Genomic DNA, 72,089 nt, shown 5'->3' on the forward strand with positions numbered 1-72,089 from the left:
GCCCTAGGAGTATCTTGGATCATAATAGGCCATGGAGAGTTTGGTTATGGACCTTGTCTTGTTGATTTCCTTAAGAGAACCTCAAACCCTAGTTTCAGGAGACATTTACTCAAGAGAATGACTTGATGAATCTCCTGAGCTTTTGAATAAACATGACTGAACTATGGAAGGCAAATTTTAGGGTATGACACTAGCACCCCTCACGCCCATCGTGCTCGATGGTATCCACCTATGTTTGTTTCTATCTAAAGGGTGTATCTAATGTCTAAACCTAAATGTGAATGCACGCAAAATAAACACGGGGAAAAGAAGGAATTATTTACAAGTGTACTCGCTTAGGCCCCGCGACCCAATTCCTACGTATTCCTTACCAGGAATCAGAGCGACCGTAGTTCGGCTCCATAGTTTCCATTTGTTTTGTGTTTTTTAGTTGAACAGAGGTTAAGGTCACAATCCACGATGCTCGACCTTTGGAGACTTATACGCCTAATTCTGGATTGGACTTAACTTGTTCTTAGCAATAGAATGAACTTGGGTTTTTGTTTTTTTATGTAACTACATGATGAACAAAACCCAATACAAGGTTTCACACCACTTCGTCACTTTGTTTTAATTTGAGCCTTTATTAGGTGTCTTGGATGTTTTTGGTTGGGTATTTTTTTAGGGGATCTACTTTGCGATTTGAATCATATAAAAATGTATAATGGTAGAGAAACAGATTAGGGAATGAATCCCACTCATTTCTCTCCCCATTATATAGTGATCGAGAAACAGATTAGGGAATAAATCCCACTCATTTCTCTCCCACTAAGTGAGTGAGAAACATATTAGGGAATAAATCCCACTCATTTCTCTCTCACTTTTAGTAAGGTGTGACTCGCATCTTTATTTATTAATGTTTTAATGTTGAAAAGAAAAAAGAATGAGAAAAGGGAACTAACCTATTTTCTAATCTAATTGTTATTCTAAGTCTAATTCTAAAGTTAACATGGTGACTAAATTCTAAAAGGAGCATTAAAATGGTATTAACAAAGTAGGCCAAAAATATGGCCAAAAACAAGTAACAAAAATCAGATGACAATTACACAAAAATGACATGGAAATTGTACAAAAGTAATTCAAGCATTAGTGCCAAATTAAACTAAAAAATACTACTATTTTTATGAGTTTTTTAGTGCTAAGGGGTTTCTAATTCAAGCCTAATTGTACTAAAAATCTATTAATCCTAAAACTAATATTTTTATTGGTGTTTTATGTCATTTTTATTACCTAAACAATATGAAGAACTAAGTAAAAAAACCTAAGATCTATCTAAAAGAAAAGGTGAATTAGGGGGATGAATGTTAAAATTGATGGTGTAAAGGGAGTAAGGGCGCAAGCCCACTGAGTCTAGCCCAACAACTCCTTTTTGTTATCATTTTCAGCAAAAAAAACATGGGCAAAGGGGAGGTGTGTTAACAGCAATTTTGTGCTATGGCCCAATGGATTCAGAATTTATTAAGAGTAAAAAAAAAATTAACATTTAATTAATAAAAATAAAAAGCAATTGAGAATTGGGAATTAGGGTTACTTGTTTGTGGCTTTTGGACTTCATCGTGAACGAACCTCTCTTCCTCTTCTCATTCAAAACGCGGCGGCCATAGAAATTCCTTCGCCTCCCTTACTCCGACGCGATTCGCGACGCACCATCCCCTTGTATCCACTACAAATCGATCACCTCTCAACAATAACCTCTCTGAATCAAGCTCGCTCTCATCTCAGATTACCCCTTGTCTCGATCGGAGTTTCTTCACAGTGGGGAAGAGTTTCAAAGAGGAAGTTCAGTTACATTCATATTTCTGCTGCAATCACCTTCTTCTTCTTGTACGTTTCGTATGTTCTGAATCGCAGACTCGGTATGATGCTATTGTCGTCGTTTGTTGCAGCGTGACGAGGATGCAGAACTTCTTGAAGCTTGTTGAAGATTGATGGAGTTTCGGTTGGAGATTACGTTGAAAGTCGATGAAGAGCTTGAATCATGAAAAGAGTTTGTTGCGTTCAGAGATTGATGAATAAGGATGAAGATCGAAGGTGGTTCGACTGATTCCAAATGAAGATTCTTTTTGTGTTCTTGATGGAGAATCAATGAAGAGTTGTTTATGATGATTTTCTGTTATCTTCTTCCTTGTTGCAGAGAATTGAAGAATCAAGAGAGATGAGGATCGATGGTGTCTTGAAGAGAAAAAGATTAAGAGATTCGCTTCTGAAGATTTTTTATTGATGAATGGTGATTGAAGAAGATGTGAGGAGATAAGTGGAGTGATTTTGTTATTGTTTTCATATTGAAGAATGGAGAGGAAGGTTATGGTGATTGAGTGGAGAATATTGAAGAATGGAGAGGAAGAAGAAGAGATGAAGGTGGAGAGAAGAGTTCTATTGAGGAATGGAGATTCTGAAGAAATGGTGAAGATTGCAGCATCAGGTTCTCTTGAAGATTGATGAAGGGATGATTATATAGAGGTTGAGGGAAGAGGTTCTGTGAAAGTTAGTTACGAATTCTATTTTTTCTGTTACTAGTTGGTTATAGTTGGTTCTTTTCTGTTAGAGGAAATAGGAAGGGTTTTGCAATTCTGTTATGGCTGGAAAGGTTAGTTAAAGGTTGTTAGTTTGAAAACAAAGTTAGTTAGGAGAGTGGAATTTGTTACAGGTTGTTATTGAGTTGGAGAGAGTTAGGATTAGTTATGGAAAGTTTGAAGTTAGGAGGAGAGGTTATCAGAGTTGTTAATCCCGGATAGCGGAGCGGAGCGGCCGACCTCCGGGAATGGGAATAGTGGGAATAGCGGTATCCCGGATAGCGGGATAAATATATATATATATATATATATATATATATATATAAAAGTAATATTTATATATAAAAATATGATACATATAAAAAATATTATTATTTCTATTATTTTTTTATTTTAAAAAAAATCATATTATTATTATATTTTTAACTGATGCATGGTACTAGTACATGGTAATACTAATGGTATACAGCTGTTACTGTTGCATTTCTTGGGCTTATGAAAAGTTACTTTTGACTTTTCAACCCTCTTTTAATACTAGTTTTTAATAGGTGTACTATGCATTTATTACATATTACATTTGTTTCTCTTTGTATTCTTCTCTTTCTATTCACATTTTCGTTTCATCTCCTTCTCTTTCTTTATGTTCTTCATCTTTCTCCACCGACTCTCATCTACTTCTCCGCCGTTATCAGAATAACGAATATGGCCTTTCATCTCCTTCTCTTTCGTAAAGATGAGCCATCAAACCAAAGTTATTATTCAAGAACCGCTCCGCCCGGGAACTTTCCGCGACCCGCGACCCGGTATAGCGGCTGAAGCGGCCGCTTTCTCATCTCCGCCTCCGCACCCTGCATATCGCGCGGCAGGGTGCTGCTCCGCTACGGAGCGCCGCGATAGCGGCCGGAGCGGCCGGGATTAATAACTCTGGAGGTTATAAACTGTTAGTAGGGTTGGTTATTTCTGTTAGGATGGTTATGATTAGTAACTGATTCTATACTGTTTTTTCTGCTAAATTTTCTCTGTTTGGAACATGTCCTGACTGGTTAGGTTATGGTCTTTGAGGGACTATTTTTGTTGATGAACACTGCTGGGCTGAATTGATTATGATGCAGAATTTTGTTTTTCTTTACTTGATGCAGGGTTGTTTGGTAAGTGAATTAATGTGGTCATTTGAATGTGTGGATTTTGTTCTATGCAGGGAGTTTGAATTTATTCCAAATGAAAACATGTGTGACATAGCCAATGTGTAATGGTAGGTGTATGAAGCTGTTATTAGAAATGTTAGGAATGTTTGGTATGGCTTTAAATGGGTGTAGGTTTTGTGCAGGTTAGGTTTAATTCTCTGGTTTGATTTTGTATGGTTCAGGTGTATTTTTTGAATTTGCAGGGAGCTTTGTGCAAGGCTTCACGGTGAAGATTTATGAAGAAGATAGTATAGGAACTAGGTCCATGTGCCTTCGGGGAAATTTATGGAATATTGTGTAATGATTTTCTTTGTAATGGAATTTGTAACTTGAGACTTGGATAAATGTGAATGATTTTTATATTTGCTGCATTTGAATAATGATGGACTTGTAAGGATCTTGAATCATATTGGATGCTTTTGGTGTCTTGAATAAGATTTGAATCCCGTCTCCTTCTACCAAATAAAATTTCATTGATTTTCAGATTTGTAGCTTGAATCCATAACATAAACCAACATGACCAACATTTATCCTAAGACGGGCCTTAGTAAAAAACGTGACTGGAGTCCTTAGATTTGAAACAACACCATATCTCTCATCAAACCCTTGCAAATAGCTAAAGTAATTAACTTAAATATGAATCTGCTTGAATTCATGAAACAAATCCCAATGAATCCACTTCTTTCTCTTGTGTAATAACCAAAAACAACGACTTATAATCCATGTAATCAAACGGCCCAATATCTTAAATGATAGTAAAACCAAGCTACAAAAGGTGATGAGGACACTCAAACAAGCCTCTGATGATGTTAGATACCCTAATCCGCAGTTCAATATTAAAAGAACTAGATGAATCATGCTTGAATGAAATAGAGACCCCATTTTTCAAGATCTTAGATCCCATGCCATGTTTATTGATTAAATGAATGTATGAGTGTTAGATGACCTGATAAATGTATGCAGATGAATGCAATGCTTAAGCTAATTTGAAATAAATATGTGGGCAAATTTTGGAGTGTAACAATATCGTAGGAAGAATTGAAACAAAATTCATCCCGCCACGCGCGCATTCTCTTTCCAAATTTCGCGTGAAGGGTCTAGCATGCCGTCCTCCCAAGTGAAACGGGGAGGTAAAAAAACGACACCACAATAGGGACAAATCATTTTTATAAGGCAACATCGAGGGGGTTTCAATAACTTTAAAGGCAACATTGCTTTAGGTATCCTCGGAATCGAGGGATTTGACTATTTTTAGGCAACAAAATTAAGGCAACAGGCAACAATAAGGCAACAGTATAAGGCAATAAGAGGAATTACCCTAAAGGTGTGTGGGTGCAACAATCACGTGATTAAGTTCGATTATTTATCTTGTAATTAGTTATCCTAATTCTGTTCAAGGCTTGCACTCCCTAAGATTACTAACCACACAGTTTAAAATTGCAGAAATTAAAGGCAGAAAATAAATTCCTACGTTATTACAATAAACACCTGCGGGGATGGGGGGAATTAAAACAGAAAATAAGAAATATAAATAATTAATTTAATCATCTTTATCTTGAGCCTTGGTCTTCCTCGAACCTTCGATTGACTCTGACCATCTGAGAATTAAACAGAAAACAATAGGGGTGAGTGTATGAAAGATCCATTGACTGTTTGAAACAAACCCTATTTGGGGCAAAGGCAAAATAAGAAAATTAAAATGATATTTAAACAGGAGAAGGGTTAGAAACTTAGCTTTTCGATTTATATGGCGCATGATTGAAGATTCCTGATTAATCCTGAAAATTAGCCACGAAGAGGAGAATATCAGTGCATTAAAGATTCATTAACTATTGGTACACACCCTATTTTATCCCCAAAAGGCAAAGAAAATAAATAAATGGGATTGAGAAAACCCTAAAAGGTTAATGAAGTCGAAAGTTTAAACCTAATATTAAGCATATACATAAAAATTAAAATTAAAGGATTATAAAGAAAATCGAGTTTTCGATTAAATAATTATAATTTACTATAGAAACTAATTTAAAATAAAAATATAACTTATAATAATTATAATAGAAAAGGATAATAATAAAATAAAAGCATTTATCTAATTTTTAAAATAAAAAGAAAATTAAAATTTAAAGAAACTTAGCTGGGATTCAGTGCTGTTGGCTTCTGAGGGTGTATGGTGTGCAGCAAAGGGGTGTTCGCGGTGCGGTTTGGTTCAGTTTAGAGCATAAAAGTCATCCTAACCGCGAGATAAAAATGAATGCGGTTCGGTTTGGTTCGGTTAATTTTTAAGAAGTCATCCAAACCAAACCAAACCAAACCAATGCGGTTAGGATCGGTTCGGTGGGCAGCGGTTTACACCATAAAATAAAAATGTACTGAAATAAAAAAGGAAAATAATTCATTCTTCCATACATATATTACATATACTACAATACCATTAAAAAGAAGTTTTTCATACTAATTACACCAAAATAATTCATTCTTCCATATAAGTATTTTACACCAAAATTACTACCATATAAGTGCATCATGTATTTTACAGTACCATACTATGTATTTTACATATACTACATACTAAATTACTAATATAACTTCAGTTATTAATACTACATACTATATACAGTTTTTCATACTAATAAACTACATACTAACTAATAAACTACATACTACATATACAAGTATTAGATAACTTCAGTTCTAAATATTAATACAACATTACAACTTCAGAACTAAATATTATCAGTACCACATATACACCAAATGCTTCTCTTGAATGAATGAGAGAGAAATCAGAGAATGAAGTTGAAATGTTGAATAGGAAGGAAGAATGAAGGAATAGTGAGTCACGTGACGTGAGTATACTATATTGCAATTGGATTGAAAATATAATAAATTAATTATAGAAATTCAAAAGTATAGTTAAACATGCGGTTCGGTTCAGTTTGGTTCGGTTTTGTGAAATGAAAACCGCAAACCGAACCGAACAGTGCGGTTTGGCCCAAAAATCATCCAAAACCATCCAAACCAAACGCGGTTTTTGCGGTTTTAGGTTTGGATTGGTTCGGTTTGCGGTTTTCCTTTTAGATTACTTCGGATACGATCACCCTTAGTGAAGCATATCCTGGGCTCTTGGATCATGGCGCTATGAATATCTGGTGGTGGATGCGTGAGGGATCATGGTGTGTGCTTACGTGTGGGACGCATGGGATCTTGTGGGAGATCTTTGTAAAAATTAAATTGGAGCCCATGGGACTCGAACTCAGGACCGTCTAGTTACAAGTATTGTCTCCATACCATGTGTGCTAATTGTTTGCGTTGATATTAAATTGAATAAACAAAAATATATATTAAAACTAATAATAATTGGGATATTCAAGAAACTAGTCAACCTGGGCCCCACGATATCACATGGCAGCGAATCAGAGTGGAGAGAGGGTGCGTTGGATCGTTGACCCTCCAATGAGATCTCTGCGCGTGGAGGAGAGAAGTCTAGAAAAATAACCAACAAATCAAGACATGCGTTCAGGCCACGCGTGCATCTGGTTACTGTTCACCTTCTCTTCCAAGGTTACCTGCGGAATTAGCCATGGAATCACCTGCGATATTTGCTGCGAATATTTCCTTCGAATTCCTGTAAAATTGAAACCTCAAAAAAACTACGTTAGCCACAGATCAACAACACCCAGATCTACTAATTGGCTTGCTGCGAGTTCAATGGAGATGGTCTCATGGCCTGAAAATGCTCGGAAGTATGAGAACGTAGAAACAACTCCGTTTTTCCCTAACCATGGCATCGTGTGATTTGGTCACTTTAAGCTCTCAACGACGATCCATTCTTGTTCTAAGGGACCTCATGAACTCGTCAATATTGTTAGTTCCAATCAAAACATGCTAAGAATTAAAATTCGATTAACAGAACATAAATGCAAAAGATGAATTCAAGTATGGGGTCGTCCAACGTGATATACCTGTGTATTTAGGTCCAAACTTACTCTACTGCACTCCAGGAGCAAGATTAGATGATTGTTTTGGCTGAAAGTTTCTACAATTCGTGATCTTGAATGCCGTTGCTTCTTGAAGAATTTTCACTCTGGGAACCTTAGCCTATTCTCCTAATTTTTGTCCCCTCTTGCTTGTAATATTGTTTAGAATATATAAGGGATCAGATTAGGGTTTGGATGGACTTGGATACTTGGCATTTGGAGAAATATTATTTTATTGAAAAAATCATATGATTTCTTTCTATTTATGGGAAAATTGATTCAACCTTTTTTTCAACCAATATTGCATGATTTTCCATATTATATTTGCTCTATATTTGATTAAGAAACCAATCCATCTCATATCTTTTATATTTTTCATTATTATTATTATTATTAAATTTTGAATTAAATGAATATAATCCAAAATAAAAATAAATAATATTGATAATAGTGAAAATATGGCGTGGTGGGCTTCTATATGTACCATGGGAATGTTTGAAACCAATAAACTTTTGCCCATTAGTCAAAAATTAGAAATTTGCCAATTAGGGTTTTGTGCATTCTTTGAATTTTGTTCGACTTGTGCGTTTCATATCTCCCTCAATATTAATCCTATGGAGGTGTTCTAATACTTTCTAGAAAGCTCAAAGAGTCCCCTAAAGGATCCTTTTTGTTTCATCTCAATTGAGTTTACCATGTTCAAGTTATGAGCTTTGAGAAAAAAGGACTTTTTGTTGACTTTTTGGAGGACCTATAATGTTTTGATCCATATCTCTTAAATGAAGCATTTTTAGACTTGGCATCTGAGAGAGAAAGTTGTAGAAAATTCAATTTCCTTCAAAATGAGCTTTGGATGGGAAATTTCTGATGTTCCATGTGGGATTTATGGCTGGTTAAAGTTCAGTTGACTTTCTCCTATGAAAACCCTAATTTAGAACCTTTTGAATTTGTTGATTTATGATCTTTTCTTGATGAACCATGACCAACCCTTGATCAAATGGTGAATGATACTTCAAAATGAGGATGTTGACAAAAAATCAGGAGTTTTGACTGTATTTTGACCACAGTTGACTTTTAGGTCAAACTAGTTGACTGTTGACTGTTTGAACTGTTGTTTAAACAATCTTGTGAATCAGAGCTTGTAACTTGAGGTGAGGATTCTTTGAATCATACGAGAGGTTATGAGGTCCACTTGAATTGTCAGAATTTGATTTTTTCTTGAAGAAAAGCAAAAACCCTAGTTGTAGGTTGTTTGTTTAGGAGAGTGTGCATCCACTTAGATCTTGAGCTGTTGATACTTGGATGAGCTTGAGTATAAAAATATGATGGTTAAATTTTGGGGTATGACAACTGCCCCTGTTGAATATTCTTATACCTGAGGATGTAGAATGGCATGCGTGCCTATCAGAATTTGAAGGTAGAAGAGGATTGAACACTAGAATACCCAGGAATTTGCCCTAGCTGAAGTATGGACTTTTGTCAGAGATGGGCTTGAAGATGCCATCTAGGAAGAGTGTTGTCGGAGATGGGCTTAAAGATGCCATCCAGATCTTGAGAGAAAGTCTATTGGAGATGGGCTTAAAGATGCCATCCAGCTTGATATACTTGAGAGTCAGAATACGTCGTACGTTAGACTGTATCTGAAGGATATACTTAGGATGAGTTGTACGTTAGACTAGAGGAAGGGTCGTGCGTTAGACCGGATCCAATTTGCATCGGTAGATGTCTGGAAGGCCGTGTGTTCGGCTAAAGGATGAGTCATGCGTTAGACTGAATCCAATTTGCATCTGTAGATGTTTGGAAGGCCGTGCGTTAGGCTGAAGGATGAGTCGTGCATTAGACTGAATCCAATTTGCATCGGTAGATGTTTGGAAGGCCGTGTGTTCGGCTGAAGGATGAGTCGTGCGTTAGAATGAATCCAATTTGCATCTGTAGATGTTTGGAAGGCCGTGTGTTAGGCTGAAGGATGAGTCGTGCGTTAGACTGAATCCAATTTGCATCCGTAGATGTCTGGAAGGCCGTGCGTTAGGCTGAAGGATGAGTCGTGCGTTAGACTGAATCCAATTTGCATCCGTAGATGTCTGGAAGGCCGTGCGTTAGGATGAAGGATGATTCGTGCGTTAGACTGGATCCAATTTGCATCCGTAGATGTCTGAAAGGCCGTGCGTTAGGCTGAAGGATGAGTCATGCGTTAGACTGGATCCAATTTACATCCGTAGATGTCTGGAAGGCCGTGCGTTAGGCTGAAGGATGAGTCGTGCGTTAGAATGAATCCAATTTGCATCCGTAGATGTCTGGAAGGCCGTGCTTTAGGCTGAAGGATGAGCCGTGCGTTAGACTGAATCCAATTTGCATCTGTAGGTGTTTGGAAGGCCGTGCGTTATGCTTTTCTTTGAATAAGATTCGAATCTTTGTGATGTACCTGTCAGATGTTGTCAGCTTTATGCAATGTCATGGTGCATGTATTATGTGATTAGCTTCTCAAAATAAATGAGAAATTTACATGTTATGTATGAATATGTTTATGAGGTAACATATGCAATGTATGATTATGTTTATGATATATGATGTATGAATATGATTTATGCTATTCGGAGCATCTTGATTGAGAAGATAGATCTCCATGTTATTGTGATTTTGATGTTTGATCTTATCTTGGAGATGCTCAACTGAGGATTTATGATCGCTGTAACGCCCGGAAAAATAATTATTTGCTTAATTTAGATATTTGTGATGTTTTCTGAAATTTTTGTGTTTTGGGACGATTTAGTCGGTATTAGTTCGGGATAGCGGATCGACATTTAAACGATAATTTTAATATTTTTAGTATTAGAAATATTAATGAGTTAATATTTAGTGTTTTGGGAATTTTCTGAGTAATTAAGTTTAGACCGGAAATATGAGACACTGAGTAATAAGTCGGTATATTAAAATAATCGAATTTTATTTTAATTGAGTTTTAGTGGAAGTATTATTTTTATATTAAGTGTGGAAATAATATTGGGCTTAATTAATGACATCTTTAGGTATTAAGGGGGTATATTTTATTAGGCCCATTTGGGTATTAATAATTAATATAGTCTATTTTTTTAAAATAGAAGTAGAAGAGAGGTAGAGAGAAGTAGTAGCTTCAGTAAAAAAAAAGAAAAAGAAAAAAAGAGGGTAACCGAGGAAAGAAAAGGAGAGAAAGGAAAAAGAGGGGCTAGGGTTTGAAGAGGAGAAGAAAGAGACCCAAAGTGTTGCTCTAAAGTGCATTTTTTTTCCGATTTTCAATTGAATCTTCTTAGAGCTGCACTCAATCCAAGGTAAGGGGGGATTCTTTCTATCTAAGTGGGAATATGATGGATTATATGTGGGTTTATGGTATAGATTGGTCATTATGTTGGGTTAATTTTGTTTCTGTCACTGTTTGAAATTGTTGTTGATATTCGCTGTTAATGGAAAATACTTGGATGACGTCCGACAGCGTGGTATATTTCGTTCCAGAGTGTTTCACATTGTGCTATACTATTTTGTTTTATTTTCTATTTGTATATAATATATATTATAATGGTTTAAATGATGAAAGTGAACACCCCAGTTTGAGACACAGACACTGTTTTCGTTTCATGTCATCCATGTGGTTCTATTATTTTATCTCCATTGCTATGTGTGTTGTTTCTTTTGTTTCATGTATGTGCTCTTCCTTGTTTTCATGTTTATGTTCTGTTAGTCTCTATGTTGGCATATACTTTAGAAATGAAACCATAAGCATGAAATGAAATGATATATAAATTGAAATGTAGATTAATAAATTGTGAATAGTAGCCTTAGTAGAAACAAATGTCCCTTTTAATCGAAATAGCCGAATTAAGTGGTATAATTAGTTGTCCAGAATTTGATGAAAATTTATGTGGTACCTAAGTTTAATTAGTAGGTTAATGTGGTAGTGATATTGTGTTGAAATTGTGCTATTTTACGAACCAACCGAAATTGGGTGAATTTGAGTATCTTTTATATTAAATGTTGGTTTTTGAATAGAAAATGAATTAGTAAATTAAAATTAATATAATGTGATATTAATTGGTTGATTAAATTTAATAGTTGAATTAATTGCAACGAGTCTATTTAATTGGAATAAATTTGGACTTGGTTTAAATATTTGGTTTATCGGTAAATTACGGCACCTCGAGAATTTGACCGTAATTGTGTTTTAGTTGAATAATTAAATTGAGAATAATATATTGCTAAGCTAACAATGTTGTTTTGATAATTAACATGATATCTAATTTAGTTAAATGTTAATTGGAAGTTGTTTTGGCTTACTTGGTTTATTGATATATTGCGAATTAACCGAAAATTGTGATTTCGTTTTGGATGCTTTTGTTGCGATTAATGTTATGATTTCCAATATTATTATTTTGTGCGTTCTAATATGAGTAGTCTCATAGTGTGAATTATAGAAAATTTTGATATTCTGTATATAACACTATGAATTGATAAGTTATGTTGTGAGCCTTTGGCTAAAATGGAACGGTGTGATGTTGATATGTGACCGTGGTTGTGTTGATGTTATGTCGTTGTTTCGTTGTCGAATCATGGTCGTTGTATGTTTCGCATAGCATAGCATGACATAAAGTTGAACGGTGTGATGTTGATATGTGACCGTGTTGAAGGCTTTGCCTTATGCCTCGGAATTACTGGCAATGTTCTAAGTTGGGAGTTTTACTCCAATGGTACCACATGCATATGCATAGTTGAGTCGCATTCGAGTCGTTGTTGGTTGAAGTTGTTGTCTATGCATTGTGATGCTTATGCGTTGATTTGTTGAAGATGCTGATGTGTTGATATCAAGACTATTCTTTGATGATATTCTTAGTTTGTTTATGTTGATGTTGTGTGAAATGGTGATTCATTTATATTCCTTGCCTAATATATGATTTATCATAATCCTATTTATATAGTTTGATATCTCACCCTTTCTGTTTGAATGTTGCCTCCACGTGGGTAACGTGCAGGTAATCCAGATGAGTATCTGTTTCCGCTTATAGTCGAGTTTTGGGTGTCATTGCTCTGATACGTAGCACTTGGGGGAAATGAACACTTACTTAATGTTGTTATTTGTTTATTGAACCTAAGTTTGGGTTATGCTACGAATACTATGTTATTCAGAAGTTGAGATATATGTTATGAGTTTGTTCACTCCAATCCTGATAGTGTTATGTATTAGTTTAAAAAGCATGACAGGTTTATGTTTATGTTGAATGTGTGACATCCTGATTCTGTTGAGAATTTTTATACTATGATTTTTCCGCATAAATGTTTGGGGTAGATTTGGGGTGTTACAATCGCTGCTTGGGGATGAATAGTAATTTGATGTACCCTGACTGGGGATAAAAGATATTTGGAGAAGAGCAAAGTGTTGGAGAACCGATAGTGTTGAAGATGTAAACTCCGTTGGGGAGCCATGTCTTTGTCGGGACGGGAGCATTTGAAGATATCTTCTTAATGATTAATCTGTGGGGATATGATCTTGTGAACCCGGCTCTGTGGGAAGACATGGGTGTCTTGAAAGTTGCCCTCAGTATTATAGTAACTACCATTCTTGGATTTGATTCGGACACACCACTGAGTATTGATCAAGATGTCAAACTGTACTTTGCATAGATTTGCTCCTGCTAGTAGGAACTTTGGGAAGATTTGCCTCGCGAGGACTTTAAGAGATGTGCACTATGGGCGACATGCCCTTAGTAATCATAGGCCCAGGACAACGTCCCATGTTGATTGGGCAGCTGCTTCAGATCTACTTGGATGCATGCCCCTGATTGTTTTGGCACCCTTGAGAGATTCTCAGAATCTTGACTTGATTGCTCCAAATTGGTCGGGGAATAATTTGAAACCCACTTGGGATGTATGCCTTTGATTATTTGGTATTTGAGAGATTCTTGGAATCTTGACCTGATTGCCCCAGATTGATTGGACAAAACATGTTGTGCCCCTTGTATTCATTGACCTCTAGTTAATTGAGTCAGTTATAAGGGATGTTGCTGCTGAAATAGTTTCGTCTGTCGGGATGACTTTTAGTCATTAGTCGCACCTTGTGCAGATTCTTTTTGATGCTAACCTTTGAAATAATGTAGCAAAATATGTTTAATAATGAATTCATGAGATGCAATGCATATGTCTGTCTTGAGTTTGTTGAAAAACATTAAAACTGGATGATATAAAAGCGTGATGTTTATAAAAACGCGATGTTTGTAAAAAACAAAGTATTAGCTCAGCATTTGTGGTAAACCTTAATGTCATACCCTAATTTTGACCCCCCTGAGATGTCACACCTCCAAACTTTTCATCAAGTTAAAACAAATGCTCAGAGCAGTCATTTATTCCCCTGGTACTTAGTCGAGGATGTTCAAGGAAAAAGAGCTCAGGCAAAGGATCAATCAATAGAAGGATTAGTCTTCAATACAATCATAGGACTCAAAAGGTTTATTTTATTCACCTATGATTGATTAGACTCTAATCATCTGGACTCAGGTTTGCTTAGTTCACCAATCTAGGGTTTTGAGCCCATCAAGGACTAAAATCAGGGACCACATCTGGGAAACCCTAGAAAGCCACAGGGCATCACTCAAAGGCTTCAATCATCTTCAAATGATCCATATGACAATATCCATAAGGCATTACACTTCAATTCAAGATCTACAGTCATCAATTTCATCTGGTCGACAATTAGGGCTTTTGACCTGATTCACCAAGATAGTTGACTTTTAATCAGGACATGGATCCAAAACTCAAAACATGACTCAAGAACTTCTATTAACTCAATATAATCCATTCGCATCATTCATTTGAGGAGAAGAGTTTGATTCATCACAAAAGTCCAAGATTTCACTTCATTTGGAAAAAGTCAACTGTACAAGATAACCTTTGACTTTTAGGATTTTTGGCCAAACCATGACTTTTTAATATCAATATCATCAATATATGATTATTAAAGTCATTTGGAAAAAGAAATTCAAGAAAATTCATCATGGATTCAAAAGTCAAGAATTAGGGTTTTTGAGGGTATTTTGGGAACTCAAAATTTTGCTTACATACTCAAAAATCTCTCAAAATGAATGTTGTAGATCTTGAAAAATAAAACAACATCTTACAATGCAACTTTTTTCAAGAAATCAATCATTTAAGAGATTTGGGATTTGGAAGTCATAAGTATGAAAAACTTAGAAAAAATTCTAAGTGTTTTTTGACCTAGTTTTCTTCCAACTTTAGGCCCATTTTTCACAAATTTCCCAAATGATTTTGAAGAAACTCCAAACTAATGAATTGAAGTACATGTTAAGGGCTTTCCAAATTGTGTTCAACCTTCTACAAATTCATTTTAAGCTAGGAGTTATGATGGTTCAAATTTGGCTCATGAAGTGAAATTATAGGTCATGCCAAAGTTTGAAGCTTGCAATTTTATGCAATTGCCGACACTAATTGATGCCTCTAAACTTCAGAAACATCATAGAGGATAGGAGAGGATCAAATGCATCATTGCAAAGATATTAAAGAATATTCAAAAATTCAATGCCATGTGATTAAGTAATCATTACAAAATGTAATATAGGTGAATCATCAAGGAATCTTCTTCTAGGCCAATTAGAACTCTCATCTGCATCAGAATTGTCCCCTAGGATCATACAAGATCAATGGTTGGGGGAGCTAGCTCGAAAATCCATCATTGCATATGTGATATTTTCAAACTTTCTTCATGGCTAAGAAACTAAGTTAACCTCATTAACCAAGCTTACTATCACCAATTGCTCTGAGCCTTTTGCCTATAGATACAAGTGCATACCTCAGTAATTGGACACACCAAAGCAACAAAATTCTTGCTTTTTCTCTTCTCTCTTAATACTTAGGTTTTTCAAAGTTTCTTTGGCAAGAAGACTTGGATTCTTCAAACCAAAGCTCTTCCTTTGAAATTAAGTATTCATACACATCAAAGGAGGTATTTAGAGGTTATCCAAGCATCTGGAACAACTCTGTACATGGAGAATCATCATCTTCACCTCTCACTTGGAGCCATATAAGTTGGGGTCGAGAAAGGAGTTCTGGGCAGTTTCAACCCATGCTAAGCATCTCAACACCTTCCTAAGGGATCACTGAAGCTATCTGGATCACTGTAACAACTCTGTAGCACACTTTGATCAGAGCTCAATCACCATTTTTGAGGTAAGTTTTATGAACTTCAAACTCTATAATTCACGCATGATAAATTAGAAATGAAGTTACCAGTTGGTTTTTGCACCTTTAAGGATCATTAACCCTCAATCAATTGAATCATATCATCATATAGAGTATTTCATGTTAAATTTCAGTTTTAGGGTTCTTAGTGTTCATGCTTGCGAATTTTAAGTTACACTCAGAATAAATGAAATTAAAAAATATTATCATGATCCTCGTCCAAAAACGAGCAAAATCCATCTTTACATCTTTGGATTTGGTTGAGAATTGAGAGAGATAGGATTTCCAGAAATTTGAAAGCTTGAGGTTGAAGATGAAGATGGTGGCGCCATTTTTCAAATTTCCCAGGTCTTAGTTTATTATATTTTGGATGGTTTGCCTTTAACCTACGAATTTATCGTAGTGTCCCAATGGTTACAACGCGCGTCCAAACTCTTTCCATGTCTTAGGTTTGTGGTTCGATCCCCCCCTCAGACCTTTTGATCATTTTATTTTCCAAATCATTTTTATGCTTTGCTTTCACATATAATCACGTGGGCTCCTTTGCTAATCAGTCCACGCGCGTGGCTCAGTTGGCAATTGTTTTCTTGGATAACCAAGAGGGCGTGAGTTCAACCCTTGGTGAGACCAAACCATATTTTTTACTACTATTTTCTTCCATTTTATTTACAACTTCACATAATTATTTCACCTATCAAATTAAATCATTTTTGCTTCATTTTTCACACACTTCTCATTTAATATATCTATTTTGAAGATATACCAAAAAATCATAAAAAATATATTTTTTAGTATATTTTAATTAGGTAAAAAAATCACATATTTTAAGTATGTTTTAATACCTAAAAAAATTATAATTTTCACTTGATTTTCAAAACCTAATCTCTTGTAAATATTTTTGTGATAAAACCCTAATCATTTAAGTCTTAATCAGGATTAGACTTTGTCATTATCCTAATTAAGTTGACTGTTGTCAAGAATTTAAACTGTTTTCATATCTCTGATTAATCGGACGATTGAGATTTTTCAGACAACAATACCTTGTATCATTGCAAATCATTTTCAACTGTTTCTCATAAAACAGTAAATAAATCTTTGGGCCTCTATTAGAGTGTAAGACCCAACACCTTCTTTCTTTTCATAGTTTGTTTTCAAAAACTGTATTTACAAAATCTTCTTTCTGTTTTCAAAACATTCTTCTAGTATTTGAAGGGCATTATTCCCGGTGAAACTCTTCAGATACCTATGTGACCTTTGTCCATCTTCACTTCTTTTGTTTTCAAAAACCTATAACTGTTTATAATAAATATTCAACTGTTATCAATAATATTGCTGGTGAGGCTTTGTACATACATCCTCAAAGGCCTCCACTCCAACCAGGTTAGGCTTTACAAGCTTTCAATTTACAGTTTTTATTTAAAATTACTGTCAAATATAAATTGTCTATATATTTGTTTAAAACTACGTCTGAGTATAAACCTTTGGACAATTAAACTATATATATATTATAGGACTATGGCCTAGGATTGAGAATGTCTTCCCGGTGAAGGCTCTTTCCTAATTAGAGATCTTTAGTTCAAACCCTCAAGATGAATTATTCTCGGTGAAACATCTTGAAAAAGCCTTAGAACCCAAACTAGGACACATCCACCCAAGAAGAATTATTCCCGGTGAAACCTCTTACCCATCTTGCTTAGAGCCAAAATAAGTTCAAAACCACATAGCTTTCTCTTGTGCTATAACAAGGACCCTCGATGACCCTCGATTAGCCTCCTCTCGGGCTTTGTACAAGGACCCACAGGCTTCTTAAAAGCATTCCCAGCTTCCTCTTGAGCTTGAATACAAGGACCCATCAGGTTTCTTATAAACATAGGAACAGGTCTTTAGTCACCTTTTAGCCTACCCTGGTGAGTTTCTTCCATTCTTTAAACCATACTTTAAACAAGCTTAGAATGTCTCAATCTCATATTGAGTACACCTTTTGGAATGAGAGACATGGACAGTCTCTGTCACCCTTATCTTCATAAATCTTCCTTAGCAGAGTCTAGGATCCATAGTTGTATATTCGAAGTCAATGTCAGCCTTAATCTTGGGTTTTAAACAAGAAGTCTCAAATAGATAATCTTTCAGCCATAAAAAACCCTGGAAAGGGTTAGCCTCCATTCATTCCTTCATTTTAATAAAAATCCCTAAAAAGGGTTAGCTTCCAAAAATTAAACTTCCAAAAGATAAATTTCTCCAGCAGAGTAAAAAATAGCTAAAGAGTCCGCACAACCTTGGGCTTTGTACAAGGCAGATAATAGAGTCTCCCCAGTGAGTCCTTTATCAAGTAGCCACAACCTTGGGCTTTGTACAAGGCAGATAAACCATATTTCTTGTGTCAAAGATTCCTAATATCTAGGATCTTTTCCCCATAGAGTCATCCATGTCCAGTTTCTTTAAGAGTCAGCCACAACCTTGGGCTTTGTACAAGGCAAAAAATAATAACTTCCCTAGCTAAAGTCCGCCACAACCTTGGGCTTCATACAAGGCAGAAAATAATATAATCCCTAAGTAGAGTCAATATATATATTCCCTAATTAAGAGTCAGCCTCAATTCTGGGCTTTGTATAGAACACCAAATAAAAATCCATCAAATAAACACTCTCCAACCAGAGTCAGCCTTAATTCTGGGCTTTGTACAGAACACCAAATTTCTTCAGTTAATTCCCAGTAGAGTTATCTCCCTGAGTCAATAAAAATCTCTGACTTCCATTAGGGATATGTAGGCATGAGGTTCACAAGGAATCTCAGCAAGCTAATAAAATACCAAAAATAGTCAGCCTGTTTGTCTTTCTTCTAAATCAATTTAATTCTATCTCCTAATACAAAGGAGAAACTTTCCCAATAATAAGCAACAAACACAAACACATAGACACAGAGAAGGTTCTCGTAGAGTACTACGGATATGTAAGGTGCTTAAACTCTTCCCTATGTATAACCGACCTCCCGGACTCCAGAATTTCTAGTCTAGGTGAATCCCCACACTTAGAAACTCCTAGGGTTTATTTGAGATATTTTTCCCCTCTCCTACTCGTAGGATAATTAAAAAGTTTGTGTGATATCGTAGGAAGAACTGAAACAAAATTCATCCCGCCACATGCGCTTCCTCCTTCCAAATTTCGCGTGAAGGGTCTAGCGTGCCGTCCTCCCAAGTGAAACGGGGAGGTAAAGAAAACGACACCACACTTAAGGAGTCAGGATACCTTTTTTGGTGACAGTATGCTTTCAAACTAACCGTACTTCAGTTAGGACTTTCAAGGGTTGTAACGTGGCTTGGTTCACGGTTTATGAAACAAAGGATAAAGGCTCAAAATTTTATTTATACCCATCCCAATCTTTTTGATGTTCTTCGATCCTATGCTCAGTTAATTCTGTGTTTAAGCCTTTAGAAAAGCTTGAAGTTGTAACATTGATGTTTGATGATGGTTAAAGTATCAGAGGTTTAATTTGGACAGGCAGTCATCCTTTGTTGTAATACTTTCCTTTTGTCGAGGATTTGTAGTGACCTATTTTAAAATGTGTTCTTTTGTTGAGGATTTGTAGTGACCTCTTTTTGACTTTGTTGTCCCTAAATTTTGCCTGATCTGTTTATTTTGAGATTACAGTCAGCGGGATGTTTAATTTCATATAAGTCTCCTTCATAGGTTTTGACTTAATAGCTTTTTTCTTTTGATAGGTGTTGACTGCCTGACTTAATGATTACGGGAAACCATCATTATTTGTGTAAAAGCATACTGGCATGACTGAGTTAACTGAGTAACTACCCTGCCCCAGGTTATGATCAAAGGTTTTAAGTTGTTTAAGAAAGAAAACTCCTACACCTTAGGCTCAAAGGGGTTGAGGAGGGATTAACATCCTTATATCTCCGCTGTTTAGGAATTGAAACAATGCCTGTACATCATCAGCATAGTTTGTTTAAAAGCATACTGTATGAGGTTGCGGTATCGTTTTCGTCATCCTCCCTCAAAAGGCTTACAGCTTAGCAGGAGTTGAATGAACACAAAACATATGCAAAGTAAAGATACAATTTTAAAATGAGTGATAGCGAAATGATTTGTTCAAGACAAACATATGCAATACACTGATGATGATTATTAAAACAGATAATGTCTATCATGGGTCAAATGTTTAAACAAACAGAAAAGAGGCTTGCAAATGAAAGTAGATCTAATGATCCAAAAGTTTGTCCGTCTAGACGTCAGTCATTCTTGTCATGACTAGGCATATGAGCAGTGATCATCCCAGGAGTTTTCAGGAGGGTTGAATTTGATTTCCCCGTCATCGATCAGATCTCGACTCTTATTCGTCAATAACCGACGATTGTTTGCGTAATGTCCCGGACTGTTGGAATGGTACGCACACTGCACATTAAGTTTATAGCCAGGAGTGTAGGTTCTTAGGAGGGTCCCTCAGAGTAATCAATTCGATCTTCAACAGATATTGTAATGCGCGAGCCAATGTCATATTATATTTGGTGAATTGACGCTTAGGTGCATCTGGTTGCGTCATTGTTGTGGAGCTGGTTTAGAGATCAGAACTGCCCTCACAAATTGGTTGCAGTTATGGTTATGTGCAACATCAGTCATATGAGGTTCCTCAAGGGAATTGAAATAAGTGATCTTGTCATCGATTAAGTCTTGAATATTATGCGTCAATGGTCCACAATCTTCGGTATCATGGCCAGGACTGTTCGATTGATAAGCACATCTTGCATTGTATTTGTACCCAGGAGCATGATTGGAAACAACTGAATACAGAGGCAATAGAGTTATCTAGCTTCGATTGAGCAATTGTTGTAGAACTTGAGACAACGGCATGTGCCATGGAATAAACTTTACTGCGTATGCTGATCCTTTTCCTTCTGGGTTAACAAGGTTTTTCAACTCGTCTTGCCCCTTGGCTTAGTTCAGAATCAAAACTTGGAACCGGATATTCTGAGCCTGAAGACTTTTGTCTGATTGCTCGAGATCCATTTGTGCTGAAATAAACAGCGAGAGAGAATGGGGAGCCTATTGCGGAAACCTGTTATGAAATGTTTATGAATGTAGATGCAATGTTTTCAAGGATCTATATGAAGTTTAGTTTGCGATGTTAGAAGATGATTGGTTGCGTCTTTGTCTGAAGAATTCTGATTTTCGTCTTTGAACATCCTTCTTTGAGAATTAAGCTCACCATATCGAGTGGGTCATCGCCTCTGATTTGGGATACCCCTGAATTTGAAAGTATATGGCTAGAGGAAAATAAATCCACTTGCCCCTTGACAGGTACTGTGTCTTTGAATTGGACGGCATACGGCTAAAGGAAAATAAATCCTCTTGCCCCTAGGTAGGAATTCAGTCCTTGATAAGAGTACCTGAAATCATGCGCCATAAATCCTTAAGATCCTTGAAAGGGTTAGTTAACACGTAATGTTATGATGTCACGATGTCATGATGTTATGCGAATGTGTGCATCAGGCAAAACGTAAGATAAACAAGTCACAAACAAGTCACATAAGTCACACAATTTCCTTAGGCTCGGCTTGCATGGAGTTTAGATCATGTGAGATACCCTTTCCCAAAGGTATTTCTAAGGATAAAGATGATATCAGCAACGAGTTCTACCGAGTTACCCAGAATTATCAGCCCTCCTAAAGCACCCTCGAACATGATACATACATACCATGCAATGATACTTTGAGAAAGAACCTATCTGAGCTGTAGTATCGGGTAGCGACTATGCTCTCAACATACATCAAGAGTAGTCCTCCCACTACGTTCCTAAAAGTCAAGATGGGTTAAAGGTAACTAAAGGTCCTTAATCTCCTACTCACCCACAGACATCCGCACGAACCTCTCTCATACAAGAGAAGCATGCAAACACCCATAGAGGCCTAACTTAAGCGTGAACTCTCATATTGACCAATCTTCCACATACATGAAGGAGGTCGCCATGACTATGCCACTTCCGATCTTAGATGTACTTGAATTCGGGTGCAGGATTCGTCCTTCATTTAATTCCCAAAACAACCCTAAAAAATAAAGCAAGCAAAACAAACAATAGAAACCATTTAAGTGAATCCTAAGCTTTTAAGGTAACCCCTCTTTTATTCGAAAAATCCCCAACAGAGTCGCCAGTTCTGTAATACGGTGAACTGGCTTTATTTGAAATTTTGCGGATAGCAAGAGTCGCCACCGACTTTTATTTTATCCAATTGGAAAGGCTAAAAGAACAGGAAAGACCTTTGAAAGATTTTGAGTTCGGGGGGTAAGTTATACAAAGGGAAGGTGTAAGGCACCCCTTGTATCCATGGTTATCCATGGGCTCTTAATTGCTTAGCTCATTTTGTTTTCAAAATATTTGAAGTGTCGTGTGTGAATAGTAAAAACTTAGTTTTAAGGACTTTAGCTTGTAAATAAGCGTAGCCTTGTTTTGGAAGTATTTGAAAACTAGTGGGAAAAAGAATTTGAATTTGAATTTGAAAAAGAGCAAGCAATTACCCTAAATTTTAAAATTTGTTCTTTTAGCTTTTCGGACGAAAGTGTCTATCCATACCATAAGAGGGCAGGAAGTCTTTCAATTGGATGTTGAAGGGTCATTGAGAATTATCGTTCGCCATAAAATTGTCCCTTGCCATAAAGAGGGCAGGTAGTCTAAGGGAAGGATACAATAGTCATTTTATCTTTTTAGGCATCATGCGAGGATACCTTAGCAATAGGGACAAATTATTTTTATAAGACAACATCGAGGGAGTTTCAATAACTTTAAAGGCAACACTGCTTTAGGTATCCTCGGAATCGAGGGATTTGACTATTTTTAGGCAACAAAATTAAGGCAACATGCAACAATAAGGCAACAGTATAAGGCAACAAGAGGAATTACCCTAAAGGTGTGTGGGTGCAACAATCACGTGATTAAGTTCGATTATTTATCTTGTAATTAGTTATCCTAATTCTATTCAAGGCTTGCACTCCCTAAGATTACTAACCACACAGTTTAAAATTGCAGAAATTAAAGGCAGAAAATAAATTCCTACGTTATTACAATAAACACCTGCGGGGATGGGGGGAATTAAAACAGAAAATAAGAAATATAAATAATTAATTTAATTATCTTTATCTTGAGCCTTAATCTTCCCCGAACCTTCGATTGACTCTGAACATCTGAGAATTAAACAGAAAACAATAGGGGTGAGTGTATGAAAGATCCATTGACTGTTTGAAACAAACCCTATTTTGGGCAAAGGCAAAATAATAAAATTAAAATGATATTTAAACAGGAGAAGGGTTAGAAACTTTGATTTTCGATTATATGGCGCATGATTGAAGATTCCTATATAATCCTGAAAATTAGCCACGAAGAGGAGAATATCAGTGCATTAAAGATTCGTTAACTATTGGTACACACCCTATTTTATCCCCAAAAGGCAAATAAAAGAAATAAATGGGATTGAGCAAACCCTAAAAGGTTAATGAAGTCGAAAGTTTAAACCTAATATTAAGCGTATACATAAAAATTATAATTAAAGGATTATAAAGAAAATCGAGTTTTCGATTAAATAATTATAATTACTATAGAAACTAATTTAAAATAAAAATAAAAATTATAATAATTATAATAGAGAAGGATAATAATGAAATAAAAGCATTTATGTAATTTTAAAAATAAAAATAAAAATAAAATTAAAAGAAACTTAGCTGGGATTCAGTGCTCTTGGCTTTTGAGGGTGTATGGTGTGCAGCATATCCTGGGCTCTTGGATCATGGCGCTATGAAGATCTGGTGGTGGATGCGTGAGGGATCATGGTGTGTGCTTACGTGTGGGACGCATGGGATCTTGTGGGAAACCTTTGTAAAAATTAAATTGGAGCCCATGGGACTCGAACTCAGGACTGTCTAGTTACAAGTATTGTCTCCTTGCCATGTGTGCTAATTGTTTGCGTTGATATTAAACTGAACAAACAAAAATATATATTAAAACCAATAATAATTGGGATATTCAAGAAACTAGTCAACTTGGGCCCCACGATATCACATGGCAGCGAATCAGAGTGGAAAGAGGGTGCGTTGGATCGTTGACCCTCCAATGAGATCTCTACGCGTGGAGGAGAGAAGTCCAGAAAAATAACCAACGAATCAAGACATGCGTTCAGGCCACGTGTGCATCCGGTTACTGTTCACCTTCTCTTCCAAGGTTACCTGCGGAATTAGCCATGGAATCACCTACGATATTTGCTGCGAATATTTCCTTCTAATTCCTGTAAAATTGAAACCTCAAAAAAACTATGTTAGCCAAAGATCAACAACACCTAGATCCACTAATTGGCTTGCTGCGAGTTCAATGGAGATGGTCTCATGGCTTGAAAATGCTCGGAAGTATGAGAACGAAGAAACAACTCCGTTTTTCCCTAACCATGGCATCGTGTGATATGGTCATGATAAGCTCTCAACGATGATCCATTCCTGTTCTAAGGGACCTCATGAACTCGTCAATATTGTTAGTTCCAATCAAAACATGCTAAGAATTAAAATTCGATTAACAAAAAATAAATGCAAAAGATGAATTCAAGTATGGGGTCGTCCAACGTGATATACATGTGTATTTAGGTCCAGACTTACTCTACTGCACTCCAGGAGCAAGAATAGATGATTGGTTTTGGCTGAAAGTTTCTACAATTCGTGATCTTGAATGCCCTAGCTTCTTGAAGAATTTTTTTCTCTTGGAACCCTAGCCTATTCTCCTAATTTTCGTCCCCTCTTGCTTGTAATATTGTTTAGAATATATAAGGGATTAGATTAGGGTTTGGATGGACTTGGATACTTGGCATTTGGAGAAATATTATTTTATTGAAAAAATCATATGATTTCTTTCTATTTATGGGCAAATTGATTCAATCTTTTTTTCAACCAATATTGCATGATTTCCCTTATTATATTTGCTCCATATTTGATTAAGAAACCAATCCATCTCATATCTTTTATTTTTTTCATTATTACTATTATTATTAAATTTTGAATTAAATGAATATAATCCAAAATAAAAATAAACAATAATGATAATAGTGAAAATATGGCGTGGTGGGCTTCTATATGCACCATGGGAATGTTTGAAACCAATAAACTTTGGCCCATTAGTAAAAAATTAGAACTTTGCCAATTAGGGTTTATGCATTCTTTGAATTTTGCTCGACTTGTGCGTTTTATATCTCCCTCAATATTGATCCTATGAATGTGTTCTAATACTTTCTAGAAATCTCAAAAAGTCCCCTAAAGGCTTCTTTTGGTTTCATCTCAATTGATTTTACCATGTTCAAGTTATGAGCTTTGAGATGGGAAATTTCTGATGTTCCATGTGGGAGTTATGGCTGGTCAAAGTTCAGTTGACTTTTCTCCTATGAAAACCCTAGTTTAGAAACTTTTGAATTTGTTGATTTCTGATCTTTTCTTGATGAACCATGATCAACCCTTGATCAAATGGTGAATGATACTTCAAAATGAGGATGTTGACAAAAAATCACGAGTTTTGATTGTATTTTGACCACAGTTGACTTTTAGTTCAAACTAGTCGACTGTTGTTTAAACAATCTTGTGAATCAGAGCTTGTAACTTGAGGTGAGGATTCTTTGAATCATACGAGAGGTTATGAGGTCCACTTGATTTGTCAGAATTTGATTTTTTCTTGAAGAAAAGCAAAAACCCTAGTTGTGGGTTGTTTGTTTAGGAGAGTGTGCATCCACTTAGATCTTGAGCTATTGGTACTTGGATGAGCTTGAGTATAAAAATGTGATGGGCAAATTTTGGGGTATGACAGTTTCCAACTTCCATCTCTCATAATGGGCGTATCATCTGCGAATTATAAAATATCCACCCAACAAGAACCCTTGATATCGAATCTTTGGAAGTCCCCTAATTCAATGGATTGTCTCACAAGACCCATAAGACCTTTCTCCACTAAGACAAAAAGGAAAGGAGAAATAGGATCACCTTTTCTCAACCCTCTTGAAACAACAAATTCCTTAGTTGGACTCCCGTTGACAAGAACGGACATATTACTTTTGAACACCAACAACTCCATTCATTTCAACCATCTATTCCCAAAGCCCATCCTTTGAAGCATATAACGAAGAAAACTCTAACTTACCTTATCATACGTGTGGCTGTCGTTTTCTTTACCTCCCCGTTTCACTTGGGAGGACGGCACGCTAGACCCTTCACGCGAAATTTGTAAGGAGAATGCGCCCGGGGCGGGATGAATATTGTTTCATTTCTTCCTACGATATCACACGAACGTTTTAATTATCCTACGAGTAGGAGAGGGGAAAAATATCTCAAATAAACCCTAGGAGTTTGCTAAGTGTGGGGATTCACCTAGACTAGAAAGTCTGGAGTCTGGGGGGTCGGTTATACATAGGGAAGAGTTTAAGCACCCTACATATCTGTAGTACTCTACGGGAACCTTCTATGTGTCTATGTGTTTGTGTTTGTTGCTTATTATTGGGAAAGTTTCTCCTTTGTGTTTGGAGAGAGAATTGAATTGAATTGAAAAGAAGACAGACAAACTAACTATTTTTGGTATTTTATTAGCTCGTTGAGATTCCTTGTGAACCTCATGCCTACATATCCCAAATGGAAGTCAGAGCTTTTTGTAGTTCGCGGAACTAATTAGGGATTTTATTGATTTTTGGTGCCTTGCTTGAAGCTCAAGGTTGAAGCTTGAATTAAATCTTTGTTTACAGTAAAGAGACATGAAATCATCTTTACAGAGAGGTATTTCTACTATTCCACCACAAACATTTTTAAAGTGATAGAAAAGCTAAAATTGTTTCATTAAGAGAGGGAGCCTACTTGGTTGATCAAGTATGACAGCCAACATGCCTCTTGAATGAAAAATTCTCAACCAAATTAGGGAAAGGTTGTACAAGTCTGGGATGTGGCCAGATCATGCCTTTCACGAGTCCTAAATGGGAGAATGTTTGAAATGATTGTTTGTTTGAAATGATTGTTTGTTTGTGGTGAGATAGGAGAAATACCTACCTATGAAGATGAGCTATGTCTATCTATTGTTTGAAAGATTTGATTTTTAGCTGGCTTGTATGAGGCTCAAGCTTGAGGGTTTTGGTTGATTTATTGTTTTATTGACCCTGAGAGATAACTCTACTGGGGATGGATTTAAACTAAAGAGTTTTTGTGTTTTGTACAAAGCCCAGAATTGAGGCTGACTCTAGTTGGAGAGTATTTATTTGATGGATTTTATTTGGTGTTCTGTACAAAGCCCAGAATTGTGGCTGACTCTTAGCTGGGGAGACTCTATTTTATGCCTTGTATGAAGCCATAGGTTGTGGCTGACTCTTAACTGGGGAAGTTATTGTTTCATGCCTTGTATGAAGCCCAAGGTTGAGGCTGACACTGACCAAGGATAGACAAATGTAGATCCTAGACTCTGCTAAGGAAAATTGATGAAGATAAGGGTGATAGAGACTGTTCATGTCTCTCATTCCAAAAGGTGTATTCAATATGAGATTGAGACAAACTAGGCTTGTTTAAAGTCTGGTTTGAAGAATAGAAGAAACTCACCAGGATAGGCTAAAAGGTGACTAAAGACCTATTCCTATGTTTATCAGAAACCTGATGGGTCCTTGTATACAAGCTCAAGAGGAAGCTGGGAATGCTTTTAAGAAGCCTGTTGGTCCTTGTACAAAGTCCAAGAGGAGGCTAATCGAAGGTCATCGAGGGTCCTTGTTATAGCACAAGAGAAAGCTATGTGGTTTTTGAACTTATTTTGTCTCTAAGCAAATGGATAAGAGGTTTCGCCGGTAATAATTCCTCTTGGGTGGATATATCCTATTTTGGGTTCAAAGGCTTTTTCAAGATGTTTCACCAGGAATAATTCATCTTGAGGGTTTGAACTAAAGATCTCTAATTAGGAAAGAGCCTTCACCGGGAAGACATTCTCATTCCTAGGCCATAATCCTATAATATATATAGTTTAACTGTCCTAGGGTATACACTCAAATGTAGTTCTAATATATAAACAATTTGTATTTGACAGTAGTTTAAATAAAGACTGTAAATTGAAAGCTATAAAGCCTAAGCTGGATGGAGTGGAGGCCTCTGAGGATGTATGTACAAAGCCTTACCAGCAATTTTATTGATGACAATTGATTATTTATTATAAACAGTTAAAGGTTTTTGAAAACAGAAGAAGTGAAGATGTACAAAGGTCACATAGGTATCTGAAGAGATTCACCGGGAATAATGCCCTTCAAATACCAGAAGAATGTTTTGAAAACAGAAAGAAGATTTTGTAAAATACAGTTTTTGAAAACATACTATAAAAAGAAAAAGGTTCTGGGACTTACACTCTATTAGAGGCCCAATACTTTATAGTACAAGTTGACTGTTATGAAAATAGTTATTTGAAAATAATTAATTGAATATAAGAAAGAAAAAAGGGATGGGACTTACACTCTATTAGAGGCCCAGAGATTTATTTACTGTTTATAAGAAACATATGAAAATGATTTTCAATTGAAATGATTACTATTGTGAAAACAGTTGATTATCTGTAAAATAAAAAGGGGGTTGGGACTTACACTCTATTAGAGGCCCAAAGAAATGATTTACTGTTTATGAGAAACAGTTGAAAATGATTTGAAATGATACAAGGTTTTGTTGTCGGAAAACCTAGATCGTCCGTTTGATCGGAGATTGGAAACAATTTTGAAAATTGACAAAGGTCAACTTAATTAGGGTAAAGCCAAATTCTATGCCTAATTAAGACCTAATTGTTTAGGGTTATATCACAAAAATATTTACAAGAGATTAGGTTTTGAAAATCAAGTGAAATTTATATTTTTTAAGGTATTAAAATATACTTAAAATATGTGATTTTAAACCTAATTAAAACATACTAAAATAATATATTTTTTATGATTTTTTTGGTATATCCTCAAAATAGATATATTAAAGGAGAAGTGTGTGAAAAATGAAGAGAAAATAATTTAATATGATAAGTGAAATAATTGTGTGAAGTTTGTGTAGAAAACAAAGAAAATAGTGGTAAAAAAATTTGGGTTTTTCTCCTCCAAGGTTTGAACCCACGCTCTCTAAGTCACTAGTTCAAAATAACACCACTGGGCCAACGCGCGCTTGGTGATTATAACACACACCCATTTGGTTATGTTTTTAAACAAGTGGTAAATCATTGAAAAATAAAAAGAATCAAAAAGTCTGGGGCGAGGGGGATTCGAACCCCAGACTTGTGGGCAAGAGAGTACTAAGAGCGCATGTGAGGCCACTAGGGCAAACAATGAATTCGTTTAGTAAACGGATTCAACTAAATATATTTTAAACTAAAAACCTGATATTCAAAAGAATGGCGCCATCACCGTCTTCGTCTTCAACCTCTAGCTCAAACATTTTGAATTTTTGAACTCCCTCAATTCTCATTCATTTGCAAAGATGTAAACATCAAACTTGTTCTAAATTATTTCACAGTTTCAAATATTTAACTAACATAAATTTATATTAACTATATCTACTGAATTAAGCAAAATACGTGAAGAACCCTAAAATTCAAAAATAAAATTAAATGATGATGATGATGAATAAATGCATGAGAGTAGAGGGCTTTTGATCCTCTAGTGATGCTGAACAAACTGGTATCGAGATATATGAGAAAGAGCACTTGAATAAGTGGGTTAGAGTTTGAAAATATACCTCTGAAAATGGAGGTCGTGAGGATGATGAGGAACACCTGGGCTTGTGTGAGTGATCCTTAAATCTTCCTTGGGATTCAGTGATGCTAACTGAATATTTATTGCACCTTGAATGTGTCAGTATTGTTCTACCAGACCCCTTCAAATTGAGCTTCAAGTGAACATGGAGGTTGGTGAATCTGTAGTTACAGATGTGCTGCAAGCATGTGAATAGCTTCACTACACCTCTAGGAACAGGTTGATGTGCTTAGATTTTCTTGACACCTTCTGAATTCTTCTGTAGACCTCCAATTTCTTAAGCTCCAAAGTGAGAGTGACTATGGTGTTACTCCACTTACAGAAGTGATCCAGGTGCTTGGATCACCTCTAATGAACCCCTTTGAGATGTTAGAATGCTTACTTCCCAAAGAAGAGCTCTAGTTTGAAGAAATTGATTCTTCTTGCCAAAGAACTTTGAAAAACCATAAACATGAGGAAGAGAAAGAGAAAGCAAGAATTGGAGTTGCTTTGGTGCGAATTGTATGGAGGATAGCACTTATATTTATAGGCAAAGAGTTTTGTACAAATTGAGGGAGTGAGCTTGCTTAATGAGAGAGTTTTGGTTTCTTGGCCATGAAGAAATTCAAAGAATCTCCAAAATGCAATGATGACCAAACCGAGCTAGCTCCCTATCCATTGATTCTATCTGATCTTGGGGAACATTTCTGATATGTAGAGGCTTTCTATTGGCTTAGGAGAAGATTCCAATTGATGAATCATTACTTACCATAAATTCTCAAAAGTAATGATTACATAATCACATGTTCTTGCTTTTGGGAATCTTCTCCAATTCTTATGCCATGGTGAGAATGAATGCTTGGTATGCTTTCAGATGTGTTATGGGTCGTGTAGCATCCATTAGTGAAGCCATATGCACAAAATTGTAAAGTTCCAAATTGTACATGACCTATAATTTTACTTCATGAGGCCAACTTTGAACAAGCATAGCTCCTAGCTCAAATTGAATTTGGAGAAGGTCGAGCACAATTTGGAAAGCCCTAAACAGCTACTTCAATTCATTAGTTTGGGGTTTCTTCAGAATCATTTGGGAAATTTGTGAAAAATAGGCCTAAAGTTGGAAGAAAACTAGGTTAAAAACACTTAGAATTTTTCTCTGTTTTTATGACGTAAAACTTCAAAATTCACAAATCTCTTAAATGATTGATTCCTTGAAAAAAGTTGTCTTGTAAGATGTTGTTTTATTTTTCAAGATCTACAACTTACGTTTCGGGAGATTTTTGAGTGTGTAAGCAAAATTTTGAGTTCCCAAAATACCCTAAAAAACCCTAATTTCTGACTTTTTTCTCCATGGTGAATTTTCTTGAATTTATTTTGCAAAATGACTTTAATAATCATATATTGATGATATTGATCTTAAAAAGTCATGTTTTGGCCAAAAATCCTAAAAGTCAAAGGTTATCTTGTATAGTTGACTTTTTCCAAATGAAGTGAAATCTTGGACTTTTGTGATGAATCAAAATTTCCTCCTCAAATGAATGATGTGAACGAATTATATTGAGGTAATAGAAGATCTTGAGTCATGCTTTGCGTTTTGGATCCATGTCCTAATTAAAAGTCAACTATCTTGGTGAATTAGGTCAAAAACCCTTATTGTCGACTAGATGAAATTGATGACTGTAGACCTTGAATTGAAGTGTATTGCCTTATGGATATTGTTATATGAACTAATTGAAGATGATCAAAGCCTTTGAGTGATGCCCTGGGGCTTTCTAGGGTTTCCCAAATGTGATCCTTGATTTTAGTCCTTGATGGGCTCAAAACCCTAGACTGGTGAACTAAGCAAACCCGAGTCCAGGTGATGGGTGTCTAATCAATCATAGGTGAATAAAAAATGAAGTTTTTGAATCCTATGATTGTATTGGAGACTAATCCTTCTATTGATTGATCCTTTGCCTGAGCTCTTTTGTTCCTGAGCACCCTCGACTAAGTATCAACGTAATAAATGACTGCTATGAGCATTTGTTTTAACTTGATGAAAAGTTTGGAGGTGTGACATCTCCGGGGGGTCAAAATTAGGGTATGACAATACGCCTTCTCAAAATCAACTTTCAAAAGGATACACTTCTTACCCTCCATTCTAGCAAAATCCACCACCTCATTTGCCACCAACACACCATCTAACAAGTGCTTACCGGGGACAAAAGCACTTTGACACGAATAAATGATGGAGTTTAACACTTTTTTTAATCTCCCCGTCAAAAAATTAGCCACCACTTTATACATACAACCCACTAAGCAAATTGGCCTATAATCATCCAAGCTAACCGGATTATGATTCTTCGGAATCAAGGTCAAAAAAGAAGAAGTAATCACCTTTGAAATAAGGCTACTAACAAAGAAGTAATTAAAATAATTGATGAAATCTTCTTTAAGAAAAAACCAACATTTCTTAATAAAAAGAAAAGAGTATCCATCCAGACCTGGACTTTTATCCCCTCTACAATTCCAAACCGCCTCTATAATCTCATTTTCTAAAAAAGGTTTCTCAATCTCCATCGCCTCCTCCCCACTTATGGAATTAAAATAAATTCCAGCTAACAAGGGTCTAACCTCTTCCGATTCAATGAAGTTATTACCAAAATGAGAATAAACAGCCTCTTTGACATCCACTAGCGATTCCACCAAACCTCCCAGGGTAAGTACAGGACCTAAATGATTATGTCTTCTTCTTTTTTTCATCACCTTGTGAAAAAAACCACTATTAGAATCTCCCTCCTTCAACCATCCCAATCTAGATTTTTGCAATAACATACTTTCCTTTATCCTCAAATTCCTCCAAAACTTACTACAAGCTTCTTTCCTCAATACAAGATTATCGGCAATAAAAGAATTAGATTCGGAGACTAACCTTTCATCGGCAATATTCAATTCAAGAACACCTTCCTCCATTTCCAAATCAATTTTCCCAAACACCCCCTTGTTCCAACTTCTAAGTTTATCTTTAAGAAACCTAAGCTTTTCTTTTAGAAGAAAATTACCTCTTCCTTCCATCTTCATACTTTTCCACTCTTTCTCTACAAAAGGAATGAAAGAGTCAAAAGAAAACCATTCATTATTGAATCTAAACAACTTAGGTCCCCAATTCAAATGGTCCGTCATTATCCAAATTGGACAATGATCCGAAATGTCTCTATCCCCGATAAATTGACCGATCACTTCCCATCTATTCACAATATTACTAGATAAGAGAAATAAATCTATTCTACTCATAGCCTTACCATCCCCACCAAACCAAGAGAACTTTTTTCCTTTGCACGGATTGTCCACCAATAACGTTTTATCAATAAACTCCGAAAAAAGCTCCTCTTCTTTATGGTTCATCGACAAATCCCTTCCTTTCCTTTCACTACTATTTTTAATAGAATTAAAACCCCCTCCCTTGATCCATTCTCCATCTTTGAAAGACTCCTTCAAAGCTAACAAGTCGTTCCACAAACATTTCTTCTTGCTCAACACATAAGACAAATAAATATTAACAATGTAGGAGAGATTATCCTTCCAACAAACTTTTATTCCCAAAAAAACTTCCCCTTTAAAACTACTCAAGACCTCCACATTAATCGGATTCCATAAAGTTAATAAACCTCCTGATCTTCCCGAAGAATTGGTGAAGGAATAACCAACTTCCGAAGAAAGCCAAAAACTTCTAGCCTTCACTTCATCCATACTAGTAAATTTAGTTTCTTGTAACAAAAACACGTCGACGTTTCCTTTTTTGATCAATGAATGAATTCTCCTACATTTGAGATTGTTCACTCCCTCTCTTATATTCAATGACCTGATTATCATTTAACAACTTTTTTATTCTCCTTTAACCCTTCCCCGATTTTACCTTCCCCTTGTTCCAAACATTCAATCCTACTAACAAGTTTGTCCCGACCCTCCGCATCCACTGTAATACCCTAATTTTGACCCCCCCTGAGATATCACACCATACAAACATTTCATTAAAACTCAAGATAGGTACTCAGAACAGTCACTTGTTTATTTGGTACTCAATCGAGGGTGCTCAAGGACAAAGGAGCTTAGGAAAAGGATCAATCAGTAAGAGAAGGACCTATAATACAATCACAATACTCAAATGATTCATTTATTCACCCATGTTGATTATACACCAGTCATTAGGACTCAGGTTTGCTCAGGTCACCAGACTAGGGTTTTGAGCCCATCAAGGACTAAAATCAAGGACCACATTTGGGAAACCCTAAAAAGCTCTAGGACATCACTCAAATAGTTCAATCACCTTCAAATGATCCAAACGACAATATCCAGTGGAAATTGTACTTCAATTCAAGATCTACAGTCATCAATTTCTTCTAACTTACAAATTAGGGTTTTTGACCTAATTCACCTGGACAGTTGATTTTTAATTAGGACATGGATCCACAACTCAAAAAATGGTTCAAGAACTTCTATTAACTCAATATAATCCATTCATTTCTTCCATTTGAGGAGGAGGATTTAATTCATCATAATAGTCCAAGATTTCACTTCATTTAAAAAAAAGTCAACTGTACAAGATCACCTTTGACTTTTAAGGTTTTGGGCCAAAATTTGAGTTTTAAGGATCAATTTCATCAATATATGATTATTGAAGCCATTTGCCCAAGAAAAATCAAGAAAATCCATCAAGGATCTAAAAGTCAACAAAAAGTCAAACTAGTGCATTTTGACCTAGTTCATGGATCTCAAAATTTCACCTACACAACTTAAAAAACTTCCAGCATGAAAGTTGTAGATCTCACAAAATAAAATAACTTCTCACATTGGAACTTTTTTCAAGAGATCAATCATTTAAGAGATATGAGCTTTGGAAGTTATAGGTTATAAACACAGAAAAATTCTAAGTGTTTTTTAACCTAGTTTTCTTCCAACTTTAGGCCCATTTTACAAAATTTTCCCAAATGATTTTGAAAAAACTCCAAACTAATGAATTGAAGTACATGTTAAAGGATTTCCAAATTATGCTCAACCTTCTCCAAATTCATTTTGAGCTAGGAGTTATGATTGTTTAAAGTTAGGCTCACAAAGTGAAATTATAGGCCATGTTCAATTTTGGAACTTTGCAAATTTGTGCAAATGACTCTACCAATTGACACTACATGAACCATAACACATCAGTAGAGATACCATGCATTCATTTTCACCATGGCATAAGGATTAAAGAATATTCCCAAAACAAGAACATGTCATATTGTAATGATTACATTTGAGAAATTTATGGCCAAGTGGTGAATCCTCAAAGGCATCTCTTCCCAACCAATTAGAACTCTCCTCTGCATCAGAAATGTTCCCCAAGATCACAAGAGATCAATGGATAGTGTGGTGGTCATTTTATTTACCTCCTCGTTTCACTTGGGAGGACGGCACGCTAGACCCTTCACGCAAAATTTGGAAGGAGAATGCGCCCGGGGCGGGATGAATTTTGTTTCAGTTCTTCCTATGATATCACACGAACTTTTTAATTATCCTAACAAGTAGGAGAGGGGAAAAAGATCTCAAATAAACCCTAGGAATTTGCTAAGTGTCGGGATTCACCTAGACTAGAAATTCTGGAGTCCGGGGGGTCGGTTATACATAGGGAAGAGTTTAAGCACCCTACATATCCGTAGTACTCTACGGGAACCTTCTTTGTGTCATTGTGATTGTGTTTGTTGCTTTTTATTGGGAAAGTTTCTCCTTTGTGTTAGGAGAAGGAATTGAAATTGATTTGAAAAGACAGACAAACGGACAGACTATTTTTGGTATTTTATTAGCTTGCTGAGATTCCTTGTGATCCTCATGCCTACATATCCCTAATGGAAGTCAGAGCTTAATGTAGTTCGGGGAACTAATTAGGGATTTTTAAATGATATTTTTGGGTGCCTTGCTTGAAGCTCAAGGTTAAAGCTTTGAATTAAATCTCTGTTTACAATAAAGAGACATGAAATCATCTTTACAGAGAGGTATTTCTACTATTCCACCACAAACATTTTAAAAGTGACAGAAAAGCTAAAAAAAGTTTCATTAAGAGGGGAGTCTACTTGGTTGATCAAGTATGACAGCCATCGTTCCTCTTGAATGAAAAGATTCTCAACCAAATTAGGGAAAGGGTCGTACAAGTCTGGGTGTGTTGCTAGAGCATGCCTTTCACAAGTCCTAAATGGGAGAATATTTGAAATGATGATTTGTTTGAAATGATTGTAATGATTGTTTGTTTGTGATGAGATAGGAGGAATACCTACCTATGAAGATGAGCTATGTCTATCTATTGTTTGAAAGATTTGATTTTTTAGCTGGCTGGCATGAAGCTCAAGCTTGAGGCTTTTGATTGATTTATTGACTTTGGGAGAAAAACTTTATTGGGGATGGATTTAAACTAAAGAGTTTTGGTGTTCTGTACAAAGCCTAGAATTGAGGCGGACTCTAGTTGGAGAGTATTTATTTGATGGATTTTTATTTGGTGTTCTGTACAAAGCCCAAAATTGTGGTTGACTCTACTTAGGGAGACTCTATTTTGTGCCTTGTATGGAGCCCAAGGTTGTGGCTGACTGTTGAGGAAAATTGAATTTTGAAGACTATGGATGACTCTATTTGTGCCTTGTATGAAGCCCAAGGTTGTGGCTGACTCTTAACTGGGGAAGTCATTAATTTGTGCCTTGTATGAAGCCCAAGGTTGTGACTACTCTGGATAGGAAAAACATTATTTTATGCCTTGTACAAAGCCCAAGGTTGTGGCTGACTCTTTAAGAAACTGAGTATGGAAGTCTCTATGGGGAAAAGATCCTTGAGATTAGGAATCTTTGACACAGGATATGTGGTTTATCTGCCTTGTACAAAGCCCAAGGTTGTGGCTACTTAATGATGAAGGACTCATTGGAGGGAATTTTACTCTACTGGAGGATTTATCTATTAAAAGACTGAATTTTACCCTAATTTTTGACCCCCCTGAGATGACATATCTTCAGGATTTTCATCAGGTCAAAACAAGTACCCAGAGCAATCATTTCTTCATCTAGCATTTAATCAAGGATGTTCAAAGACAAGAAAACTCAGGCAAAGGATCAATCAATAGAAGGATTAGTCTCTAACACAATCATAGGACTCAAAAGCTCCATTTTTATTCACCTATGATTGATTAGACACCCAGTCATCTGAGTACAGGTTTACTCAGGTTACCAGACTAGGGTTTTTTAGCCTATCAAGGACTAAAATCAGGGATTACCTTTGGGAAACCCTAAAAAGCCCCAGGGGATCATTCAAAGACATCAATCATCTTCAAATAGCTCATATGACAAGATCCACTGGACATCACACCTCAATTCAAAGGCTACAGTCATCATTTTCATCTGGTCGACAATTAGGGTTTTTGACCTAATTCACCAGGATAGTTGACTTTTAATCAGGGCATGGATCCAAAACTCAAGACATGATTCAAGAACCTCTACTAACTCAATATAATCCATTTACATCACTCATTTGAGGAGAAGATCTTAATTCCACACAAAAGTCCAAAATCTCACTTTATTTGGAAAAAGTCAACTGTATGGGATCACCTTTGACTTTTGAGATTTTTGGTCAAACAATGACTTTCAAAGATCAATATCTTCAATATATGGATATTAAAGTCATTTGACCAAAGAAATTCAAAGAGAATCATCAAGGAGCAAAAAGTCGGGAATTAGGTTTTTTGAGGGCATTGTGGGAACTCAAAATTTCACCTACACAACTCAAAAAACTTCCAACATGAAAGTTGTAGATCTTGCAAAATAAAACAACATCTTACATAGGAACTTTTTTCAAAAGAGCAACCATTTAAGAGTTTTGGAATTTTGAAGCTTTAGGTTATAAAAACTTGGAAATTTTTCTAAGTGTTTTTAACCTAGTTTTCATCCAACTTTGGGCTCATTTTTCACAATTTTCCCAAATGATTCTGAAGCAACTATAAACTAATGATTTGAAGTAGATGTTTAGGGCTTTCCAAATTATGTTCAACCTTCTTCAAATTCATTTTGAGCTAAGAGTTATGCTTGTTCAAAGTTGGCCTCATGAAGTGAAATTATAGGTCATGTACAATTTGAAACTTTGCAATTTTGTGCATTTTGCTTCACTAAGTGATGCTACACGACCTCTAATGCATCTGAAAACATGCCATACATCCAAATTCATCATTGCATAAGGATTAGAGAAGATTCCCAAAAACAAAGGCATGTGATTATGTAATGATTACATTCTTGAATTTATGGCAAATGATGAATCATCAAGGAATCTTCTCACTAACCAATAAGAGCCCTCCTCTGAATCAGAAATGTCCCCTAAGATCATGCAAGATCAATGGTTGGGGAAGCTAGCCCGAAAATGCATCATTGCACTTGGGATATTTTCAAACTTTCTTCATGGCTAAGAAACCAAACTCACTTCACTAAGCAAGCTCACTCTCCCAATCAGTACTGAATCATTTGCCTATAAATAGAGGGCTCTTTCTCATTCAGAAAACACACCAAAGCAACCATATTCCTTGCTTTCTCTTTCTCTTCTCATGCTTATGGTTTTTCAAAGTTCTTAGGCAAGAAGAATCGTTTTCTTCAAACCAGAGCTTATCTTTGGAAAGTAAGCATTCTAACATCTCAAAGGGGTTCATTTGAGGTGATCCAAGCACCTGGATCACTTCTGTAAGTGGAGGAACGCCATTGTTACTCTCACTTTGGAGCTGTTGCAGTTGGAGGTCCATAGAGCAATTCATAAGGTTTCCAACAAAGCCAAGCATCCAGACGTGTTCCTCAGGTCATAGTGAAGCTGTTCAGATGGCTGCAGCTCATCTGTAACTCAAGATTCATCACTCTCCATGTCCACTTTAAGCTCAAATCGAGGGAGGTCCATAGACCAATTCAGGAGAATTGAAGTTACAATAAGCATTCAGTTAGCATCACTGAGTCCCAAGGAAGCTTTTGGAATCATTCATACAAGCCCAGGTGCTCTCTATCATCCTCACGACCTCCATTTTCAGAGGTAAGTTTCTGAACTCCATCTCGTTAATTTAAGTACTCTTTGTGATAAAGCTCGATTCTATCTTGTTTAGCATCATCAGAGGATTGAAAACCCTCTATCATCATTCATTTATTCATCTTGATTGTCATTTAATTTCAAATTTAGGGTTCATGTGTTCTTAGAGTTCTCTGAGAAATTAGGTAGTTATAGTTAATATAAATAAATGTTAGTTACATATCTGGATTCATGAGGAAATTTATAACAAGATTGATGTTTACATCATGCCATTTAGTTGAGAAACCAGAGAGTTAGGAATTTGAAAATCCTTGAGCTCGAGGAAGAAGACGACCATGGTGGCGCGCGAAATTCAAATCTATCATCTAGGTTTATTTTATTTTGAATGATATGCGTTTTATAAACGAATTCATCGTTTGCCCTAGTGGCCTCACATGCGCTCTTAGTCTCCTCATGCCTTAAGTCTGGGGTTCGAATCCCCCTCGCCCCAGACTTTTTGTTTCTTTTATTTTTCAATGATTTACCACTTGTTTGAAAATATAATGAACTGGATGTGTGTCATAGACACCAAGCGCGCGTTGGCTCCGTGGTGTTATTTTGGGTTAGTGACTTAGAGGGCGTGAGTTCAACCCCTCTAGGTGACAAAACCTTCTTTTTTTTTATCACTTTTTCACTTAATTTCCTCACAACTTTAACCAATTATTTAACCTATCAAATTAAATCATTTTCACTTCATTTTTCACACACTTGTCATTTAATATATCTATTTTATGAATAATCAAAAAAATCATAAAAATATTATTTATTTCATGTGTTTTTATTAGGTTTAAAATGGTATGTTTTAAGTGTTTTCTTAAATACTTTAAATATATATATACTCATTTTGTTTTAACCTAATTATTTTTGTGAATAATTTTATGATAAAACCCTAATTATTTAGGTCTTAATTAGGTATAGATCTTTTATCTTTACCTTAATTAAGTTGACGTTTGTCAATATTCAAAACTGTTTTCAGTCTCCGATTAAACAGATGATTAAGGTTTTCAAACAACAAAACCTTATATCATTTCAGGTCATTTTTAATTGTTTTCATAAACAGTAAATAATCTCTGGGCCTCAAATAGAGTGTAAGTCCCATCCCCTTTTCATTTTATTTTCAACTCTCAAATACAGTCAACAAAACTGTTTTCACAACAGTAATCATTCAAAAAATCACAAATCATTTTCAACTGCTTTTATAGCCAGTACTGTAAAGTACTGGGCCTCTATTAGAGTGTAAGACCCAACACCTTTTTCTTATCATAGTTTGTTTTCAAAAACTGTATTTTCAAAATCTCCTTTCTGTTTTCAAAACATTCTTATGGTATTTGAAGGGCATTATTTCCGGTGAAACTCTTCAGATACCTATGTGACCTTTGTCCATCTTCACTTCTTCTGTTTTCAAAACTCTTAACTGTTTATAATAAATATTCAACTGTTATCAACAAAACAAAAAAAATACTGGTAAGGCTTTGTACACACTTCTTCAAAGGTCTCCACTCCATCCAGGTTAGGCTTTACAAGCTTCCAATTTACAATCGTTATTTAAATTACTGTCAAATATAAACTGTACATATATTTGTTTAGAACTACGTTTGAGTGTAAACCCTAGGACAGTTAAACTATATATATATATATATATATATATATATATATATTATAGGAATATGGCCTAGGATTGAGAGTGTCTTCCCGGTAAAGGCTCTTTCCTAATTAGAGAGATCTGTAGTTCAAACCCCCAAGATGAATTATTCCCGGTGAAACGTCTTGGCAAAAGCCTTAGAATCCAAAAAAATAGGACACATCCACCCAAAGAGGAATTATTCCCGGTGAAACCTCTTACCCATTTTCTTAGAGCCAAAATAAGTTCAAAACTACATAGCTTTCTCTTGTGCTATAACAAGGACCCTCGATGACCCTCGATTAGCCTCCTCTTGGGCTTTGTACAAGGACCCACAGGCTTCTTAAAAGCATTTCCAGCTTCCTCTTGAGCTTGTATACAAGGATCCATCAGGTTTCTTATAAACATAGGAACAGGTCTTTAATCACCTTTTAGCCTACCCTGGTGAGTTTCTTCCACTCTTTAAAACCAGACTTTAAACAAGCTAAGTTTGTCTCAATTTTATATTGAGTACACCTTTTGGAATGAGAGACATGGACAGTCTCTGTCACCCTTACCTTCATCCATTTTCCTTAGCAGAGTCTAAGATCCATGTTTGCTTATCCTCAGCAAGAGTCAGCCTTCATCTTGGGCTTTAAACAAGAAGTCTCCACTAGATAATCTTTCTGCCATTTCATTTTAACAAAAACCCCTGGAAAGGGTTAGCCTCCAAATCATTCTATCATTTTAACAAAAATCCCTGGAAAGGGTTAGCCTCCAAATCATTCTATCATTTTAACAAAAATCCCTGGAAAGGGTTAGCCTCCACACATCATTTCATTTTAACAAAATCCCTGGAAAGGGTTAGCCTCCACACATCATTTCATTTTAACAAAATTCTCTTAGGAGATAATTTCCCCAAAAAAAAATCAAAACCCCTGGAAAGGGTCAGCCTCCAAAAAACATGATAAAATCAGTCTTTTAACAGACAATTTCTCCAGCTAAATCAAAACCCTTGGAAAGGGTCAGCCTCCAAAATCACTCCTTCAAATTCAAAGACTCATTCCTTTAAGAGATAGATTCCTTAAAAAGAGTCAGCCTCAACTCTGGGCTTTGTACAGAACACCAAAAACTCCTTAATTTAAAATTTCCCCAGTAGAGTTATCATTTCAATAAGTCAATAAATCAATCAAAAAGCCTCAAGCTTGGGCCTCATGCAAGCCAGCTAAAGTCAAATCTCTCATACAGTAGATAGACATAGCTTATCTCTATAGAGAGATATTTTTACTACTCTACCACATTCAAACAAACAAACATTACATTTCATTTCAATTTCAATCAAGTCTCCCATTTAGGATTTTGAAAGGCATGAGCTGGCAGTAAAACCCAGACATGTGGTAACTTTCCCTAAATTGGATGAGCATTTTTCTTTCATACAAGAGGCATTTGACTGGTATACTTGCACATACACAAGTAAGGTCCCCCTCTTGAATGAAATGAATTCAGTTATTCTGTCACTCTTTTTAATGTTTGTGATGGAATAGTATAAATACCTCTCTGTAAAGATGATTTCATGCCTCTTTACTGTAAACAGAGATTTAATTTAAGCTTCAACCTTGAGCTTCAAGCAAGGCACCAAAAACAATTAATTTCCCTAGTTAGTTCCCCGAACTACATTAAGCTCTTACTTCCACTAGGGATATGTAGGCATGAGGTTCACAAGGAATCTCAGCGAGCTAATAAAATACCAAAAATAGTCAGTTTGTCTGTCTGTCTGTCTTTTCAAATCAATTCAATTACTTCTCCTAACACAAAGGAGAAACTTTCCCAATCATTAGCAGCAAACACAATCACAATGACACAGAGAAGGTTCCTGTAGAGTACTACAGATATGTAGGGTGTTTAAACACTTCCCTATGTATAACCGACCCCCCGGACTCCAGAATTTCTAGTCTAGGTGAAATCCACACACTTAGCAAACTCTTAGGGTTTAGTTGAGATCTTTTTTTCCCTTTCCTACCCGTAGGACAATAAGAAAGTTCGTGTGATATCGTAGGAAGAACTGAAATAAAATTCATCCCGCCACGGGCGCATTCTCCTTCCAAATTTTGCGTGAAGGGTCTAGCGTGCCATCCTCCCAAGTGAAACGGGGAGGTAAAAAAACGACAACCACAGTAAAATGGCGACTCTGCTGGGGATATAAGTGTTAAAAACCTTGGTTTTTCATCCAAACCAATGGTTGACCTGTTGCTGGTCCAGCCCCAATGAGGAATTAGGGATGCCAAATTCCCCCTCAAACAAGAGAGGTTGTGCCTAACCTCTGTGTCATATCATGTGTTTGTTGCATTTATATTTGTTTATCTTGTTTATTCTGTATCGGGAAAGGGCTTGATTCCCCCTTATGGTGAGAAATCCTATACCCGGATTTGAGTGCAACATAAGATAGGATGGAGGATGTCTTCCCGGTGAAGACCCTCTAATCTTGGTTCACAATTCTACTCTTGGGATTTTCCTGGCTGGTTGTGATTAACTGCGCCAATGCATTCCGAGACGGATTTGTACCAGGAGGACCTAGAAACACATTAACCCAACTTAAAGCCTTTCTTAGGACGTAGAGTGGTGATTACGGAAGTAATTGTCACACAGATACTACACTCAGAAAAAACTCTCTTATAGATACCAATCAACGTATCTTTAAGGTTGAGGAAAAACTCTGAGACCCCTAGAACCCGTTCTACAGGTACAAAAATCCTTATCCTTAGTTTACTATTGGGGCGAGGTTTGCGTTTTGACTTCATGACCACTATACCCTTCAACGCCATGTTTGTTTAAAAACTCTTGTGTGTGCATTCATGCATTCATGCATCATTCATTAATAACAACTAAAAACAAAAGAGTCTTTTTCAAGTCGTTTTTTAAGGAAACTAAATAACGGACGTTTTGAACTTCATAGAAAGAGAGAAACGGAGAAAGGACTTAAGGATCTATACCATGGATTACAGAAGAAAGAGAGCTAGGAAATACACCTTCAAGATTCCCCAGGTCGAGGAACTGGGAAAGCTCGGAAAACTGGTGGTCAACCCCCAGGCTTTCAAGGAGAAGTATGGAAAACTTCTGCCTTTGCTCAATACCAACATTGTGGATGGGATCCTTCCCAACTTGGTACAGTTTTACGATCCAACGTATCACTGCTTCACCTTTCCAGATTATCAACTCATGCCTACATTAGAGGAGTACTCTCGTCTGATTGGAATACCCGTGTACACGCAAGATCCGTACTCCGGTTTGGAAAAGAATCCTGACGACATTATCATTGCTGCAACTACTCCTTTGAATGTAGCCGACATCAGAACTCATATGGTGAGTAGAGGAGGAATTCAAGGATTGCCCTCCAAATTCCTGTTTGATCAAGCTCGGTACTTCGTCAGCATCCAAGATATGAGCGCTTTTGAGGAAATCTTGGCTTTGCTTATCTATGGATTGTTTTTGTTCCCTAACATTAACGATTTCGTCGACATCAATGCAACTAAGATCTTCTTAATTGGAAATCCAGTTCCAACCTTGCTTGCGGATGCTTATCACTTTGTGCATTCAAGAAACCTGCAGCGAGGAGGATTAATCACATGCTGCGTACCGTTGTTATACGAATGGTTCGTTTCGCACCTGCCAAAGTCTAGCACTTTCTGGAACATGAGGGATGGCCTTTACTGGTCACAGAAAATCACGTCCCTCACTCATACGGACATTGAGTGGTGTAGTCCTGACAACGACGAAACCAAGATTATCTTCAATTGCGGAAGTTTTCCCAACATACCCCTTATTGGAACTAAGGGAGGAATCAGTTACAATCCAGCTTTAGCCCGTCGTCAATACGGCTATCCTATGAAAAACATTCCAAGTAACATCCGATTGGAGGGCCTGTTCTTCAAGAACATCGACGATCATGGCAACATGCTGAAGAAGGAAATTTGTCCAAGCCTGGCGTCTTGTACACAGCAAAGGGAGAAGATTGTTAGGAAAACATCTTTGCATCTCTTTGGATCCTTACCTTCAATGGGTACGCGTCAGAGCATTCAAGCTCAGGATGCCATATCAACATCAAGAGCCAGTTCCCCTAAGGGAACCAATTTACCTTATCTCCACCGATGTTGAAAAATTACAAGCGACATTAAACAAGGTATGCCAAGAAAGGAATGCTTGGAGGAACAAGTATCGAATCGTCAACACGGAAAATGTTGAGATTCAAAACATCCTAAGAAGGAAGGATGGGTTACTTGAAGTACTTGATCGACAAGTGACACAATCATCACTTTCTCATCATATCCCTCCTGCTTCCTGGATCATCGATCAGCTCACATCAGAAAACGCTCAGCTCAAGAAACAGAAGAAAATGTTAGAACGTGAAGTCGGCTCTTCGTCAAAGTTTTAGAGTCCTTTCTCTCAGTTTCTCTGTATTTCCCTTTTCAAAGTGTGTAAAAAGGGCGTTTTCGCTTAATTAATAAAAGTTTGATGTTTCATAACATAATTATGGTGTTTCCTTGAAAAATATTAACTTAATTGCATATCATACATCGCTTTAGTTATACGCACTGACACGAGAATTTTCGCAGATCTAATAGTCACTTCCCTTTCTCCAGAAAGAGAGGAGGAGAAGGAGGTGAACCAAGATTTTCAAGCTATCTCATCCATACAACACTCGTTCAAGTCGCAAGAAAAGAATGGAAGACTTTGAGCAAGAGAATGAAGAACTCAGGGAAGAGATTAATACTCTCAAAGGTACTGTTGAAAGACTCAATAGTATGGTAGAAGCCCTAGTAGTTGCGGAGAATCGACCAACACCAGAAGAACCGCAAAGGACTGTGGTTTCCGAGATTGTTTCTACTCCCATTCCTCAGTATACCATGCCGCCCGATCGACCTTGGGGCATGCCGTATAACTTTACTCCAGAAGGGTACATACCTCCAGCTTCTGAAGTTCCAAAAGTCACCATGGATATGCGTCCACCGGAGGGTTACAAACCTCTGGAAATTGAAGTTCCAAGAGCAACGGCAATGGGTTTCGCACAACAAAATGCTGAGATTCCAAGATCTGCTGTCATGGCTTCTCCACGACCGATTATGCATACTTTTCCTCCACCGGGCGGACAAGTATATCATCACGCTCTAAGTGAGGATGTTGGCGTGTATTAATGATTGGACGAGTTCCAGGAACAGTTTTTGCAAATGCAGAAGGAACTCAAGACTCTTCGAGGACAAGATCTATTTGGGAAGAATGCTGCAGACCTCTGTCTGGTTCCAAATGTTAAGATTCCTCACAAATTAAAAGTACCAGAGTTCGAGAAGTACAAAGGGAATTCATGCCCACAAAGTCATCTCATGATGTACGCTCGAAGAATGTCAACTCAGACTGACAATCAACAATTACTCATTCATTATTTTCAAGACAGCCTAACTGGTGCTGCACTCAAATGGTACATGAACTTAGACAGTTTAGAGATTCGTACTTTTCGAGACCTCGGAGAGGCCTTCGTCAAACAGTATAAGTACAATCTGGATATGGCTCCCAACAGAGATCAACTCCGGGCCATGACTCAAAAGGATAGAGAAAGCTTCAAGGAATACGCTTAGAGATGGCGTGAAGTTGCTGCTCAAATTTGTCCACCACTTGAAGAGAAAGAAATGAAAAAAATCTATCTCAAAACTTTGAGTCCATTTTACTACGGACGAATGGTTGCAAGTGCACCAAGTGACTTTACCGAGATGGTAAACATGGGTGTACGTTTAGAAGAAGCAGTTCGAGAAGGACGCTTGAACAAAGAATCAGAATCTTCTATTGGTCCAAGGAAGTATGGAAGTTCTTTCCAGAAGAAAAAAGATCAAGAGGTCAGCAATGTCTTGCACAAAATCAAGAATAAATTCCAACCTCAAGTTGCATCAATAACTCCGGTTGTTAACTCAGCGCCAGCTTATCAACCTCAGGTCCCGCAACAACAAATTCAACAAAGGTCGCAGCAACCTCAGCAGCAGGTTCGACCTCCAAATTACAGCAATCGGGCTCCAAGGTATCCTGCCTTTGACCCCGTACCAATGCCGTATGCGGAATTGTTTCCAACATTACTGGCAAAAGGACTCATTCAGACAAGAAGTCCTCCAAATCCTACAAACAGTTCCTCACCATGGTAAAAGGCTGACCAATCTTGTCCCTATCATCAGGGGGCACCAGGTCACAATATTGAGAACTGTTTCTCTTTCAAGATTGACGTCCAGCGATTAGTGAAGAGCGGAATGCTATCCTTCAAAGATACTAGTCCAAACGTCCAAGCAAATCCTTTGCCGCAGCATAAAGAAGCTTCAGTGAATTGGATAGATCAACACCCTAACGTTATTCAAATATACAACATCCGTCAGATAGAGGAAAATCTTGTCAGGATGCACGCTAAACAAGCTGGGTACGGCAATGTACCACCTCACAACTACTTCACATGCGATATTTGTCCAAAGAATAATCAAGGATGTGTCGTAGTTCAAGCTGCATTACAAGAACAAATGGACTTAGGATGGATTCAACATATCCGAGTCAGAACTGAACATGACATTAACATGGTTCAAGGATGTCCAGGAGAATACAAAATCTACAAAGTTGAAGATCTTGAAGGATCGATAGTCAGGTTCCATAAGACTTTAAATGGACTTGCCTACTTTGGAACAGATTTCCACGCTTATAGTAGATGCGAAATCTGTCGAAGAAATTCACAAGGATGTTTGCATGTTCGCAACGACATTCAAAAGCTGATGGACGATAATACCATTACGGTCCTTGCCAACAGAGAAGATGACGAAGTCTTTACCGTATCTCCTCAAATTAATCAAGTTGAACCAATGCAAGTTAAGTATGATAGCAGGAAGACAGCAGTTGCTCCACTAGTCATCTACTTACCAGGACCTGTACCGTATGAGTCCAGCAAGGCTATACCATACAAGTACAACGCTACATTCATTGAAAATGGTAAGGAAATACCATTACCGTCTGTTGTCAACATTGCTGATGTTAGTCGAGTCACCAGAAGTGGACGAGTCTTCAACAGAGCAACAAAAAATGTGGAGAAACCTTCAGAGGAAGTACCACATAGGCAAGACAATCATCCGACCAATGTTGTTCAAGCGAAAGAAAATGATGAGATCTTGAAGTTAATCTAGAGGAGTGAATACAACATTGTAGATCAATTACTACATACTCCGTCTAGGATTTCTGTTCTTTCCCTACTACTGAGTTCTGAAGCTCATAGGGAAGCTCTACAGAAAGTTTTGGAACAAGCTTTTGTAGAACCTAGCGTCACAATAAGCCAATTCAACAACATCGTTGCCAACATCTCCGCCGGAACTAACCTAAGTTTCTGTGACGAAGATCTTCCTGAAGAAGGAGTGCACCACAATCTTCCACTTCACATCTCAGTTGGCTGCATGGGTGATATACTCACAGGAGTCATATTAGACAGTGGATCCTCTCTCAATGTCATGCCTAAATCATCATTGTCAAGATTATCTTTCGAAGATTACCCTCTAAGAAAAAGTCATGTCATCGTCAAAGCATTTGATGGATCAAGAAAGTCAGTTTTCGGAGAAGTGTATCTTCCCATAACTATTGGACCTCAGACGTTCAAAATCACTTTCCAGGTCATGGACATTCCAGCATAATACAGTTGTTTGCTAGGTCGCCCATGGATTCATGAGGCTGGGGCAATTACTTCAACACTTCATCAGAAACTGAAGTTCATAAGAAATGACAAATTGTTAACCGTATGTTGAGAACGAGCTCTGATCGTCAGCAACCTGTCATCATTCTCCGACATAGAACCAAAAGAAGTTGTTGGAACTAAATTCCAAGCACTTTCCTTGGATAAGGAAAAAGGAAAGGAGAAAGCAGCGTCTATTTCTTCCTACAGAGATGCAATCCAAGTTGTAAAGGATGGCACTACCAGTGGTTGGGGCACATTAATATTCCTACCAACAACAAGAACAGAACAGGAGTTGGATTCTTTCCAACATCATTAAAAGCTATTCCAGGGATTGAGGTAGTTCTCCCAATTCAAGAAACTTTCTGCAGTGGAGGTTTTCTTCAACCTGTTCAACAAACAGTCAATACCATCGGTACGGAAAACACCGATGAAGAGGAATGGTTATCCTATCTTAATAAAGCAGGATATATCTCCCTACCAGAGTCTGATTCACCTTGCTGTTATCCGACTAAAGGATCTGAAAGTAAAACTCAACCAAGCAGTGATGAAGTTACTAACAGCTTCACCACTAGAAGTCATGGTTCATCAGAAGAAGTTCCTCCTATCCCCGAAGAGACTTGGGATACATTCGGAGAACCAAGCGGAAAATTCGACTACATGGTGAAATACTCCGCTCCTGAAAGTTCAAGAATCTCTCTTGAAGATATTGTTCCAACTGGATGGAACAGTGATTTTGAGTACCTCTCTCAGCCAAAAGAGATGTATAACCCTTGCTATTCATCATCAGCATCTGATGAAGTCATCATTGAGGATTATATCCCCAAGTCACCTTCCGAGGCTACGGATCTAGAGTTCACATATCTAGTCAATGCCATCTTGGGAGAAGAGCAAGACCAAAATACATAAGAGGATGATCTCGAAAGTGTCTCCGATAACGAGTCTCTCCATTCAGAAGATTGGAAGTTTCCTCAAAAGAAAAACCGACATACTCCACTTGGAAATGGGTATGCTCACACCGATTAGTCTGCTGAAGTAGAAGAAGATCGTCTGAGTGTTGTAAAGACAGTGGTTGGTAAATCAAGACCTACCACAGGCCAGCTTAAGCCTAAGGTTCCAGATTACTTAATGCACAATGGGGTTCGCCACTACTGGACAGCTGTTGAAGTTTCAACTATTGTTCGCACTCCTAAGTAGGAACTTTCACCGTTATTTTGTCCTCTCACCATAGCCCAGGGTGAAGAGATGTTTCATAGGGCTTTGCATTTTACTATTTCTTAGGAAAATGTCCCTCTTTGCTTCGCCCAAAGCAATAGAGTTTTGTTTTATAGGGTCTTTGTTTCAAGAAATGACTGTTCATAAATAAAAATGTCATTCTGTTCCTTCATTTAGTTTTTCCTTTTCTTTTTTTCGGAAATTGGTAATCCTAAAAAACACCCTTAAAAAAAAACATCAAAATATTCCATTAACTGCATACACCGAGTCTTCCCTCGTTGTCTAAATAAAACTTATCACACATGTGCAGATTAATCATAAAATACCCCGTTGAAACGAACGACCGTATGACTTCTCCAAGCTTTGAGTTTCCTGTATTCGAGGCAGAGGAAGAAGAAGACGAAGAAATATCAAAGGAAATTTCACGATTACTTCAACAAAAGGAAGAGGCCATTCAGCCATACAATGAGCCTCTAGAGATCATTAACCTTGGTTCCGATGGAAACAGAAAAGAGGTTAAGATTGAAGCTTCGCTCAGTTCAGAGATCAGAGAGAGTTTGATACATTTGCTCAAAGAATTCTCAGATGTCTTCGCTTGGTCCTATCAGGATATGCCAGGGTTGGATACCAGTATAGTGGAGCATCACTTGCCATTAAAAGCAGAATGCCCTCCGGTCAAGCAAAAATTAAGAAGAACTCATCCGGAGATGGCCATGAAAATCAAAGAGGAAGTTCAAAAGCAGATGAACGCAGGTTTCCTCGTCACTTCAGAATACCCTCAGTGGTTAGTGAAGGATAGAAAAACACTTAGAAAGGGGGGGGGGTTTGAATAAGTGTAGCTTTAAAAACTTGACCGATAAAAATAAATTGCACAGTTATTTTTATCCTGGTTCGTTGTTAACTAAACTACTCCAGTCCACCCCCGCAGAGATGATTTACCTCAACTGAGGATTTAATCCACTAATCGCACGGATTACAATGGTTCTCCACTTAGTCAGCAACTAAGTCTTCCAGAGTCTTCTGATCACACACTGATCACTCCAGGAACAACTGCTTAGATACCCTCTAAGACTTTCTAGAGTATTCTGATCCACACGATCACTCTAGTTACAACCTGCTTAGATAACCTCTAAGACTTCCTAGAGTATTCTGATCCACACGATCACTCTAGTTCCTTACAACTTAATGTAATCAATTCTAAGAGTATTACAATTGCTTCTTAAAAGCTATAATCACAAACTGTGATATTTCTCTTAACGTTTAAGCTTAATCTCACTAATATATTACAACAGCAATGTAGTGAGCTTTGATGAAGATGAAGATTCTGAGCTTTGAATAGAACAGAGTTTCAGCAAGTTAATATGAGTTGTTTTGTTCAGAATCGTTAACCTTGCTTCTCATCAGAACTTCATATTTATAGGCGTTGGAGAAGATGACCGTTGAGTGCATTTAATGCTTTGCGTGTTCCGTACAGCATCGCATTTAATGTTATACGCTTTTGTCAACTACCTCGAGCCTTGTTCACGCTGTGTCTACTGACGTTGCCTTTAATAGCTTTTAACGTTCCTTTTGTCAGTCAGCGTAGCTTGCCACTTGTACTTCCTTCTGATCTGATGTTTGTGAATATAACGTTTGAATATCATCAGAGTCAAACAGCTTGGTGCAAAGCATCTTCTGATCTTCTGACCTTGAAGTGCTTCTGAGCGTGATACCATCAGAACTTCAGTGCTTCTGATCTCATGTTCTTCTGATGCTTCCATAGACCCATGTTCTGATTCTGCTTCGACCATCTTCTGATGTCTTGCCAGACCATGTTCTGATGTTGCATGTTGAACCCTTTGAGACAAAGCTTCTGAGCGCTGAATTATGCATACTCTTTATATATTTCCTAAAAAGGAAATTGCATTGGATTAGAGTACCATATTATCTTAAGCAAAATTCATATTATTGTTATCATCAAAACTAAGATAATTGATCAGAACAAATCTTGTTATAACAGTTAGCTAACATTGTTCCCGTTCCTAAGAAATACAAAAAAGTCCGCATGTGCGTCGACTACAGAGATTTGAACAAAGCTAGCCCTAAGGATGATTTTCCTTTACCACATATTGATATGTTGGTAGACAGTACAGCAAAATCCAAAGTTTTCTCGTTCATGGACGGATTTTCAGGATACAACCAAATCAAAATGGCACCTGAAGACATGGAGAAAACAGCTTTCACCACCCCCTGGGGCACGTTCTGCTATCATGTTATGCCTTTTGGACTAAAAAACGCAGGGGCAACTTATCAAAGGGCCATGACTACGCTTTTCCACGACATGATGCATAAAGAAGTGGAAGTCTATGTGGACGACATGATTGCCAAATCAGAAAATAAAGAAGATCACATACAAAATCTGACAAAGTTATTTCAACGCTTACGGAAGTTTCAGCTTCGCCTGAATCCCAACAAGTGTACCTTTGGTGTCTACTCAGGAAAACTCCTTGGTTTCATTGTCAGCAAACGAGGAATTGAAGTAGATCCAGACAAAGTCAAGGAAATTCAAGAAATGCCTTCACCCAGAACCGAGAAACAAGTTAGAGGATTTCTTGGACGTCTGAATTACATCTCGAGATTCATATATCTCATGACTGCAACTTGCGCTCCTATTTTCAAACTTCTACGGAAAAATCAAAGTTGCGTCTGGACAGACGATTGTCAGAAAGCGTTCGACAGCATTAAGGAATATTTGCTCGAACCACCCATTTTGTCTCCTCCAGTGGAAGGAAGACCTTTGATAATGTACTTAACCGTCTTAGAAGATTCCATGGGTTGTGTCCTTGGACAGCAAGACGAGACAAAGAGAAAAGAGCATGCCATTTACTACCTAAGCAAGAAATTCACTGACTGTGAATCCCGCTACTCCATGCTCGAGAAGACGTGTTGTGCTTTGGCCTGGGCTGCCAAGCGTCTCCGCCAGTACATGATTCGACATACTACTTGTTTGATCTCACATATGGATCCAATCAAGTACATCTTTGAGAAGCCTGCTTTAACTGGGAGAATTTCCCGTTGGCAGATGTTGTTATCAGAATATGACATTGAGTATCACGCACAGAAAACCGTGAAAGGAAGCATTCTAGCTGAGCACCTGGCTCACCACCCACTCAATGGTCATGAATCAACCAGTTTCGACTTTCCGGATGAGGACGTCATGTACCTCAAGATGAAAGATTACGACGAGCCACTACCAGACGAAGGACCTGAGATAGGATCCCAGTGGGGCTTAATCTTTGACGGAGCTGTCAATGCTTATGGACGAGGAATTGGGGCAATCATTGTTACACCTCAGGGTACCCATATTCCATTTACCGCTAGATTAACTTTCAAATGCACAAACAATGAGGCCGAATATGAAGCTTGCATCATGGGTCTCGAAGAAGCCGTGGATCTAAGAATCAAACACTTGGATATATACGGAGATTCTGCTTTGGTCATTAATCAAATCAAGGGAGAATGGGAAACACGCCAACCAGGGCTAATTCCTTACAAAGACTATGCGAGAAGATTGTTACCATTATTCGACAGGGTAGATTTTCATCACATTCCTCGTGAAGAAAATAACTTGGCTAATGCATTAGCCACACTCTCTTCCATGATTAGGATAAATCATTGGAATGACATTCCTCGGATCAATGTTATGCGCCTGGATAGGCCCGCTCATGTTTTCACAGTAGAAGCAATCATCGACGACAAACCGTGGTATCACGATATCAAGAACTTTCTTCAAAAGCAAGAGTACCCTCTTGGGGCATCAAAGAAAGATAGAAAGACTTTGAGAAGGTTAGCTTGTAGATTCTTCCTGAATGAAGATGTTCTGTACAAGAGAAACTTCGACATGGTTCTGCTCAGATGCGTTGACAGAAAAGAAGCAGAAGTACTCATGAGAGAAATACATGAAGGTTCCTTTGGTACTCACACCAATGGACATACCATGACAAGGAAAATACTGAGAGCAGGATATTATTGGCTGACAATGGAGTCAGATTGCTACCAGTACGCAAAGAGGTGTCACAAATTCCAGATCTACACCGATAGAATTCATGTGCCACCATCTCTCCTCAACATACTCTCTTCCCCTTGGCCTTTCTCCATGTGGGGAATCGACATGATTGGAATGATCGAGCCAAAAGCGTCCAACGGACATCGCTTCATCTTGGTAGCTATAGACTATTTCACCAAATGGGTTGAAGCAACTTCATATGCAAACGTTACAAGACAAGTTGTCGTCAGGTTTATCAAGAATCACATCATCTGTCGCTACGGCATTCCTAGCAAGATAATCACTGACAATGGGTCAAATTTGAATAACAAAATGATGAAGGAGCTTTGTGAAGAATTCAAAATTGAGCATCACAACTCATCTCCTTACAGACCAAAGATGAATGGAGCTGTAGAAGCAGCTAACAAAAACATCAAGAAAATCGTTCAGAAGATGGTCATCACTTACAAAGATTGGCATGAAATGCTCCCGTATGCTCTTCATGGTTACCGTACATCAGTACGTACTTCGAATGGAGCAACTCCTTTCTCCCTTGTATATGGCATAGAAGCAGTCCTACCAATAGAGGTTGAGATTCCATCAATGAGAGTCTTGATGGAAGCAAAATTAACAGAAGCCGAGTGGTGTCAAAGCAGATTCGATGAATTGAACTTGATCGAAGAAAAGCGCATGACAGCTTTATGCCACGGTCAGCTATATCAACAAAGAATGAAGAAAGCTTTCGACAAAAAGGTTCGACCTCGCACAATCAAAGAAGGCGACCTTGTACTCAAAAAGATTCAATCTTTTCTCACATATTCAAGAGGGAAATGGACTCCCAATTATGACGGCCCCTACGTGGTCAAGAGAGCTTTCTCAGGAGGAGCCTTAATACTCACGTCTATGGATGGAGAAGAATTCACCCGTCCTGTAAACGTCGACGGAGTCAAGAAATACTTCGCCTTAATAATTAAAAGAACAACTCGCTAAGTTGAAAACTCACAAAGAGCAGCTTAGGCAAAAAAGAGCGTCTCGGTGAATCGAAAACCTGAAAGGGCGATTCAGGCAAAAATTAGAGACATAAAAAAAAAAATAATCAATCCCGGTAGACTTAAAACCTGAAAGGGGTAGTTTACGCAAAAGTTAGGGATATATGGCAAGTAACTGTGTTTCAGGACAAACTTGATCATTCAAAAATCCATAGCGGGGTGTTCATCATCAGTAGGTCATCTTCTACGAAGCACGAATACAGCGCAACTTGGAGTGGAAGGGAAGGATAACGGTCGTCACGTTTCATCGTAGCCCTTTTCCCGAAAATTACCAATTTCCAACTTTGTAAATACTCCATGGAATCAAGCATTTGGCTGGTTACCATTCCATAAATAATAATTTGAGCCTTGTGCTTTTCCTTTGCAATCTAGTCTTTTTCAGTTTCTTGAAATGCGTTTTTAAATTTAAACAGTCATTCTCTTGAATCAAATGTTTTCATAAAATAAAACGAATTTACTTGCAAAAATAAAGGTGAAATTTCTTTCTGAGGTTTACAAACAATAAGAAGAATGCAAACAGTTGCTCCGAGAACGGTTGAGACTCCGGGAACCAAGATTTCCCCCATGAGGTCGCTTTGCGAACATCTCCCGATGACGGATCTTCACTTCAATTCATATTACTCACTTCGGACAGCGGACAACTGATAACCAGATATCCCCAACAAAGTTCGAACTACAAGAAGAGGACATCTTCTGATCAACAAAATTCAAGTCGTATCATAGGATTTAACATCCGCGACAATTCTATTCACATTCACTTTACATTTTATAATTGTCATAATATTCATGCATACATTGTAACTGCATAGTCGAGTCAGGCTTTGATCATGTGAATGCCCGAGTCATTAAGGCATGAACTCAAGTTTCCCCTGCAAGTTCTGGAGAAACTTTTTCCTTCAAGACGACAGTTCGTACACAAGGATCTCCCCAATCAAGTCAACAAATGGCAATCTCCCTCAAAGAGATAGTTTGTTCACATTTGGAATTCCCCAGCCGAGATTCTCCCGCAGAGCGACGCTCGACAGTCTTCTTTAGATAAGATAGTCTATTTCGCATTTTGGAATTCCCTACAGGGTCGATGAGCGGTTCTCTTCTCCAAGAAGTGTGGATTCCCCGACATAATTAACAAGTGGTAGTTTTTCCTCCCGGAAAACAGTTTGGTATTTCCCCAGCAGGGTCAAGAGATGCCATTTTTCGTCAAAGAAAATAATTTGGAATATCCCCAACGGATCGACAAATGATCCCCAGCGAAGTCAGTGAATGGCAGTCTCTTTCAGCAAAAGACAGTTCACTCACTTTTTCGGACAAAAAATAACGAATGGCAGCCTTCTTCATGAAGACAGTTCGTTTCGCTTAAAGATTCCTCAACAAAGTCAGCAAATGGCAGTCTCTTTCAGCAGAAGACAGTTTGCTCACTTTCTTTCACGACAGGGTCAACAAATGGCAGTCTCTCCCAGTAGAAGACAGTTTGTTCCCCTAGCAATTGGCAAATGACAGTCTTTCCCCAAGGAAAGACAGTTTGTCTGTTAAACACTCAAGGAATCGACAAATGGCAGTTTCTTCAAATAATTTGTCTGTTTCTGGGATGTTTCATCCCCTTCAGAGTTGACAAATGGCAGTTTTCCTCCTAGGAAAACAGTTTGTTAATTCCCCTCAGAGTCGACAAATGGCAATTTTCCTCTTAGGAAAACAGTTTGTTGATTCCCCGGCATAAGTCGACAAATGGCAGTTTTTCCTCTTAGGAAAACAGTTTGTTGATTCCCTGGCGTAAGTCGACGAATGTTGGTTTTCACCCCGAGAACAGTTCGTCTGCTTTCAAGCAAACTCATTAGCCCCTCAAAAGAGCGCGGGACCATATGACGATCCTTCAAAAACGTCAAGTTGAAAGGAGGGATGGTGAAGTTTCTTTATTTACCGTCAAATGGTATCTTACCTCCAAGTGTTGGTAAGAAGTTTGATGAGGAAACAAACCCTTGAAGTTTCTTTATTTACCGTCAAATGGTATCTTACCTCCAAGTGCTGGTAAGAAGTTTGATGAGGAAACAAACCCTTGAAGTTTCTTTATTACCGTCAAATGGTATCTTACCTCCAAGTGCTGGTAAGAAGTTTGATGAGGAAACAAACCTTTGAAGTTTCTTTATTTACCATCAAATGGTATCTTACCTCCAAGTGCTGGTAAGAAGTTTGATGAGGAAACAAACCTTTGAAGTTTCTTTATTTACCGTCAAATGGTATCTTACCTCCAAGTGCTGGTAAGAAGTTTGATGAGGAAACAAACCTTTGAAGTTTCTTTATTTACCGTCAAATGGTATCTTACCTCCAAGTGCTGGTAAGAAGTTTGATGAGGAAACAAACCTTTGAAGTTTCTTTATTTACCGTCAAATGGTATCTTACCTCCAAGTGCTGGTAAGAAGTTTGACGAGGAAACAAACCTTTGAAGTTTCTTTATTTACCATCAAATGGTATCTCATCTCCAAGTGCTGATGAGAAGTTTGATGAGGAAACAAACCTTTGGAAATTTTCTCTTTATCTGAGATATTGCTCAAACACGACTGAGACCAGTTTTGAGATATGGACATCCGAAACGAGAGGAGGTTGTTTACCTTTTTCTAAGTATCAACACTTAGTTAAAGAAGATGGATTGCGCATCCTACATTGCCATCCATTCGCCAGAATCCACATCAAGTATTTCTACAGGAGTTTGTCTCCTCATCCCCCGCCAAGTGCGACAACGGGATCAAGTCATGCAAAGATTTTATCAATTACAACATCTCAGGAGCGCCCAAAATTCGGGCATTCTTTGATATTTAAGTCTCTTTCACGCAGGAGAGATCGAGATATCAATCTCTCTCCCTCCAGACAAAAGAAACTTAAATAGGGGCATCTGTCATACCCTAATTTTTGACCCCCCTGAGATGACATATCTTCAGGATTTTCATCAGGTCAAAACAAGTACCCAGAGCAGTCATTTCTTCATCTAGCATTCAATCAAGGATGTTCAAAGACAAGAAAACTCAGGCAAAGGATCAATCAATAGAAGGATTAGTCTCTAACACAATCATAGGACTCAAAAGCTCCATTTTTATTCACCTATGATTGATTAGACACCCAGTCATCTGAGTACAGGTTTACTTAGGTTACCAGACTAGGGTTTTTGAGCCTATCAAGGACTAAAATCAGGGATTACCTTTGGGAAACCCTAAAAAGCCCCAGGGGATCATTCAAAGACATCAATAATCTTCAAATAGCTCATATGACAAGATCCACTGGACATCACACCTCAATTCAAAGGCTACAATCATCATTTTCATCTGGTCGACAATTAGGGTTTTTGACCTAATTCACCAGGATAGTTGACTTTTAATCAGGGCATGGATCCAAAACTCAAGACATGATTCAAGAACCTCTACTACCTCAATATAATCCATTTACATCACTCATTTGAGGAGAAGATCTTAATTCCACACAAAAGTCCAAAATCTCACTTTATTTGGAAAAAGTCAACTGTATGGGATCACCTTTGACTTTTGAGATTTTTGGTCAAACAATGACTTTCAAAGATCAATATCATCAATATATGGATATTAAAGTCATTTGACCAAAGAAATTCAAAGAGAATCATCAAGGAGCAAAAAGTCGGGAATTAGGGTTTTTGAGGGCATTGTGGGAACTCAAAATTTCACCTACACAACTCAAAACACTTCCAACATGAAAGTTGTAGATCTTGAAAAATAAAACAACATCTTACATAGGAACTTTTTTCAAAAGAGCAACCATTTAAGAGTTTTGGAATTTTGAAGCTTTAGGTTATAAAAACTTGGAAATTTTTCTAAGTGTTTTTAACCTAGTTTTCATCCAACTTTGGGCTCATTTTTCACAATTTTCCCAAATGATTCTGAAGAAACTATAAACTAATGATTTGAAGTAGATGTTTAGGGCTTTCCAAATTGTGTTCAACCTTCTCCAAATTCATTTTGAGCTAAGAGTTATGCTTGTTCAAAGTTGGCCTCATGAAGTGAAATTATAGGTCATGTACAATTTGAAACTTTGCAATTTTGTGCATTTTGCTTCACTAAGTGATGCTACACGACCTCTAATGCATCTGAAAACATGCCATACATCCAAATTCATCATTGCATAAGGATTAGAGAAGATTCCCAAAAACAAAGGCATGTGATTATGTAATGATTACATTCTTGAATTTATGGTAAATGATGAATCATCAAGGAATCTTCTCACTAACCAATTAGAGCCCTCCTCTGAATCAGAAATGTCCCCTAAGATCATGCAAGATCAATGGTTGGGGAAGCTAGCCCGAAAATGCATCATTGCACTTGGGATATTTTCAAACTTTCTTCATGGCTAAGAAACCAAACTCACTTCACTAAGCAAGCTCACTCTCCCAATCAGTACTGAATCATTTGCCTATAAATAGAGGGCTCTTTCTCATTCAGAAAACACACCAAAGCAACCATATTCCTTGCTTATCTTTGGAAAGTAAGCATTCTAACATCTCAAAGGGGTTCATTTGAGGTGATCTAAGAACCTGGATCACTTCTGTAAGTGGAGGAACGCCATTGTTACTCTCACTTTGGAGCTGTTGCAGTTGGAGGTCCATAGAGCAATTCAAAAGGTTTCCAACAAAGCCAAGCATCCAGACGTGTTCCTCAGGTCATAGTGAAGCTGTTCAGATGGTTACAGCTCATCTGTAACTCAAGATTCATCACTCTCCATGTCCACTTGAAGCTCAAATCGAGGGAGGTCCATAGAACAATTCAGGAGAAGTGAAGTTACAATAAGCATTCAGTTAGCATCACTGAGTCCCAAGGAAGCTTTTGGAATCATTCATACAAGCCCAGGTGCTCTCTATCATCCTCACGACCTCCATTTTCAGAGGTAAGTTTCTTAACTCCATCTCTTTAATTTAAGTACTCTTTGTGATAAAGCTCGATTCTATCTTGTTTAGCATCATCAGAGGATTCAAAAACCCTCTATCATCATTCATTTATTCATCTTGATTGTCATTTGATTTCAAATTTAGGGTTCATGTGTTCTTAGAGTTCTCTGAGAAATTAGGTAGTTATAGTTAATATAAATAAATGTTAGTTACATATCTGGATTCGTGAGGAAATTTAGAACAAGATTGATGTTTACATCATGCCATTTAGTTGAGAAACCAGAGAGTTAGGAATTTGAAAATCCTTGAGCTCGAGGAAGAAGACGACCATGGTGGCGCGCGCAATTCAAATCTATGAGCTAGGTTTATTTTATTTTGAATGATATGCGTTTTATAAACGAATTCATCGTTTGCCCTAGTGGCCTCACATGCGCTCTTAGTCTCCTCATGCCTCAAGTCTGGGGTTCGAATCCCCCTCGCCCTAGACTTTTTGTTTCTTTTATTTTTCAATGATTTACCACTTGTTTGAAAATATAATGAACTGGATGTGTGTCATAGACACCAAGCGCGCGTTGGCTCAGTGGTGTTATTTGGGGTTAGTGACTTAGAGGGTGTGAGTTCAACCCCTCTAGGTGACAAAACCTTATTTTTTTATCACTTTTTCACTTAATTTCCTCACAACTTTAACCAATTATTTAACCTATCAAATTAAATCATTTTCACTTCATTTTTCACACACTTGTCATTTAATATATCTATTTTATGAATAATCAAAAAAATCATAAAAATATTATTTATTTCAAGTGTTTTTATTAGGTTTAAAATGGTATGTTTTAAGTGTTTTCTTAAATACTTTAAATATATATATACTCATTTTGTTTTAACCTAATTATTTTTGTGAATAATTTTATGATAAAACCCTAATTATTTAGGTCTTAATTAGGTATAGATCTTTTATCTTTACCTTAATTAAGTTGACTTTTGTCAATATTCAAAACTGTTTTCAGTCTCCGATTAAACAGATGATTAAGGTTTTCAAACAACAAAACCTTATATCATTTCAGATCATTTTTAATTGTTTTCATAAATAGTAAATAATCTCTGGGCCTCTAATAGAGTGTAAGTCCCATCCCCTTTTCATTTTATTTTCAACTCTCAAATACAGTCAACAAAACTGTTTTCACAACAGTAATCATTCAAAAAATCACAAATCATTTTCAACTGCTTTTATAGCCAGTACTATAAAGTACTGGGCCTCTATTAGAGTGTAAGACCCAACACCTTTTTCTTTTCATAGTTTGTTTTCAAAAACTGTATTTTCAAAATCTCCTTTCTGTTTTCAAAACATTCTTCTGGTATTTGAAGGGCATTATTCCTGGTGAAACTCTTCAGATACCTATGTGACCTTTGTCCATCTTCACTTCTTCTGTTTTCAAAACTCTTAACTGTTTATAATAAATATTCAACTGTTATCAACAAAACAACAAAAATACTGGTAAGGCTTTGTACACACTTCTTCAAAAGCCTCCACTCCATCCAGGTTAGGCTTTACAAGCTTCCAATTTACAGTCTTTATTTAAATTACTGTCAAATATAAACTGCACATATATTTGTTTAGAACTACGTTTGAGTGTAAACCCTAGGACAGTTAAACTATATATATATTATAGAAATATGGCCTAGGATTGAGAATGTCTTTCCGGTGAAGGCTCTTTCCTAATTAGAGATCTGTAGTTTAAACCCCCAAGATGAATTATTCCCGGTGAAACGTCTTGGCAAAAGCCTTAGAATCCAAAAAAATAGGACACATCCACCCAAAGAAGAATTATTCCCGGTGAAACCTCTTACCCATTTGCTTAGAGCCAAAATAAGTTCAAAACTACATAGCTTTCTCTTGTGCTATAACAAGGACCCTCGATTAGCCTCCTCTTGGGCTTTGTACAAGGACCCACAGGCTTCTTAAAAGCATTTCCAGCTTCCTCTTGAGCTTGTATACAAGGACCCATCAGGTTTCTTATAAACATAGGAACAGGTCTTTAGTCACCTTTTAGCCTACCCTGGTGAGTTTCTTCCACTCTTTAAAACCAGACTTTAAACAAGCTAAGTTTGTCTCAATTTTATATTGAGTACACCTTTTGGAATGAGAGACATGGACAGTCTCTATCACCCTTACCTTCATCCATTTTCCTTAGCAGAGTCTAGGATCCATGTTTTCTTATCCTCAGCAAGAGTCAGCCTTCATCTTGGGCTTTAAACAAGAAGTCTCCACTAGATAATCTTTCTGCCATTTCATTTTAACAAAAACCCCTGGAAAGGGTTAGCGTCCAAATCATTCTATCATTTTAACAAAAATCCCTGGAAAGGGTTAGCCTCCAAATCATTCTATCATTTTAACAAAAATCCCTGGAAAGGGTTAGCCTCCACACATCATTTCATTTTAACAAAATCCCTGGAAAGGGTTAGCCTCCAAAATCAGTCCTTCAAAACCAAGGATTCACTCTCTTAGGAGATAATTTCCCCAAAAAAAAAATCAAAACCCCTGGAAAGGGTCAGCCTCCAAAAAACATGATAAAATCAGTCTTTTAACAGACAATTTCTCCAGCTAAATCAAAACCCCTGGAAAGGGTCAGCCTCCAAAATCACTCCTTCAAATTCAAAGACTCATTCCTTTAAGAGATAAATTCCCTATAAAGAGTCAGCCTCAAATTCAAAAACTCCTTAATTTAAATTTTCCCCAGTAGAGTTATCATTTCAATAAGTCAATAAATCAATCAAAAAGCCTCAAGCTTGGGCCTCATGCAAGCCAGCTAAAGTCAAATCTCCCATACAGTAGATAGACATAGCTTATCTCTATAGAGAGATATTTTTACTACTCTACCACATTCAAACAAACAAACATTACATTTCATTTCAATTTCAATCAAGTCTCCCATTTAGGATTTTGAAAGGCATGAGCTGGCAGTAAAACACAGACATGTGGTAACTTTCCCTAAATTGGATGAGCATTTTTCTTTCATACAAGAGGCATTTGACTGGTATACTTGCACATACACAAGTAAGGTCCCCCTCTTGAATGAAATGAATTCAGTTATTCAGTCACTCTTTTTAATGTTTGTGGTGGAATAGTATAAATACCTCTCTGTAAAGATGATTTCATGCCTCTTTACTGTAAACAGAGATTTAATTCAAGCTTCAACCTTGAGCTTCAAGCAAGGCACCAAAAACAATTAATTTCCCTAGTTAGTTCCCCGAACTACATTAAGCTCTGACTTCCACTAGGATATGTAGGCATGAGGTTCACAAGGAATCTCAGCGAGCTAATAAAATACCAAAAATAGTCAGTTTGTCTGTCTGTCTGTCTTTTCAAATCAATTCAATTCCTTCTCCTAACACAAAGGAGAAACTTTCCCAATCATTAGCAGCAAACACAATCACAATGACACAGAGAAGGTTCCTGTAGAGTACTACAGATATGTAGGGTGTTTAAACACTTCCCTATGTATAACCGACCCCCCGGACTCCAGAATTTCTAGTCTAGGTGAAATCCCCACACTTAGCAAACTCTTATGGTTTAGTTGAGATCTTTTTTTCCCTTTCCTACCCGTAGGACAATAAGAAAGTTCGTGTGATATCGTAGGAAGAACTGAAATAAAATTCATCCCGCCACGGGCGCATTCTCCTTCCAAATTTCGCGTGAAGGGTCTAGCGTGCCGTCCTCCCAAGTGAAACGGGGAGGTAAAAAAAACGACAACCACACATCTAATTTTACTTTTAACTGGCTTCTTGCTTTAACATCTTTTGCATTTTAGGTCATCAACATATCATGCATTCATTCATTAAGGATAATCTGATTGATTAAATCAATGGCAATGGATCAAGAGGATCTGTGAAATGCTTGGATTATGAGTTATGTTACAAGACTGGACGAATATATAGCAAGATGATATGTATTGGGATGTTATCGAGATTGAGTTGCCTGGACAAGGATGTTAAAAGGACTCACACCGTGGTCATGGAATTCTATGCAAGACATTAATCAAAAGGAGAGTGAAAGTAAAATATTCAATTGGAAAAAGAGGATAAATTTGAGTATTTGGAACTTGTCATTTGGATCTAAGCAATGATTCAAGAATAATTCATTCAGAATTCAGGTTTCTGAATACATTCAATATTTAAGAAGAAACCATTTGCAAAGTTAATTCAAGTGAGCATCATGACTCATTACAAGCTTCATTCAGGGTTTTCCACAACAAATTTACAAGATTAAAGTCCAGTTTCACTATGAAGGATCATTATAAAAGGTTCAAATTTACATGTTTACAATTACAATCATTCTTATTTATCCAAGTCTCAAATTACAATTTCCATTACAAGAACAAAGAAAACCATTACACAATGGCCCATGAAACTATGCAAAAAGAAGTCATCACAAGTCTCAATCATAACAAAGAAAATCACAAAAAGAAAGAGATCTATTAAGATTGCTATAACTTCATTCAGCTCCATCCTGATTTCACCTTTTGCTTTACTTGGAAAAGATCTCCATGAGTTCTCTTGAGTTGTTCATCACATCATCGTCACACCTTTCCTTCAAAATCAATCCACTATTGTCATACCCCAAATTTGTCCTACCCTTCAATTTCTAACTGGCTTAGACTTTGCATTCATGTAAATATATTTTATTAGGTCATCTAACACATCATGCATCATTAATCAATAAAGTTGGCTTGGGATCAAGGATTTTGGGAAGAGTAGGGTTTCCTTGGTGTGTACTTCTTCATCATCTCCATGCAAAGCTATTCTCCGTCAAAGATCGAGGTTTACTCCGTAAAGAATGGGTGATCGTTTGACTTATTGGACTGCATCCGGGAGTCAAGTATATCTCAGGAATTGATGATCAGTTGCTTCCTTCTTTGTGGAGTAATGAACTCATTCTCGATATGGAGGACTAGATTCATTCACTTGCATATGGTATCATCATGTATTCTGAGGATCATTGTTGTTTGCCATTTGGTTATGCCCCAACATGGGAGATTTAGATGGTTGAATTATGTGGTTACAATCGGTTTCTTCGTTCCTATTCATGATACAAGAGTTTTTTGTCAAGATCTCATCATGTTGTGATCCTCGTTGGATTGGGTTTTGTCACGTACTTATGAAGCATACTATTGTGGCATGGTTGACTTTCGGTCAAAGTCAACTATGAGAGTTGACTTTTGACCAAGTCCTTCTGAAATCTCTGGACTCTTTCTCATCACATTTCATTCAAGTTGCAGGTGGAAAAGAATGTTTCAAAACTCAAAAGACAATGGAGAAAAGTCAAACATTCCAAAAAATATGCAAATCCCACCTCAAACATTGTATCCACCTTATCATGTCCACAAGAATCCATTACAAAGTCTAAATTCTACCACAAAGTTCAAAAGTGTTTATTACAAGAAAGCCCAAATCCATGTTCGAAGTACATTTACAAAAAAAATTCGATTTACAAGAAAGACTTGTGCGCGTCAAAAAGAAAATGATTCATACAAGATGCATCTCAAAAGTCTATGAAAAATGCTAAGAATGTGCTTTAAATTCATCTTCAAGTTCTTCATGAGCCAAGTTTCTCATCTTCATAAGCACATACTCAAGGTAAGGTGCAATAAAAGATCGTCCGATCTTTGTTCGAGCTAACCTTGCAAACCTGCACAGCAAAAGAAAAGATCCAGCAGCCTGCAATCAACAAGTTCACATCAGTCCCTACTAGTCAGTTCACACAATATAACAGAAAATCACATAACCATGTCAACATCCAAACCTGCATATCACCTACCCTAACCACAAATCAGTTCCATTAATCTGTACATGTGTGGAAGTTGCTTGGGGCTCCCGACCGAGGGATAAGCAAGACCTGGTCTATCTTGAGCATTGCACCATTCGCACTGCTCGAATCCCTAAAGTGAGGAAAAAATTTACAACTCTTGGATGACTTTGTTGGAGTTTTCTTTTGAAGTAATCTGAAGTGTTTGGAAGGAACACATGATAATGCTAATTGACTACCCTGCTGGAGCACAAAGCCATTCAACTGACGATTGTGTGTCGTTCACTCCAAGAGGTTCATGCATGAGGTCTCAAAACTGCAAGAAGTATTCAAGAGCAATAAGTCCAGACTGAGTCAAGTCTCCTCAACAATGGCAGCCATTCAGTTCTTCATTGCATTCTCATTCGTAACATTTCATTGTTTGTTTAAGCATTGCTAGCATGTAAAAACTTGTTAATTTCTGAATAAAAATCATAATGCATTGTTTATGTTTGTCTTGAAGAAACCCATTCGTTCTCACTCATAAAATGTTTTTGGCATTACGATACCAACTTTACTAATCACTTGCTTAGGCAAAAAGCTGAGGGAGAATGATGAAAAATAAAAATTCAAAATCTCTAATCGTGTGTTTTTGGATAAAACCCTACTGAGGATGTACAGGCATTATTTTAAATCCCTAAACACCAGAGATATAAGGGAGATAAACCCTCGTCAACCCCTTTGAGCCTTGAAGTAGAAGTTTCTTTTCTAATCATAAAAAACCCTTATCTTAACCCTGGGGCAAGGTAGTGTTCATTTGACTTAATCGAGTGTTCAAAACTCACTTAAAGGATACACATCAAAGGGTACAACAATTGTTATCATTCAAAAGGTTGAGAAATGCCAAAACCGCAATGATTATCCTTATTACATCAAGAGATCAAGAGATGGTAATCCTTCATCAAATCAAAGGAGTGAGGCGGTCGCAATCACCTCCAACGAATCAAAGATAATGCGAGGTCACACGGCTTGTTCAAAGAAAAAATGGCAAAAAAAATGGCAAAAAATAAATAAAAAGAAAATGACAAAAGAAGCATAAAAAAAAGAGACGATAAAATTGCCAAGCAAGAACAAAGTCGTGTGACAATGAATCAGAAGAATAAAAGGTGAGCGACCGCCATGTCCAAAGAACCTCATTGATTCCTCAACCATTTCAAATTCCTTATGAGGGATGAACACTCGTGTCGAGTTAAATGAACATAGGAATGGAGAACATCACGAAGGGGGTGGGTACAAATAATTTTGAGCCTAAAAATCCTTTGTTTTCTAAAAAACCGCGAACCCGGCCAAGTTATAACCCTTAAAAGTCCTAATTGAAGTAGGGTTATTTCGAAGACGCACTCCAATGAGATAGCGTTTAACTGACTCCCAATGAAGTGAGACTCATATCCATGTTGGTATCGTATGTTTGCTCTATCTTTCACATGCAAAAATCGAGGTTGTGTCAACTAGTGATTCAGTCACAAGAGGTCGCAACCTCATATCATAAAATGTTTTACAACTTCAAGATTAACATAGGCTTTGCATTAGAATTATCATTCATAGAATTACCATTCTTTTGCATGCGAAATATGTGCTTAACATCAAGGAAATTTTCAAGATGAGAATCAGTAAGTAACTTGATCATGTCAAAATACAAGAGACTTGAGAACTCTGAGGAGTAAAAGCTAATCATTTCAAATGTTGACTATCGAGGGGGCAGGTTCTCTAAAGAAATCCGTTGGGCACAAACAGTTGATGCTTTCTTTGATTACTTTGAGGGAAAGAATTTGAAGACTCCGTTGAGCGTGGTAGAGTTGTTCCCATATTTGTTCGACTTCAAAACAAGGAAAGATTGAGGATTCTAGTAAGATGTACCTAATCAAGGGCAATTGAATCGAGGTTTGACCTCTCAAATTCAGCATATCTGGGGCAATCATGTCGATAAATCTCTTCGAGCCTTGATCAATCTGAGGCAATCAAGTCGAGGAATCTCTCTTGAGTTCAACCAATCTGGGGCAGTTACGTCGAGATTCGACAAATCTCTCCAAGGATCCTTTGGGGAAAATCCCTCCATAAGTCACGAAGCTTGGGGCACAATTCTGAGTTTTTTGTCGCTCCATGACCATAGGAGTTTATTTCTCCTAGAAATTTGGTCTCCTCAAGCATAGGAGTTTATTTCTCCTAGGAGTCGTTCTACTTCCCTAATCAAAGCTCCTTATCTGGATTTCTCATCCCCAACATGGTGAATCGAGGGAATCTCCTCAAACTGAAAATCCTCCAACCAGTGGCACATGGTGAGAAGTCAGAAATCATTCTTCAAGTCAAAGAAAAGTGCATCTTACAAATCAAAGTCCAATATCTATTGGCACCTCCACATGGTCCTTAACACTAAGGGGATTCTCCCTGGTGTTTATCTCACTAAGGCCTTTATTTGGCACTCTGCATATAGTTTCCATTGCATATAACATTGCATCCTCAAAAGCGTAGCATATCCATCAAAATGGAACATTACGCCATAGAAAAAATTCAAACATGCATACAAAGCATAAGCCAGATAATACAAATCAACAATCAATCAAGACGATGATACTTCCCCACATAAAATGTTGTCCTTACAAACTCCGATTGATATCTGTTACTACATCACAAATCTCCTCAAACCATGGTGCCAATATCTGGTATCCTCAACCCCAAAAGAAGTCTCATGTTCTCTCCCCAATGTGGATCGGATACAATGTCTTTCTTCGTCAGAATCGTTGTCTCCGAGGTTATTTCCCGTGTGCTGCGTGAAGATTAGAGTGTGAATGAGGGTGGGCATTCAACCCATCTCATTTTTCAATCGTTTGAATAACCATACTTGGTGTGTGGCAATTCGAATAATTGCCGCTCTTGAAGAGTTACACCCCGCCTTTGGCCTGAGGGATTAATGTAATTCTTATGCTTCGCAAGCATCAACATCTTCGTAATTCTTCAATGTTTACCGATGTCTTTTGATCGAGTCTAGTCGTCACTAGTCTCCGTGATCTCTTCCCTCGTACGGAAAACTTTTGGATCTAATCCCCGTGTTGTGAATCCTTTACATTCCAACCTTCGAACAATTTCAAAGCCCAGTTCTCGCCCTGGAAAATCAAGTCAAAGCCCTGGTTCCCGTCCTGGAAAAACTTTCAAAACCCAGTTCCCGTCCTGGTAATCATTTCAAAATCCAGTTCACGTCCTGGTAATCATTTTTTCAAAGCCCAATTCCCGCCTTGGCAAACTTTTTTTCAAAGCCCAATTCCCGCCTTGGCAAACTTTTTTCAAAGCCCAATTCCTGCCTTGGCAAACTTTTTTTTCAAAGCCCAATTCCCGCCTTGGCAAAATTTTTTTTTTTTCAAAGCCCAATCCCCGCCTTGGCAAACTATTTTTTCAAAAGCCCAATTCTCGCATTGGCGAACCTTTTTCAAAGTCCAGTCCTCGCCCTGGCAAATCATTTCTTTCATTTTTTGATCCTAGGTGAAGTCAATTCTCGCCTGACAACCACCATTCATCCATAATTTCTTACCGTAAAACCAATCCCCAATCCCCAACAAGTCATTATTCTCTTTCCCCATTCAAATCCACTACTCACTGTAAATATTTCCACCAAAGAAAAAAAAAAAAATCTCTTTCCCCAGCAGATATCAAAAACAAAAATAAAGATAACACTTACACCATCTTCTCTTTAGGACAAATTTCTGGTACTTTGATATTTAATCTTCTTCTACCTCGAATGTTCGAAAGGCTGACGCCAATCTCACCTTCAGGTTTAAGACGATTAAATAGGGGCAGCTGTCATACCCCAAATTTGTCCTACCCTTTAATTTCTAACTGGCTTAGACTTTGCATTCATGTAAATATATTTTATTAGGTCATCTAACACATCATGCATCATTAATCAATAAAGTTGGCTTGGGATCAAGGATTTTGGGAAGAGTAGGGTTTCCTTGGTGTGTACTTCATCATCTCCATGCAAAGCTATTCTCCGTCAAAGATCGAGGTTTACTCCGTAAAGAATGGGTGATCGTTTGACTTATTGGACTGCATCCGGGAGTCAAGTATATCTCAGGAATTGATGATCAGTTGCTTCCTTCTTTATGGAGTAATGAACTCATTCTCGATATGGAGGACTAGATTCATTCACTTGCATATGGTATCATCATGTATTCTGAGGATCATTGTTGTTTGCCATTTGGTTATGCCCCAACATGGGAGATTTAGATGGTTGAATTATGTGGTTATAATCGGTTTCTTCGTTCCTATTCATGATACAAGAGTTTTTTGTCAAGATCTCATCATGTTGTGATCCTCGTTGGATTGGGTTTTGTCACGTACTTATGAAGCATACTATTGTGGCATGGTTGACTTTCGGTCAAAGTCAACTGTGAGGGTTGACTTTTGACCAAGTCCTTCTGAAATCTCTGGACTCTTTCTCATCACATTTCATTCAAGTTGCAGGTGGAAAAGAATGTTTCAAAACTCAAAAGACAATGGAGAAAAGTCAAACATTCCAAAAAATATGCAAATCCCACCTCAAACATTATATCCACCTTATCATGTCCACAAGAATCCATTACAAAGTCTAAATTCCACCACAAAGTTCAAAAGTGTTTATTACAAGAAAGCCCAAATCCATGTTCGAAGTACATTTACAAAAAAAATTCGATTTACAAGAAAGGCTTGTGCGCGTCAAAAAGAAAATGATTCATACAAGATGCATCTCAAAAGTCTATGAAAAATGCTAAGAATGTGCTTTAAACTTCATCTTCAAGTTCTTCATGAGCCAAGTTTCTCATCTTCATAAGCACATACTCAAGGTAAGGTGCAATAAAAGATCGTCCGATCTTTGTTCGAGCTAACCTTGCAAACCTGCACAGCAAAAGAAAAGATCCGGCAGCCTGCAATCAACAAGTTCACATCTGTCCCTACTAGTCAGTTCACACAATATAACAGAAAATCACATAACCATGTCAACATCCAAACCTGCATATCACCTACCCTAACCACAAATCAGTACCAAACAGCAGCCCCAGTTATAACCAAACCTTAACCACTAACTGACATTACAAACTTCTAACCTTTTCATCATTTAACACCACATATATTCAGGCCCTATACATTCAAAGTTCATAAAAACATAACAGCATAAGCCAGCCTACACCAATCACCATTGCAGCTTCATATCAATAAAGAAGGACCTCCTCAAACTAAAATTGCTGCTACTTATTCCAAGAAAAGAAAACAGGCACAGATACACATTCAATATTAAACCAATCATCCTAACAGTTACACATTTTCAGACCACACAATCTACTTCAAATTCACATAGAATGCATACAGTCAATTCCATTGCAAATAAACAGATCCACACTATTTTCAACTGACTCTAACTTCCAGCTTAGCCAACGGAAATTCAACAACCTATAACTAACTTCCCTAACCGATTTTGTAGCCCCTAACTACCAGCAACTAACCTGTTAACCAATTCTAGCTTTCCCCGTCACCTTTCAATTTCGAATAAACAGAGTTCTAACTAACTATAACTAACACCTTAAACTGCTAACAGAATTTCAAACCTAACCGACTCTAATTGCCAGCTCATAACCAATAACAGAAAAAACAGCTTGTAACCAACCTTAACTAATTTCCAACCCCTAACTGATTCCGTAACTAACTTTCTAACAATTATAACCAACAAAACAGATCACAACAGAAAGAGAAGAAGAATTGGATTATCATAAAAGAGAAAAACAGGATGAAACTAACCTCTAACTGAACTCAGTTTCATCAATCTCTATAAAATCCCACTTCCCTCCATTCATTTTCTCACGATTCATCTTTTCCCCTTCAAACTCCTCTATCATTCACCAATCCTCACTCCACAATTCACTTTCAATCTCTCTTCACCACTTCTGAACATTTCATCATCTTCACCATTGCTCACCTTTGTTCAGAATCGATTTCTCCAATCTCTCCATTACTCTCACCTTCATCAACCCTCACCCTTCACAATCTCATCAACCTACATCAATCTTCAATTGAATCCTGTAAAGAGAATTCGCTCCTTTCTTCAATCATTGGCGTAACAGAAACTCACAGAAAGAGAGGATTGAAAGAAGAAAAGAACTCACCTTCAACCACCTCCAAAGTTCATTCTGAAACTTCATCAACATACTTCACGCTTCGATCCGCAAGAAACATGTTCTTCACCTCAGCTTTCAACCTTCATTGTCTTCAAGGCACACTTGCAGAATCGATTACTCGACATTCACAAGAGCAGTAATTCAGAAAAGAGAAAAGAGGAAGACGAAGCGGAAACGATTCAAGGCACGAGATTTACATAAAGGTTTACCTGGATTTTCTTCCATTTGCTCGCGTTTATCTCTGTTTTGGCATCCATATCGCTCGAAATCTCTTCTCCGGTTTTTTTCCGCTCTCAGCAACCGATCGTCATTTCAGGTGTGTCTTCGAATCTCCATTATTCTTCGTGCGCCGAATTATGTGATGTCGAAATTAGGAGCTTGAGACGCTTAATGCCCAGGGTTCTTCTAAAAGCTTCGATTAGGGATTTATTGAATTTTGAACGGAGAAATTAGGATTAGGAATTAGAAGAGGAGGTTGTAGCGGTGATCAGAAGGATTCACGGCGGCGCTGTAAGTTTTGGTCGGAGTAGCTCCGGCGCCGTCGTGTTGGAGCGAAAGAGGGAGAGAGTGTGAGGTCCTGAAATCTGAAGAGTCACAACATTTCTCAACCCTAATTCCCTTCTATTTTTCTTTTTATCCATTTAATTGTTTTTTTATTATTCTAACTATTGTTCTGATTAAGAAAATAAAATGAATCAAACAAATCACCTTTGGGCCCGAATCATCATGTACACATCTCTGAGGAAAATTATACACTGTACCCCTGCTTTTATCCCAATACCCCTACCAAAAAAAATTTAGGACAAAATTACCCCTGTATAAATAGTGAAAATTACCCAAATTT

At 37.3% G+C, this 72,089-nt stretch overlaps 1 protein-coding gene across 1 annotated transcript; it reads right to left on the reverse strand.

Moving 5' to 3' along the window:
* Positions 1-20,474: 20,474 nt before the first annotated feature.
* Positions 20,475-33,391, reverse strand: LOC131658925 (uncharacterized). Its single transcript, XM_058928172.1, has 2 exons — positions 32,146-33,391; positions 20,475-20,716 (listed from the first exon to the last, which is right to left on the reverse strand). Exons 1-2 carry the CDS (start codon positions 33,389-33,391, stop codon positions 20,475-20,477), a joined length of 1,488 nt encoding a protein of 495 aa, XP_058784155.1.
* Positions 33,392-72,089: the final 38,698 nt, after the last annotated feature.

The sequence above is a fragment of the Vicia villosa genome, linkage group LG3 (assembly GCF_029867415.1).
Source record: "Vicia villosa cultivar HV-30 ecotype Madison, WI linkage group LG3, Vvil1.0, whole genome shotgun sequence".
NCBI classification, from domain to species: Eukaryota; Viridiplantae; Streptophyta; class Magnoliopsida; order Fabales; family Fabaceae; genus Vicia; species Vicia villosa.

What these genes read in the sequence shown, in the direction of transcription:
- LOC131658925 (XM_058928172.1), bottom strand. Translation starts at nt 33,391, where the DNA reads ATGGATGAAGTGAAGGCTAGAAGTTTTTGGCTTTCTTCGGAAGTTGGT. An exon ending in TAGAGGGGATAAAAGTCCAG is followed by an intron (nt 20,717 to 32,145) that starts GTCTGGATGGAT and finishes CTCTGTATTCAG; the next exon opens with TTGTTTCCAATCATGCTCCT.